Below are 72,089 nucleotides of genomic sequence, written 5' to 3' on the forward strand. Positions count from 1 at the left end.
TGTTGTATAATGGTTGTTGATGTCAATGTGAATGTTCATGATTGGTTTTTATGTAGTGTGCACAAAGATGTATTAGATTGGCCCCAAATTTTGCAAAATGCACAACATGAGCCCTTTTTATGTGAAAGCAATAGCAACCATGATGGGTAGAGTTGTTGTACAATATTAAGCCCATAAGTAATAAAAGGAGATAACTTGTATTATGGAAACATCGTATATAGCTATATATTTTTTTGTAAAGTTAGTTTCGATTCAGACGCCGGGAGGTAATCTTAACTAGTGATTTGTTGGATCTCCAACCCTCTCCTTATAGAAAATATCTTGAACCCAAGATTCGAACACTAGACTTAAAAAAAAACTCATCTCCGAAACTCACATAATGAATTTAGAAGATATCATTGGCTAGTAGAGTGTCTCCTCACAAACCTTTATATTTTTAAAAGTATTGTTTTACATATATGGAAATTAACTAGTTTTTTGTCCCCGGGCGTTGCCCCGGGAGACATTACGTAACATGTAAACATGTGGAAAATTATATAAAATGAAATTTTTGTGGCAAAAGTTAAAAGGTGAAAAGTGATGTGATAAAAAGTAAAGAAAAATGAAACGTTGGTGACTGAAGTTGAAAAAATAAAAGTACAAAAATTAAATAGAACAAAACTTTGTGTGAAAAGTAGAAAAAAATAAAAGTGATGTGGCAAAAAGTAGAATGACAAAAAATTCGTAAATTTATGTGATAAAAAGTAAAGAGAATGAAACTTTTGTGACAAAATTTAGAAAAACAAATGTATAAAAAGTAAATGGGGAAATAACACAAATATTTTGTGCAAGAAATAAAAGTTATGTGACAAAAAGTAAAATTTTAAAAGTTTTTGTGATAAAAAGTAAAAAGAATGAATTTTCGTGGCAGAAATTAGAAAAACAAAAATTTAAAAACTAAATAAAACAAAGCTTTCGTGCCAAAAATAAAAAAAATTAAATTTATGTGACAAAAAGTTAAAAGTTAAAAGTTTCCATCATAAAAAGTAAAAAAAATTTGAAACTTTCATGGCAATAGTTAGAAAAACATAGGTTTAAAAACTAAATAAAAGCAAACTTTTGTGCTAAAAGTAAAAAAAATTAAAGTTATGTGACAAAAGATAAAACGTTAAAGTTATGTGACAAATATTAAGAAACCTAAAGTTAAAAGGTTAAAGTTAGCTGATAGGGACCATTGTTGTAACAAATTTAATGACAGGGACTATAACTGCAGGAAAAAATAAGAAACCTAAAGTTAAAAGGTTAAAGTTAGCTGATATGGACCATTGTTGTAACAAATTTAATGACAGGGACTATAACTGTAGGAAAAAATTAGCAGCCGTTAGCTGATGAGGACCATTGCTGCAACAAATTTAACAATAGAGACTAAAAGTGTTAAAAATATATAACGCACGCAAACCAATTCATGCTTTTTTAGTATATATAATAATACGAGTTTAACAGGATGTTAAAACATACGAGTATATTTGCCCCTAATGGGGACAAAACATAAGTTCCATTTGGTTGGATTGTTGTTGGTTTTGCTCCTGGGTTCCGACTTTCGCTACTCAACATCTAAGCTCTGTGTTTGACTCCATTCGCCTGGATTGAAATCACAACTTTCATCTGGATGAAAATCTCAGTACAATGGTTATTACTAGGTATGTTTATCCTTCTTTGTGGCCGATTAAAAAAGAGATTAACTTTCAACAACCCTGATTTTCTTTTATTTTGATTTTGGGGGCAACTTTTTCTATCAAAGTATGAGCACTGGATGAAAAAAAAAAAAAAAAAAAGGATTATCCGGGGTTATTGGGTTAACGTAATTTTTTCTATCAAAGTATCAGCATTAGATGAAAACATATATCAATATCAAATTATTTAATTAATAATAATTAAAAATATAGTTTGATTAGGTCATTAGAACTCATATAAGTAAATTTTTCTATCAATTATAGTTTGTAGAAGTATACTTTGATTCTTAATCTTAATATATACAAAACTGACCTAAACCCCAGTTGACCGATCACAATCCTCAATTTCTTTAAATTAATTAAATCAACCCATGTCTAATTTAATACACTTTTTGGTTTTCCATCACGAATTTACACTTTAACCCAATTTAAAAATAATTAATACTTTATTGCATAATGTTTATCAATTAACAAAATATAGCTAAAAGTTGGAAAGGATACAACATTTGGATTAATACTAATTAATATTTATATTGATATTTTATTTTATATTATTAATAATCAAACTAATTGTAATATTGTTGTTATTAGTAATTGTAATCATACTATACTTAGGATAATCATTTTAGTAATTGGAATCAAACTATATTTAGGATAGAAATCTACCAATATGCTAAAACAGGATTGCGTATTTTTTTTTATCGACATTTGGCGCATTCCTTATAAGACATGTGTCACTTTTGGTGTTATTAAAAAAAGATTCCGAATTCATAATTATCTAGTTGTAATCAAATACTATTTCTTAGTTTTAATATAAAAAAGGTTTTTGATCGACACTTGGCACATTCCTTGCATGACATGTGTCACTTTGGTGTAATTAAAAAATATTCATAATTCATAATTAACTAAATGTAATAAAATTCTAATATTTTTTTTTAACTAAACTTGTGAAATATATTGATATTCAAGATATTTACAATCAAGTCAAAAAGCTTGGTCATAACCAAAGACAATACAAGCCCATATTCAAAACTATACTGCAGACATAACCAACTCTATTTCTATACAATGTCAGCCTATATTCAAAGTTTCAAACATACAAACAAAATCTTCACTTTCATCCTTTACAAACATTTACAGACTCAAAATGTGCTAGAAGAGGACCAAGTAGCTTCATCTTTCACAGCTCACTATTCCAATTCACATACACATTTTGAGCAATATCAGTACCATTCAGCAGCAATCAGTAGCAAGCATTCAATCAACTATAAACATGCAGTTAACCCATTTCATCTTCCAAAGAGCACCAATTTTGACTACATTATTAGTATTTCTAACTCTGATAGTAAGGAGATAATACTAATATTTAGATTATATATATATCATTATATATTTTATTATTATTATTATTATACTAAAATTCCATATATATGATTTATGAAAAAATTAATAATGTTAATAACTAATATATCAATACGGAATACAATATCTTAAAATATAAGATATATGCCAAGTTTTAAAAATCCAAATTAAACAAATATATTATACAATTCATGAGTTTTCATAATATGTGAAGGGATCTATACCCCAACTTAGGTATCTAGCAGCCACAACCACATAACTGTATCATCATATATTATATAATCCGTACATCGTACGGGCATTAAGACTAGTTCTTCTTATATAAATCGAACCCTACAAATAAAATCACAACACCTGAAATCATTAAAAAAAAACCCACGAACCAGCTGCTACTTTTGTTGTTCTTAACAACCATGGCTAATGAAAATAAAATTACTTTTTGCAATACATCAATGAGAACTCAGTTAATTGTAAAATCAAGATTAAAACATTGCTTCTTTAGAAGAGTTTGTATAAAAGAAACTGTGCTACATCATCCAGATTTGATATGATTTAGCATCAAGTATTTAGATTTGAATATCTCAATTATTTTTTTGATATATTTATACATTTAACGTATAAGTAATTTTTGTTCCATATACTAATTTTTATATTAATAATGTTGTAAATCCCATGTATTTGACACGGGTCTAAAATCTAGTAGGAATTGTATAAGTAAATTATAAAACTATATATATATATATATATAGGATTATCACATATTTAAAACTTAAAAAAAAAATTGAATTATTAAATAGATTAAAAAAGAAAGAAAGAAAGAAAAAAAGACACTGTGTCACTCCTATCTCCTTATCCTGTTTTACTATATATCATATGGATAGATATCGATATCGTTATAGATACATTGATGATAGTAAAGTTGTAAGCTTTGATTTGTTAAACCTTACTTGTGATAATTGCTAAAAGGAAAGAGGTATTTAATTGAACAGAGTAGGTGTACCGGACAACGACAAGAAACAGAAACTCGAAGTAGAAGAAGCAGACAAAGCAGAAGCAATGCGGATAAATAGTAATAATAATGGTATGATCCAATTATTTGTTAAGAACTTTTCATCATCCAATAGCAGCGGAAGAAGCAGCAGCAGCCTGGTTCTGTTTGTTAAGCCTGATGAAACCATAAGATCCATTCACGAGAAAATAGAAGCAACGACAGGTATCCCGGTTAGTTTCCAAAAATTACTATATGCAGGAAAGCAGCTTCATTCTGAGCATACATTGCGTCAATTTAATATCATTAAAAATGACTCCACTTTACATTTAGTAGCCCGTATGCCGCAAAGCATCCCCCATCCGAAGGCCTCTCACCTTGTCAATGATTTGCTTTCCTTTGTTTACAGGTTGCGTCGTTGTAGCAACTGCAACAATGACCATCTTGATCATCGTCTCCTCGATTCCAAGCTTAAGAAATTCTCTAAATCCGCTTTCTCCCCCAAACACCCTGTTTATTGTGCTTCTGTTTATCTTAATATCTTCCGTTCTTATGGTGCCCCAGAAGCACTTGTTTTTCTTTACATGTCTCCTCACAAACAATGTGCCCTAAGTTCCCTTCAATCCTTTATTACTTGTGTTCCCAAATCTTTCTATCCAATCTTTACGCCTCTCCTCATGCACTTTTCTAGATTGCTCCTTTCTTACAGTGCTCATGATGATCCTTTCTACTTATTCTGTCGTAATCGTCTTGGATCCATGCTCGCTTCTGTTTCCATCTCCTCCTCCCCCCCAGGGCCATACAGAGATGATGATTATAAGCAGGCTGACGTCATTTCAGCTCATGACTTACTTCAGATTGTACACCAGATTGCCACTAATTTGTCACACTCTTCAGTGAATTTTGAACGTGACGTCATTGATTTTACTAACTTTGTGGGCCCTATCAAGAAGTCAATCCATGTTCACCAGGTCCCTTTTCAGACTGATCCCATACACTCACTACCATGGCACTACTGCTATGGCAACAACCCCAATCCCCACCCTTGCTACATCCGTGACTTTTTTTATACGATCTTTCCTGTTCTGTCTTCGGCAACGAAAACCTGCCTCGACAAAGTGGAGGAACATATAAAAGTCGGGAAACACCAAGCAGACAAAAAAGATCAATGGGGTCACTATTTCTTGATTTTGACCCAAGTGTATCACATTGCTAAACTATATCAGGGCACTGAAGAAATCTTTATGACGGGTATGAGGCTTAACAAGGTTGCTTTGTGTTACCTTATTCCTAGATATGCCAAGAGAGGTGAAGATTACCATTGGATTCTTGACCATAAGGATCTCACTGACTTTCACTCTAGGAGACATTTGGTTATGCTGTTACTTCCAGAGCTCGTGAAAGACGACTATGAGGACACTTTTGAGATGCTTATTGACAGATCACAATTGTTGGCTGAATCTTTTAACTATATTTTACCAGCAGAGACCGATGAATTGCGTAGTGGCTTATTCGTGGGGTTTAAAAATGAGGAAGCTACCGGCCCTGGTGTATTACGCGAATGGTTTTTCTTGGTGTGCCAATCTATCTTTGATCCCCATAATGCTCTCTTCCTCCCTTGCCCCAATGATCGAAGAAGATTATTTCCTAATCCAGGTAATTATGGTTTTACTTTCCACCTGTTATTTTGTTTCTGTTATACTATCATGTGTTTTGATTGATATTACATAATGTGAGTAATTTTTCATACTTGCAGCATCTAAGGTGGACCCATTTCACCTTGATTATTATCAATTTGCAGGCAGGGTAATCGCCCTAGCCTTGATGCATAAAATGCAAGTGGGCATTGTATTTGACCAGACATTCTTCTTGCAATTGGCTGGAGTCGATATCTCGTTGGATGATGTAAAGGATGCAGATCCATACTTGTATAGTAGCTGCAAGCAGATATTGGATATGGATCCTTGTGCAGTGGATGAAGACACCCTTGGTCTAACCTTCATTTGGGAGTTTGAAGAGTTAGGGTCCATGAAAGTTTTGGAGCTTCTCCCCAATGGAAAACACATTCCTGTGAATAGCAGAAATAGGAAGGAGTACGTTCATCTTCTCATTAGACATCGGTTTGTGACGTCTGTTACCCAACAGGTAGCCCGGTTTGCTCAAGGATTTACAGATATTGTTACAAAGGATGATATCCGGAAATTATTTTTTAAGAGCTTAGAGCTTAGAGACCTGGATGGGATGTTGTATGGGAGTGAAGGTGATATCTCTATCGACGATTGGAAGGCACATACAGAATATGAGGGCTATAAAGTTACTGATCGCCAAATAAAATGGTTCTGGAAGGTATGTGTTCTCTCAACTATCCTTTGTTTTCTTTATTTTGCAACATATTATTTATTATTTTCAAGCTGTGTAAACTAATATACCAGATATATCAGTGAGCGGATTAACATCAATTGGTTTCCCCTCTAATATCTTCCCATCATAGTTAATACCAGAACATATTTCTACTACAAAGTACCATTAAAATCTTATGTGAATGTGGGTACTCCGTCATAGGAGATTCTGTATTGTTATGTAACCAATAACACAGTATATGAGATTCTGTAGGCAACTTTGGGACCTTGTATTTGGTACTAATCTTACACTTCCTCAGTCTTTAAATCGCCCTATTTTTAACTTACTCCACTCTGATAAAGATTCTGGCTTCCCTTTTTTTTACATCTCTAATCTGGCAACCTTTGCTGCTATCTTAAGGATGTTTGGATCTCACTGCTCTGCCATCATGGCGACCCGTGACATCTTGATTATCATAGCACCACTTGTCTAGTAGAATAGGTCTGGGTTAGTGAGATCCAACTAGTTAGTTAGGCGAAATAAGTAGATGAATAAGAAGAAAAGCTGGGCCCAAAAATCAGGGAGGTAATGTGTTGATTGACCAGATCAATCTTGTGTTTAAGCATATGGAAGTTCCCCAGATCAGTCTTTGGGTAAAAGGGATTACCAAATAGGTTACTTCACTACTTACGTTTTGAACCAAGTGGGTTGGATCAAGTGGTTGGAGCCTTTACCTCTGGAGAAAGATGTCAAGGGTTCGATCCTCATGTGGCAAGGTTGCAAGTTCTTTTCTACCTTTGGTAGAACCTGGAAGCAGCCTCTCTGCCTTTGGTAAGGGTAAGGCTGTCTACATCTCAACCTCCCCAATACATCGTCGAATACGGTATTCGGACCCAAAACCCGTGGAAGACGGCATTGGGTTTACTTACTTACTAGTCACTTTTTGGATTATTATCATGATGTCACTTGCTAGTTTTAATAAAGAATCCTAGATATTCCTATGAAACAATGCTAAACATTATTTTTTAGGTTAAAGTCTTTTAGCCCGGTTGGTAACAATGCTAAACATTACCAAGCACTACAAATAGAATAATGGTGTGTGTATAATTTGGAAGCAAATCCATTATATATCAATCCTGTATGCGTAACTTTTAAGTTCAGTTAGTTGACATCAATTGTTGTTGTGGCTCTCTTTTTGAGTTCAATTAAAAGAGTTTAGTAGTAGCATACATCTGTACAGATATTAGTTTACGACATGTCTTGTGTTTATATCTCTGACCTGAATTGGTGACAGATTGTTAGGAAGATGACAGCAGAGCAACGGAAGGTTCTTCTCTTCTTCTGGACGTCAGTGAAGTATCTACCTGTAGAAGGTTTCGGTGGTTTAGCTTCAAAGCTATACATTTGCCAATCAATTGAGAAAGTTAACCACCTGCCTTCTTCTCACACATGCTTCTACCAATTATGTTTTCCTGCTTACCCATCAAAGGCTGTGATGCAACGACTCCTAAATACTATCACTCAAGAGCACGTTAGCTGCAGCTTTGGAACATTGTGAGAGTTTCTTCTGCAATTTTTAGACATCTTCTTGTGCCTAGTTTGGTAAAGAATTTAGGGTAGATTATCATGGAAATTTCTCAGAATTTAGAGTAAATTATCATGAAATTTTCTCAGAATTTAGGGTAAATTATCATGAAATTTTCTCAGAATTTAGGGTAAATTATCATCAGATTATTTCATTAGGCTTTATGATGCTTCTTTTTGATGACCTTCAGTCATTAGGTCTTAGGCCCAATGTCCAACTGTCTATATCTATATTATATATATATAACAAGGCATGTATGTCGATGGTGAGAGTGATGTTACTGTAGCTGGTACTGTAGCAAATCCAGCCCAATGAATGGGCTACAAATGTTTTTTTTTTTTTTTTCCCTCACTCCGAGTCATCTCTCCCCGAATTCCCTTCATGTATCTCCCTCCACCTTTTTCCATCCAGACTTTCCCCCTCTTGTGCGACTCTTCCATTGGTTTGCCCATCAGGCCATCATCAATCAAGTCTCATTGCCGCTTAGGTGAAATCATCCTCTTATCTTCAACTATGTATTTTATCAGTTTTTATGGCAACACGATTATGGCGATCCAGTTGTTTATGGCGATCCAGTCGTTTCAAACAAAAGCATCTGCGTGCAGGGGTGTTGATTCATTTCAGCTGTTAGAGCTCTGTTCCTTTTTTCAGAGATTGATTAAAAGTATGTATTTTACTTTTTTGGGGGGTTCAATCAATTTTCTAGGTTTTGGGTTGTAATAAGTTGTAACCGTATACATATATTGTTTATGGGTTTTCAATTTGTCTTACTGTTTAACCATTTTGGTGGTGGCTTTTCTTTAGATTTTTATTATTTTGGGTTGTTCTTTAGCTTAAGTTACAAGTAGTGTTATTTATTTTAGGGATAATGACATACGAATGTAACCACCTATGACAAAATGGTTATATAATGTAGTGATCTACTCGGGTGGCTATGTAATGTATGCACCTATGTTTTTTTGGCTATACTATGTAAAATATGTACGGACCTTACATAATATAGCCAAAAATATATATATATATAGGTTCTTACATTGATTGACTCAAATAAAAAGGTCCTTACATAGTATACCCAAAAAAACATAGGTGCACACATTACATAGCCACCTGAGTAGGTTACTACATTATATAACCATTTTGTCATAGGTTTACATTCGTATGCCATTATCCATTTATTTTAACCATATAGAAGTATTGCTTTTTAGTTGGGTTGTAACCATATACAGCAACAAGATTTGCTGATGATCAGAAGACCATTTTTGTGCTTAAATTATTAAACATTAGCCAATATCTTTTAGAATAACTCCAAGACTAAAAACTAATTATTTAATTTATTAACCAAGTTTATGTTCTATTTGAATTTTTGTATCACTATTTTTATTTACTATTTTACTCGAGTCAATTTGGAATGGATGCTAAAGATATTGATGCAGAAAGCATCGCAAGAGAGTCCTCGGAACAACATATTGCTAATGTTGTGACTGTCTTTGCTAATGACTGTGTCGTAACTATGCTACTTTTCGCTATTATCTTGTCATATGTTTTACGGATAGTCTAAGTGGAGGTGAGGATCTTGGGTATATGTATGTGTAAGTGAATTGCACAAAGATTGTACTGTATGTGTAGAACTAATGATATGTATTTTCCTTACCGTAGTGTGTAGGACTAATAGTATGTGTTTATAGTCAACTGCAGAAGTGCAGAGTATATGTCTATCTAAGCGAAATGCAAAATATTGTAGTGTGCAGGACCAATAATGTGGTAACTCTTTGGTGTTGTATATTACCTACCATTGTATAACTTTAGTGATAGAAACTTTATGAAGTAGCAGATGGATGTATGTTCAAATGCCTTTCGGAATATCCCTGTTATGCTTATTGGATATGTTCGGTTCAAGTCCAGCAACATAAGAAAAAGGCCGCTGATTATACTTCAGTTAGCTATATTTTTCTTAGTTTCTTTATCGCTTTACACATCGTTCTTTAAAAAAAGTGATATATCTTCTTCCGCGCGGGTTGAAATTCTAGTTTCCTATTAAAGCGTTTCTCCCTTCCATTTCACAAATTACATAGTTAGACTTCATATACCTATAATACTCCTATTAATTAGTCCTTTATTCGTTTAGTCAAACTTCCCTTCTATACCAAAAAAAAAAAAAAATGTAACTGGCTGGTACATGTACCACATTTGTATTATGACCCTCTCCTTGCAAGTGATATCAACAAGCTTTTTAGGACAAATCTAAAGAAGATAAGAAGGATGAATGGCATCGAGCTGAAAGTGGCAATTGCAAATTTACAAGTAGTATCATGTTGCCAAACAATGCTAAAATGGATCAAGTGAAAGTTGCGCTAGGAAAAGGAGTATTGAACATGACTAAGCTAAAGGATTTTAATTTAGAGTTATCGGCATAAATCGTCCGTGTGGTTTACTCAAAAAATCATGTTTTATTCTTGTGGTTCATTAACCTCATTGGCAGTCCTTTATAGGAGAATAAGGTTCGTGTTTTGTCCTTTAAGTTGACGATCATCATCTCACTCCCGTGAACAACCCCACATGAAGGGTATTTCAGTCTTTTACCTTATACTTTTTCTTTGTCTTTAGTCTGTTCTTTATTACGATATATATATATAATAACTAGTCTTTAATTTGTCATGATATATATATATATATATATATATATATCATGTACGGATTCACTTATTATACCTTATAACTATATTTATATTATCATTATAAAGATTTTGGCCGGTCTTATAATTTGAAATACGATCTATTGATAGCGATTAATTGTTATATGGAATGATATCAAAATAATGATACAGATAAACTTCAAAGTATCAATCTATCTTTAATATATATTAAAACAAAAACTTTAATTCTAAATTGAGAAATTGTAAACAATTGATTAAGTTTTACCTTTAATTTTTCACCATTAGATTTTTTTTATGACATCATCATTGACCAAAAAATTAGTCAATAACATTTTTAGTCCTTATTACATTTATACAAATAAGTCAATTAATTTTATTTATTTTAGTTTAATAATGGTCTAATTGAATATCACTTAATAATTTCATTAACAAAATCTTTATATTAATACTCCTTATTTTTTAATATTATAACTTATAAAAAAAAGTCATTTATTTATATACTATATATTATATTTTTATGTATACAAAGTTTTATTTATTTATATATTTGTATTTCTAATGTCGTCTAACTGAGAATTTGATAAAAATTTTGACTTAAAATAGGTTAATAAATTGGATATGATATTTAAGTTGTGATAAAAAAAATTAATAAATTTACTATATGTTTATTTATTTGTTGATAATATAATAATATATCTTAACTTCACTAATAATTTTTTGGTAATGGATTTTAGTTGTATGTTTTGTTAATATTTAGTGTTACAACTTAGTGTTAATAAAAATATCTCTTTAATACTTTATATATATATTTTAGTTTTATGGTTGAAAACATTATTTGTTAATATTTTTCTTTGATAATTAATATGATATTCTAATTATGGTTTAAAAGGTTGTAAAGTTTTTTTAGATATTAATAGTTTTCTGATATAAAAAGTTTTTTAATGCAAAAAATATACAAATCTCACGTGTTACGTGGGTAATAAACTAGTTTTAATATCAAAATACTATTTAATATTTATCAAGTTAGGACAAGTCGAAGATTTGATAAACATTATAAAAAAATTCCAAATATAATATGGATATTAAAACACTTTTAGTGTTGTGCGGAAACAAACAAAATTTAAATAGCTAACAGTATTTTTATTTTTAATTTAATATATATGGTATTTGATTATAATAAGGAAGATTCAAATTAGGATATCGACTAAAAGAGACACGTGTCGCTCAAATATTATGACATGTGTTAATCAAAGAACGCTGCAATTCTGTTTTAGTCTATTGGTAGATTATTATAATTATTTTATTTTTTCTTATAAAAATATCAATTATTATTATTATTATTATTATTATTATTATTATTATTATTATTATTATTATTATTATTATTATTATTATTATTATTATTTTCCAGATATTCATAGAACCTGATGAGTGTACAGACATACACACTATCAGGCATACATGCATAAAAACACAAATAGAAGAAATTAAGGAAACCAAATTTAACCATATATTCTTTAAATATTCCAAGAAGTCCAATCATTTCAGTATTTCACCATCTACGTTATCGTTTCTTGCCTTTTATCCTCATTGAATATCTCTTTGAAGGTAGCATGCAAATCTATAGCAAAATTTTGAATCTTCACTCGAAATTCCACTGATAAATTTTGAATCGAGTCAACCCGTAAAGGGGTATTTTCTTAGATAATATGAAAACATAAAAACCTTTCAATTGTTATATATACAAATATATATCACGTGTGACTATTTTGCTCTTAATTTATTCCCCAAAATTATGTACATTATATAAAGGTGATAACCCTAATCTCATTGAAGCAAATAAGATAATCCTCTTTTCTCCATATTTTTTCTTTACAACATGTTATCAGCACGCTCTAAATAAATATTATATTTGTATCATACATATACCCCTGGATCCATCATCCAAACCACTTCACCGGAATCCAAAACTCATCTCCGTCCAAAACGAGCGTCTGACGGCGCTTCATCGTGACCCTTAAATTTCTGTTTGTAGTGTTACAAAACCTACATTAATGGCTAACCCCAAAGTTTTTCTTTGACATGACCATCAACGTTGCATAAACAAGTCCGCAATATTTTGTAGTGAGTTAACTGTTTAGTGGGATGGGAAATATGTTGTGTTTTTGTTGAAGAAGTAGATATATTAAGGCCATGGAGCAGTGTCGGCTTAAGGTTTTTAAAATCAACTTTATTATTTAATAATAATAATAATAATAATAATAATAATAATATGTTTTAAACTGCTAAAAATACTACAAAGAGCGCAAATCGGATAAATGATTGTAAATTAGTAAGAAAGGATCAATTTAAGGATTAAGGGGGCGTTTGGTTGCAGAAAACACCCCTTGTTTTTCATTTTTGTTTTTCAAAAAAACATGAAAAACAGATTACGTGTTCTAATGATAGTTTTCTAAGAATGTTTTTCAAGAAAACAAAAAATAATATTTTCTATTTTTCAATAGAAAACTTGAAAAACACTTTTTTTTTGTTTTTCTCTCGCCTTACATCTTTAACATGTTTTCAAGTTTAAAAATTAGAATGCGTTTTCAAAATTTTTTTTTATTTTATAAAAAATAAAAGCCGTTTCATTTTTAAAAAAATTATAAATGTAAAATTAAAAAACATGTTTTACAACCAAACAGACGATAGAAGGTTTTTGTTTTTAGATTTTTACTATGGGTACGGATAATTCTTCTAAGTTGTTAGTTCAAAAATCTCATTAATTAATAAGATTGTGACCGATAGTGAAATTAGGAAAGAGAATGCACGTCCCAATCTAATATAAATATAAAGCTATTAAAATGATTTTTAGGAAAATTAGGAGAATCATGTTCCTTTTATTACATGTCCATGTAAAATCCAATCATCCAAACACTTATGAACACCAAATGTCATCTGTTGGATTGTTGTTGGTTTTTATGTTTTTTTTTTTCCTGGGTTCCGACTTTCGCCAATGTCATCTGATGTTTATTGTCTCAATGTTATGTTATTATATCTCTCTACTCTCCATGTTTGACTCCATTCGCCTGGATTGAAATCACAACTTTCATCTGCTTGAAAATCTCAGTACAATGGTTATTACTAGGTATGTTGTTCATCCTTCTGTGTGGCCGATTAAAAAGAGATTAACTTTCAACAACCCTGATTTTCTTTTATTTTGGTTTGGGGGCAATTTTTTCTATCAAAGTATGAGCACTGGATGACAAGAAAATTAGGATTATCCGTGGTTATTGTGTTAACGTAATTTATTTTATTTTATTTTTATCAAAGTATCAGCATTAGATGAAAACAAATAACAATATCAAATAATTAGAAATATAGTTTGATTAGGACTTATATGAGTAAATCATAAAAATATCTAAGATCATCACATATTCAAAATTAATTATTAGATATATAAAAAAAAAAAAAACTGTGTCACTCCTATCTCCTTATCCTGTTTTACTATATATCATATAGATAGATATAGATATAGTTATAGATACATTGATGATAGTAAAGTTGTAAGCTTTGATTTGTTAAACCGTACTTGTGATAATTGCTAAAAGGAAAGAGGTATTTAATTGAACAGAGTAGGTGTGTTTGAAGATCTCGCACCGGATCTAGAGGATTATCATCATCATTATCAATAACCACGACATGAAACGGAAACTCGAAGTAGATGAGGAAGCAGAAGAAGCAAAAGCAATGCAAATGATGGATAATAGTGACGATATGATCCAATTATTTGTTAAGACCTTTTCATCATCCAACAATTATGATAACACCAGCAGCAGCCTAGTTCTGTTTGTTAAGCCTGATGAAACCATAAAATCCATTCACGAGAAAATAGAAGCAACGACAGGTATCCCGGTTAGTTTCCAAAGATTACTATATGCAGGAAAGCAGCTTCATTCTGAGCATACATTGCTTCAATCTAATATCATTAATAATGACTCCTCTTTACATTTAGTAGCCCGAATGCCAAGCATCCCCTATCCGATGGCCTCTCACCATGTCAATGATTTGCTTTCCTTTGTTTACAGGATGCGTCGTAGTAGTAACCGCAAGAATGACCATCTTGATCATTGTCTCCTCGACTCCAAGCTTAAGAAATTCTCTAAAACCGCTTTCTCCCCCAAACACCACGTTTATCGTGCTTCTGTTTATCTTAATATCTTCCGTTCTTATGGTGCCCCAGAAGCACTTGTTCTGCTTTACATGTCTCCTCCTCACAAACAATCTGCTCTACATTCCCTTCGATCCTTTTTCACTTCTGTTCCCGAATCTTTTTATCCGATCTTTACGCCTCTCCTCTTGCACTTTTCTAGATTGCTCCTTTCTTCCGGTGCTCACGATGACCCTTTTTATATATTCTGTCGTAATTGTCTTGGATCCATGCTCACCTCTGTTTCCATCTCCTCCTCCCCCCCAGGCCCATACAGTGATGATGATCGTAAGCAGCCTGACGTCATTTCAGCTCATGACTTACTTCCGTTTGTATATCAGATTGCCACTAATTTGTCACCCTCTTCAATGAATTTTGAAGGTGACGTCATTGATTTTACTAACTTTGTGGGCCCTATCAAGAAGTCAATCCTTGTTCACCAGGTCCCTTTTCAGACTGATCTCATACACTCACAACCAAGGCACTACTGCTACGGTAACAACCCCTACCCCCACCCTTGCTACATCCGTGACTTTTTTTATACGATCTTTCCTATTCTGTCTTCGGCAATGAAAGCCTGCCTCAACAAAGTGGAGGAACATATAAAAGTCGGGAAACAAAAAGCAGACAAAAATATTCGATGGGGTCACTATTTCTCGATTTTGACCCAAGTGTGTCACATTGCTAAACTATATGAGGGCGCAGAAGAAATCTTTATGACGGATATGAGGCTAAATAAGGTTGCTTTGTGTTATCTCATTCTTAGATATGCCAAGAGAGGTGAAGATTACAAGTGGATTCTTGACCATAAGGATCTCACCGACTTTCAGTCTAGAAGACATTTGGTTATGTTGTTACTTCCAGAGCTCAAGAATGACGACTATGACAACATCCATGAGATGCTTATTGACAGATCACAATTGTTGGCTGAATCCTTTAACTATATTTTTCTAGCAAAGACCAAGGCTTTGCGTCGTGGCTTATTCATGGGATTCATAAATGAGGAAGCTACCGGCCCTGGTGTATTACGAGAATGGTTTTTATTGGTGTGCCAATCTATCTTTGATCCCCATAATGCTCTCTTCCTTCCTTGCCCCAATGATCGAAGAAGATTCTTTCCTAATCCAGGTAATTATGGTTTTTTTCCACCTGTTGTTATGTTTCTGTTATACTATCATGTGTTTTGATCGATATTACATAATCTGAGTAATTTTTCATGTTTGCAGCATCTAAGGACCCAGCGCACCTTGATTATTATCAATTTGCAGGCAGGGTAATTGCCCTAGCCTTGATGCATAAAATGCAAGTCGGCATTGTATTTGACAGGACGTTCTTCTTGCAATTGGCTGGATTCAATATCTCGTTGGATGATGTAAAGGAGTCAGATCCATACTTTTATAGTAGCTGCAAGCAGATACTGGATATGGATTCTTGTGCAGTGGATGAAGACGCCCTTGGTCTAACCTTCGTTTGGGAGTTTGAAGAGTTAGGGTCCATGAAAGTTTTGGAGCTTCTCCCCAATGGAAAAGACATTCCTGTGAATAGCAGAAATAGGAAGGAGTACATCCATCTTCTCATTAGACATTGCTTCTTGACGTCTGTTACCCAGCAGGTAACCCGGTTCGCTCAAGGATTTACAGATATTGTTACAAAGGATGAATTTCGGAAATTAATTTTCAAGAGCTTAGAGCTTAGAGACCTTGATGGGATGTTGTATGGGAGTGAAAGTGATATCTGTGTCGACGATTGGAAGGCACATACAGAATATATGGACTATAGAGTTACTGATCGCCAAATAAAATGGTTCTGGAAGGTATGTGTTCTCTCAACTTCCTTTGTTTTCTTGACTTTGTAACGTATTAATTATTGTTTTCATGCAATGTATTCTAATATACCAGGTAAATCAGCGAGCTGATTAGCATCAATTAGTTGTATTTTTAATATCTTCCCATGATTTCTAATATCAGAACGTACTTATACCGCAAAGTACCCTTTAAATCTTATGTGAATGTGGGTACTCTGTCATCTGGCTCTTGTATCGTTATGTAACCACTAACACATTAAAGGAGATTATGTAGGCAATTTGGGACTTTATGAGGGGGTTTAGTTGAGGAAAACACCCCTTGTTTTCCATTATTGTTTTCCAAGAAATCATGGAAAACAGAAAACGTGATCAAGTCATAGTTTTCCAAGAAAACAGAAAAAACTGTTTTCCACTTTTTTTTTATGAAAAAATTAAAAAACTCTTTTTTATTGTTTTCCACTTTTCATTTTCCATGTTTTAAATTTTGGAAACCTCAAATTATGTTAACTCTCTCCCTATGCCCCCTCCCCCCGTCTCCCCCACCCCCCGTCGCCCCATGCCCCCACACCACCCCCACCCTGACCTCCCACTTAACCAAGTATATTAGAACATTGTTTCCAATATTGGAAAATGAAAATAGCATTTTCTAGTTTTGAATGCGTTTTCAAAATTTAATTTGTTTTCTAGAGGTGGAAAACTCCTTCCGGTTTATAGAAAATAAGAAATGGAAAACTAGAAAACATTTCTCACAACTAAACGCACCCTATATATTGTACCGATCTTACACTTCCTCAATCTCTAAATCGTCCTTATGTTAACTTTCTTCACTCCGAGAATCTAGATAAATATTCTGGCTTCCTTTATTTACATCCCTAATTTGGCAACCTTTGCTGCTATCTTCAGGATGTTGGGATCTCGCTGCTTCGCCATCATGGTGACATGTGACATCTTGCTTATAATTGCACGACTTGTCTAGTAGAATAGGACTGGGCTAGCGAGAACTAACTAGTTAGGTGAAATAAGTGGATGAATTAGAAGAAAAACCGGGGCCCAAAAATCAGGGAGGTAATGTGTTTATTGACCAGATCAGTCTTGTGTTTGGGTAAAAGGGATTACCAAATAGGTTAATTCACTAGTTACTTTTTGGATAATGATCATGATGTCACCTAGTTTTAATAAAGATTCTCCTAGATATTCCTATGAAACAATGCTACTCATTCTTTTTTGGGTAAAAAGGTTTGTAGCCCAGTAACAAAGCTAAACATTATCAAGCACTACAAATTAATATAGTAGTAGTAAGCTCAGGTAGTTGACATCAATCGCTCTCTTTTTGTGAGTTCAATTTAAAGATTATAATAGTAGCATACACATGTACAGATATTAGTTCAATGGGTTATACTTTTGTCTAAAAAATATATTCATTGTGGTTTACGACATGTCTCGTTTATATCTCTAATCTGAATTGATGATAGATTGTCGAAAAGATGACAGCAGAGCAACGGAAGGTTCTTCTCTTCTTCTGGACGTCAGTGAAGTATCTCCCTGTAGAAGGTTTCGGTGGTCTAGCTTCAAAGCTATCCATTTGCCGATCAAATGAGAAAGTTAACCGTCTGCCTTCTTCTCACACATGCTTCTACCAAATATGTTTTCCTGCTTACCCATCAAAGGCTGTGATGCAACGACGCCTAAATATGATTACTCAGGAGCACGTTGGCTGCAGCTTTGGAACATTGTGAAAGAGTTTCTTCTGCAATTATTAGACATCTTCTTGTGCTTAATTTTGTACAGAATTTAGGGTAGATTACTAGATTATCATGGATATTTCTTATAATTTAGGGTAAATTATTATAAAATTTTCTTAGAATTTAGGGTAAATTATCATGAAATTATTTCACTAGGCTTCATGATGCTTTTTTTTTTTAATCACCTTTCATTAGGTTTTCTGCCAAAAGTCCCTTGTCTATAGGGAAAATGTTATTTAATGTTTTACTCATATCAATTTTCACACATGTTAAACAGCTCCTTAATTTTTACACATGTTAAACAGCTCCTTTTAACTTAAAGTTCATGAGGGGAACATTATATCTATATATCTATGTAATTCTCTATGTCAAAGTGAAGATGTGACATAGCTCAGAGCTTGTCTCTGTCATTTTTTTTAACGTTTTGTTTTCATGTTGCTTCCCTTTAAATTTTGACAACTCATCCGCTACATCACCTCCCAAATAAATGCTCAAAAACTAAATGCCACAAGTGGGTTTCCAACCCATGACGTGCGTACCAAAATATAAGCTCGCTGCCAAATGAACCACAAATTTGTAAATACTTTATCTCCATCTTTTTATTTGATATATGGCTCAGGTGTGTAGTTTTTATGTCCGTGTTTTTTTTTTATTTAATAAATGACTTCATGTTCTATCATTTTAGTTTCTTGGTTTTTTATATTTATTTATTTTATGAACGACATGTCATTTAAATTTAAACATAATAAATGTCTCCTATGACAAGTCTACTAAATTTTAAATCCGTGTTAAATACACGAATATTGTGACATTATCAATATTAGAGATTAATTTATTGCAGTTTAAAAATTAGTTTACCATTTTTATTGATAAAAAATTGATCTATATATTAAAAAAATAATTATATTGAAATATTTCTTAAAAATATATCTATCAAAGTTGTTTAATGTGACATTCTTAGTGATATGTCTATCAAAATATTCTTAAAAATACACGAATATTGTGACATTATCAATATAACAAAATTATAATATGTCCATCGAAATTGCAGACTGCGACCGACTTAGCGATAATCAAATATTAAAAAGTCATAATATATCACTATCATTTATTCGTTTTATTGTTACACGTAGTATATTAAAGTTCACATTTTGCACTAATAGAAATAATATTTTATTCTTATATGAATTATATCCTAAATATTTTAATTAAAATATTACAATATTATAAGTGTTTTCTATAAAGATGTCGTTTTAACATGTTTTGTCTTTCTTATATGTGTCATGATAATTACTAAAAAACTCAAAAAAATTAAAAAAAAAAAAAGTAGAATTAGTATTAAAAATTCTTGATACATTTATATTGAACTTTATTTATTTCTGATTAATTAATTTTGTATATATAAGATAGAGCGTATTATTATGATATAAATTAACTATTAATTTATATGATATATATTTGCTATTATTTTTGATTTATTATTTAAAAAATGTAATTGGCAATGAAAAATAAAAAAAATATAAATTAAAGTCAAAATTAAAAAAAAAGTCAACTTAAAGAAATCGAGAGTTGTGATTGATTAATAAGTTATTAGAACAACTGTCTTTAGATATATAAAAAATGATTTATATATACAATTCTAAAAATATCAGTATACAATTATAGATTTCATATCTATATAATAAATATTCTTATGATTATGATTATAACTTTTATGAATATATATTCAATATCTTATTAAATCGCAATAATTATATTATATATTTTGCAAGTGTATACTATGTAACCAACATTCTTAGAGAAAAGTAAGTGTGTGGTTGTTATATACCTAAGCTAGGTATAAATACCTTTCACATACTAATATTCTGATATTTATTATAATAAATGATTCACCTCTATATTTTTTATGAATTAAAAAATTAGCATGTGAGAGGTTCTATACCTAAGTTAGGTATATGACAATCACATATTCTCATCCCTTATATCTATTAGGTCAACAAAATTCTAATGTTTTCATTGTAGACAAAGATGACAAGGTTGCAAACAACTTTTTTTAGTTTTGGCTAATTTATAATATTATATTTATAATTTGATTGAAGTTGTTAGATGACGTTAACAATTGAGTCACGGGTACAGAGGAAAAACTTGATTCGAGAAAGGTCGGGTTCATGTTACGACTGAATTTCTAAGAGAGTTTATTAGATTTTCTGTGCGGGCTTTAGTAATTAATTTCGGCAACAAGGTTCAACTTATTCAAGAAGCGTGAAGATATGTGGCTATTAACAGCAGCCGATTTAGTAATTGATTTTTTAGGTGAGTAGTGCGTGGTGGGATTTTGGATTGAAATGACGAAATTGTCTCTCATTTAATGGTCTAAATAGACGTTGTTTGGTTGCGGTGTAAAAATTGAAAAAAAATTGACAACTTTAGGGATAATTCGTGTAATACTTCACTTTAGTACAATATTAGCAAAAATTGTCAATTTTACGGACGAAATATGTAATTAACTCTTATTAGAAATATATATATATATATATATATATATCCATTGATTATTTTGGATCATAGGCGTTGAAATAGAAAGAGATAAAACAAATCAATTAAAAGGAAGGCATTTTTTTTCTTTAGTTTTGTGAACTTTTTGGTCGGTGAGAAGAAAAACAAAATTTCTTTTAAAATAAACAAGTTACCTTTTGGCAAGAAACAAAACTTGTGTTTCTTATTTGATTCAAACAAAAGAAAAGACATGTTTGGAGTTTGGTTTTTATTTCTTAATTGCATATTTAAGTTATGTATCTTCGTTTACGTTATGTTTTGATTTTATGTATTGAAACATTAGCATCTAAGACACGCAATACAAATGTAAGAGTTCGGGTCTTGAATGTTTGGTGGCAAGATAAAAAAAAATGACTAAAGTAAGTAACATCAATGTCATATTCCACATGTTTTGGATCCCAATACAACGACAGGTGTATTGGGAGATTGAGATGTAAACAACCTACGTTGGAACTTATGTCAGGAGACGAAGAAGTTTGACACATTATTACTTGTATCGCGCCTCTTTCATTTTAACATTTTAGCGAAACATGTTATATAGAGATAAACGTGCAACGCACGGGACTAACCTACATATATATTATATGGGGAATGGTAATAGAAGACTATTAGGTATCTAAGCTTAGATATGGAACACCCACATATTTGTTTTTTTAATCCATAAAATTCATGGGGCCCAAGCATTTATTTATTAATCAAAAAAAATAAAAAGTTTGTATGTGAAGGTTTTCACACTTAAATTTACGTACCAGACAACCTTATATTCACTTTTCCCTATAAATTATTTCATTGTCTATATCTATATTTTCTATTAAAGTGTTTCTCTCTTCCAATCACAATTAGGCACAACTTTAGGCATACCAATTAGGTTGATTTATCATTATCCTTATTAGGTATCTAAGCTTAGATATGGAACACCCACATATTTGTTTTTTTAATCCATAAAATTCATGGGGCCCAAGCATTTATTTATTAATCAAAAAAAATAAAAAGTTTGTATGTGAAGGTTTTCACACTTAAATTTACGTACCAGACAACCTTATATTCACTTTTCCCTATAAATTATCTCATTGTCTATATCTATATTTTCTATTAAAGTGTTTCTCTCTTCCAATCACAATTAGGCACAACTTTAGGCATACCAATTAGGTTGATTTATCATTATCCTTTCCAAAAGGAAAATGATTAATGAACCTAATTGGTGTGCCTAAAGATATGCCTAAAACCTTAGGAATTTGACATGTGGAATGAACTAATTCTTTTTCCTAATCTTGTCCTCTGATTTTTTCACATGTCATACCAATTAGGTTGATTTATTCCTTTATTCGTTTAATCAAACTTCTCTCCTTATACAAAAGAAGAAGGTAACTGGCCGGGAACCTTTTAGTCCGGTGTACCACATTGGTACCGTGACCCTCTCCTTGCGAGTGATATCGACAAGCTTGTTGGGACAAATCTAAAGGAAAGAATGATGAATGGCATCAAGTTGAAAGTGGCAATTGCAAATTTAGTAGTTTCATGTTGCCAAAGAATGCTAAAAATGGATCAAGTGAAAACTGCGCTAGGAAAATGAAGTGCTATAACTGCCAGAGGAACTTATGAAGAAGGGAAACAAGTCTACTGATATTCTCGGCTAATATAATGGCAAATTATCATGATTCATGTTCATGAGAAAGTGCAGTCAGAGTGTCTAAGGTCTTTAACGTCCATCCGTATTTTGTTCAACTTTCTGGAACGTTTAAAATTATATAAAACGCTTAATTAGATAGCATCTGAAGATTGCTTTCTTGTGCTTTTTTTTACTTACTTATTAAGTGTGAACATTTTATGAGTGTTGTGGAGAATTTCAAACAAAAGTTCCATACATGGATCTTAGTTGACTATTGAAGCCAACTAAGATCACCAAAAAAAAGGTTAAACAAAAACGAAAAAATACTTATCCAAATAGAAACAAATTACACCAAATTCTTCAGTTAAAAGCAAAATACACTACTAGATTGGCTTCTTTTCAGTGTTTGGATAAAAATGGCAATTCAGATTACAACCACTGGTTGTAACCAAGAATCAGAAACCTCATAAAACCAATACACTTCATTCCTTTGAGATAGTCCTTTAAGCCTCTTCATATTCCTCTTCCTCCTCATACTCACCTTCTTCATCGGCAGTTGCATCCTGGTACTGCTGATACTCGGACACCAAGTCATTCATGTTGCTCTCGGCTTCAGTAAACTCCATCTCATCCATACCTTCACCAGTGTACCAATGCAAGAAAGCTTTTCTCCTGAACATAGCAGTGAACTGCTCACTCACACGCCTGAACATCTCTTGGATAGAAGTTGAGTTTCCAATGAAAGTAGATGCCATCTTAAGACCAGTTGGTGGGATGTCACAGACAGTTGACTTGACATTGTTGGGGATCCACTCGACAAAGTATGAGGAGTTCTTGTTTTGGACATTAAGCATCTGCTCGTCAACTTCTTTTGTGCTCATTTTACCACGGTAGATGGCAGAAGCAGTCAAGTAACGCCCGTGACGTGGATCAGCAGCACACATCATGTTTTTCGCATCCCACATTTGTTGGGTGAGCTCAGGTACAGTAAGGGCACGATATTGCTGCGAACCACGAGAGGTGAGTGGAGCGAACCCAACCATGAAAAAGTGGAGTCGGGGGAATGGGATAAGATTCACAGCAAGCTTTCTCAAATCAGAGTTGAGCTGTCCAGGGAACCTCAAACAGCAAGTGACTCCAGACATTGTTGCAGAAATGAGATGGTTCAAATCACCAACTGTATCAAAATTTGTGAAGTCGGTAAATCTAGATATTAATAAATCAATCATAAAATGTGAAACAGACTTTTAAGATTTTAGTACATACAGCTTGGAGTGGTAAGCTTGAGGGTTCGGAAGCAAATGTCATACAATGCTTCATTATCAAGAACCATACACTCGTCAGCATTTTCCACAAGTTGGTGAACAGACAATGTAGCATTGTACGGCTCAACAACAGTGTCTGAAACCTTGGGAGATGGAAATACAGAGAAGGTCATCATCATTCGATCGGGATACTCTTCCCTGATCTTTGAAATCAGAAGGGTTCCCATCCCGGATCCAGTTCCACCTCCAAGGGAATGACAGACCTGGAAACCTGCACATCAAATAGAATTAGCATCTTCCCAACACATATCTAAGTGAGTCCACACAAAGCCATATATAGATCCAGTGAAATGAAAGAAAACGACCCACATAAAGAGAATGAAATCTCTAAATGAATATACATAACTTATAATTTAACCTACTCAATGTACTTATAGTCCACCAATTCAAATTTTGATAACAAATTAAACCTTATCAAATTCTAAACCCATACTCCATAGCATCAGCATCTTACCATTTTCATAAATATTCAACCAGACACGCTTTTATTATGCAATATCTAACGTGTTGGCATCAGGAAGCACAATTCAACAAATTCAAACCAATAGAAGAGATGTTCACAAACTAATTATGCATAAACATAAAAATGGCTTTTTAAGATCCCTTGACATTCAAACCAATACTTAACAGATTCATATCTTAACCCTCAATACCAAAACGAATTAAACCGAAATAAAATATTCATATCTATACACTCAACATTCAAACCCTACAAACTTCAAATGGATAATCAAAGAGAGATAACAACAAAATGTAGCAATCAAACAACATAGACAGTAGTTGCCATTTAGATCTGAACCTGTCCTAATTCAAACATAAACAAACTTCAAAATGAACTCAAATACTACCATTTCTAACTTCTAATAACTAAAACTCAAATGACTAACAAGCAACTTCAAATTAATCAGATACATAATCATGAGCGCGATACAAACAGAAACTGCAGAGCAAAAGATCTATCGTATCTGACTTGAATTACAACAACAAACAATTTTAATCCCAAACTAATTATTCAACAACTGGAAGCATCTGAGCAAAAAAATCATCATGTATATAGATACAGAAAACTAGCACAACTAACAGATCTATCATTTAAACATCAGATGAGAAATAACTGATGAAAAAATAACAAAATTAAATACTGATTTATCATCAACTACAAAACATAAACGTATTGATATAATATAGATACAGATACAGATATATATACCTTGTAAGCAATCACAATTCTCAGCCTCCTTCCTAACAACATCCAAAACCGAATCAATCAACTCAGCGCCTTCAGTGTAATGACCTTTCGCCCAATTATTTCCGGCACCAGATTGTCCAAAAACAAAGTTATCTGGCCTGAAGATCTGTCCGTACGCACCAGATCTGAGACTGTCCATAGTCCCTGGCTCCAGATCCATAAGCACGGCGCGTGGAACAAACCTTCCGCCACTCGCTTCGTTATAGTAAACATTAATCCTTTCAAGCTGAAGTTCGGCGTCTCCGGTGTACTTTCCGGTAACGTCGATCCCGTGCTCCGCACACACTACTTCCCAAAACTTCGCCCCGATCTGGTTTCCGCACTGTCCTCCTTGAATATGTAGGATTTCTCTCATTTTTCCGACGTGTGTTTTAGAGAGAGAAAGTGTGATTTTTAGAGAGAGAGAGATAGGGGTAGCGGTTAGGGTTTACAGTGAGAGTGAAAACTGTTGTTTCTTATATAGATAGGGAGATGTATAGTTTTGTATAGAGACAGATTTGTGTATCTATAGGTTGAATTTTTTAAATGGCTCCAAAATGAAAATAATCTGAAAATTTTGAATGGATGGATGAGATTCATTTGGATTTTCTTGATCTGATCATCTGAAGGTTGAAAAACTGTTTTGACAGATGTGATTTTTTTTTCCTTTTCTCAATGATTTAGTTGATTTTTATCTGGATTCCAGCTAATATTATTTTTTATAATTTAACTATAACTAAATAATTATATATATATTGCCGGTATCAGAAAAAAAAAATGAATTCTCTCGCTTCTGATTGGTCGAAGATTTTATTTTTTTGAATTCTAATTGGTTGAACTTATTTTTAGAAACTATTTTAAATGTCATTCTATATTAGGTAATGCCAAAGAAAATTATAATAAGTATATTTCGAATTCCAAACGAATTAAATCTTTCAATATAACTTAACAATCACAAAATCATGTTCCTACAATTCATTTTTACATTGAAAAAATCAAAAAGTAAATGATACTTTGTTTCTAGCTAAAAAATTTAATTAATTTAGATTTACGATTTATTTATCTAACAAAAATTACTTATTTTCCCACTAAAATAAACATTATATGAGTTAATATCATATACATTTTTTTTTATCTAAAGTTATAATATTAAATAAAAAGTCTTTAACTTAATGATACGTGTTTCTCTACAAAGTCATATAGGTTAAACAACTCATATAGGTTATTGATTGACGGGTTGATTTCAGGATAAATGGGTCAGTTTGCAAGTCAAATGGATTAATGAGTCAACCTGTTAAAAACATTATATAACTTAATTAGGTTAGTGGGTTGGCGGGTCAAGATTTCACAACTTTAACTTGTTTTTTTCGGGTTGGTTTCATGTCGGTTTCAGGTTGAGTCGGGTATAGACATGCCTAATTATTAGGGCTGTCTATCGAGTCAGCCCGTAACGGATTGACTTTGGGTCAAGTGGGTTCACGGGTCAAATGGATAGTTTTTGGTGAAAAGGGGCAAATAGGTTGTTTTCGAGTAACCCGGTCACCGACATGGTATTAAGCTCAAATATATATTTAACATTTAATCTCTTCATTGAAAATAAAAGACATAATTTAGGAAGGAAGGTATCTCATTGAAACATATAATTAATGAACGAGATTAAAAAGAACACAATTTATAAAGGAAAGTAGTAAGGTACCATATTAAGCATGTATGTTTTAATTGAAAATAAAATTTACAAAACAAGTTTGTTTAAATAGTATGGCAGGGTAATGGCATCTCGAATTACATAATTTTTGTAACTATTTTTTTTTAATCTAAAATCAAGCTTGGTCAAAGAATGTGGCTGGGTAACGACATCTTGAATTATATTTTTACGTTTTTGTATTTTAAAAAAGGGAGAAAAAAAAGAGAGATATGATTATTAGGTAAGACAAAAGTTATTTGTCATGCAATCCATAACATGTGTTTCAATATAAATCACAACTTAATTTAAAGTATACATATATATAATGCACGTAATTAAAGTATATATACGTATATAATGAACGTACCACTTGGATGTAACATCCATTGATTACACTATTCAATGCGCTCCATTTGGTGTTGATGTTATCCATAAATCGAGTTGTGCCACCCAATTCCTTTGTGAAATGATCCAAGATTCGTTGCCAAAATTTATCCCGACCTTGTTGATTACTGACTTGTCTACATGTTGATATATGAATCCACGCCTTAGCTAACGACACCTCTTCATCCGGAATCCTTTGTTTTTATCCGCTCGGTTTGAGAATTTCCTTCTTGAAACCTATTATTGAACCACATTTTCTTCGACAATTAAAAACGTGTAACAATTATATATATAACAATTAAAAAGCATATAAATAATAGAACATACAACAATTAAAAGCGTGTAACAATTATATAACAATTAAAAAACGTATAAATAATAGAACATATAACAATTAAAAAGGTGTAACAATTATATAACATATAACAGTTATATAAATGTATAGATTAAAAAAGTATAAATAAACACGTATTAATATAAATATAACAAGAGAAAAGTGAGTATCAGGCTTTTATGCACACGACTTAGGTGAAAAACCTCACACACTAATTTTTTAATATTTTGAATAAATGTTTGGGCTCCCATGTTTTTTATGGTTCAAAAAATGGCATGTGAGAGTTTTTCACCCAACTTAGATGCCTAACAGCCTCATATTCTCTTCCCCCATATAACAAATCTACCAAATGGAGCTTCTTGTGTTTCGGGAACGGTCTCATCATCGTCGTCGTCAAGAATGGGTGTTGGGTTGCGATAGGTGTCGAACGGATCAAAATTTTCGAGATCTATATAGGCCATTTGGCACACAACGTATTAGTTTATTGCGGGAGGGGGAGGAGAATGGTATATTGGTTGAGAATCCGATTGCCTTTGAACATAAGGTTGGCTAATCAGTAGATCGGGGATATAGTATTGTGAGCTTGATTGTTGTTGATGTTGTTGTTGATATTGTATTTGCCTTTCAAGATGAGGTCGATATACGCCTCGACCCCAACCTCGTGAAACACTAGCTAAGTTTTTTTTATTGTTGTTTCCCTATCCATGAATCCATATAAAAATTGTGGTATATGTGATAAAGGTGTAGATTTGGTTGTGTTTTAAGTTAAAAAATAATAATGTATATATAGAGAATAAAAATAGATAGATATTGTTTTTATATGCGACAGTCACATTTAAATGGCTTCCCTCACTTTCCAACGTTCAAATTTGACCAACCCTCTTCCAATTCCAACCCTTCGCTATCTACAAGCCCGCTTCATTCAACCCAATGGCCAACCCGCATGGTCGGCGACGGTACTTCCCAACGGGTTAGCCCAACCGGTCCTCAACCCTGTGTAGTCATTATAATTAAAAAGTTTGAATTTAAAAATGAAATTTATAATATGTTGAAGTCCATCTGGCTGTCGAACAGTGCACACTAGCAAGCACATGTTGTAAGTTTCAACCATGTGAGAATGTGATCTTTGTGTTATTTTTTTTTAAATTTTATTTTATGTTTATTGGTTAAATATAAAAAATAAGTTAATGATTTAATATTAAGTAGCCGTTGGAAAATGTTTAAGGAATCTGGATCAGAATTAAAATATTTTTATTACTTTTATTTTAAGATAACAACTTATTACACATATAAATATTTATAATTATATATTTTTTAAAATATATCAATATTATATAAACAATTAAGTTTTATATGAAATATGAAACAAACAGACAACAAGTGACGTTGGTACTATTTTTGTGATAGTCTAACTAAAACGTTCAAAAATTACTTACATAGACCTTGATTCAATACCATAAATTCCATATTAAGGAAAAATAATACATACGAGTGGTGATGATAAATGAAATTAACAAACTCTTTTTTAACGAACCCTTGACAAGAAATTAAGATTGTATATATTGTTCTTTAGTAATTGTAAGTGTAGTCTGAATAGTATAAAAGGTTGCACTACACGAAAAGAATGACAGAAACGATGCACGTTAGACAACTTTAATGAACCATGAAGTTAAATCGCAACTAATAGGGTAGTTTCAAAAAGTTGGAAACGATTAATGAAATATGTGCAAACCACATATGGATCGTCAATGCTTTAAAGTATGGATTTTTAACCAGGCCGATTGATGACCGAGATTTATTACTTAATATTCAAACAAGTTTTAAATTTATAAATGTAAGATTAACTTCTTTACTATACTCACTCACGGGGGTGGACCTGAGTATGTCAAATATATAAGACCAGGATCGTTCTTACAGACTATGTCTAAGAATGCAATTAAGTATAATTTTAGGATTGTTGGGGGTTTGTCACGATTTAATAATCCCCATCTCCGTTTTCCACCACCAAACCCCCCATTACTTATACAACAATCTAATAGTCAAGTTCTACCGTACCCGGACTAGGTTAAATCAATACCCAACTTAGTTGGACCCACAATTGTCATACTTCTCTCTTAATCTACATTTATATACAAGTTTCTATGTAGACCTTCCCAACATCCTGCTCAAAAAAATGATATGATCATGTAAAACTAATGTATCTAAAATACTTGTACGTTGACTTTCCTAACTTCATAACCGGAAACATGCAACTTCCGGCCAAAGTATTTGTAGCTCTCAGCTATGGACAAATACTATAGAGGAAAATATGATGGGTTGTGAAATATAATCTCTTACTTTAAAAAAATAAGAAATTAGGAGGATTATCATTTCCCAATTGCAAACTAACATCATGATTCATGTCCATGAGAAAAGAGCAGTCAGAGTGTCCAACATCTGTAACGTTCATCTTTATTTTTGTTTGTAACGTTCATCCGTATTTTGTTCAACTTTCTGGAACGTTTACAATTGAATAAAACGCTTAATTAAGAAATACGAGTAGCATCTAAAGATTGCTTTCTTATCCTTTTTTTTAAACTTAATTAGATGTGAACATTTTACGAGTGCTGCGGAGAATGTCAAACAAAAGTTCCATACAAGGAAGTTGTGACTATCGACGCCAACTAAGATCACCAAAAAAAGGTTAAACAAGAACGAAAACTTACTTATCCAAATAGAAACAAATTACACCAAATTCATCAGTTTAAAGCAAAACACTACTAGATTGGCTTCTTTTACTACAGTGTTTGGATAAAAATGGCAATACAGCTTACAACCACTGGTTGTAACCAAAATTCAGAAACCTCATAAAACCAATACACTTCATTCCTTTGAGATAGTCCTTTAAGCCTCTTCATATTCCTCTTCCTCCTCATACTCACCTTCTTCATCAGCAGTCGCATCCTGGTACTGCTGATACTCAGACACCAAGTCGTTCATGTTGCTCTCAGCTTCAGTGAACTCCATCTCATCCATACCTTCACCAGTGTACCAATGCAAGAAAGCTTTTCTCCTGAACATAGCAGTGAACTGCTCACTCACACGCCTGAACATCTCTTGAATAGAAGTTGAGTTTCCAATGAAAGTAGATGCCATCTTAAGACCAGTTGGCGGGATGTCACATACAGTTGACTTGACATTGTTAGGGATCCACTCGACAAAGTATGAGGAGTTCTTGTTTTGGACATTAAGCATCTGCTCGTCAACTTCTTTAGTGCTCATTTTACCACGGTAGATGGCAGAGGCAGTCAAGTAACGTCCATGGCGTGGATCAGCAGCACACATCATATTCTTTGCGTCCCACATTTGTTGGGTGAGCTCGGGTACAGTGAGGGCTCGGTATTGCTGAGAACCACGGGAGGTGAGGGGAGCAAACCCAACCATGAAAAAGTGGAGACGAGGGAATGGGATAAGATTCACAGCAAGCTTTCTCAAATCAGAGTTGAGCTGTCCAGGGAATCTCAAACAGCAGGTGACTCCGGACATTGTTGCAGAGATAAGATGGTTCAAATCACCAACTGCATTAAATATTGTAAAGTCAGTAAACTAGATAGTGATATACTTATCATAAAATATGAAAGAGACTTTAAGATTTTGATTACTTACAGCTTGGAGTGGTAAGCTTGAGGGTTCGGAAGCAAATGTCATACAATGCTTCATTATCAAGAACCATACACTCGTCAGCATTTTCCACAAGTTGGTGAACAGACAATGTAGCATTGTACGGTTCAACAACAGTGTCTGAAACCTTGGGAGATGGAAATACAGAGAAGGTCATCATCATTCGATCGGGATACTCTTCCCTGATCTTTGAAATCAGAAGGGTTCCCATCCCGGATCCAGTTCCACCTCCAAGGGAATGACAGACCTGGAAACCTGCACATCATTTACAGTTAGCATCTTCCCAACACACCTCTAAGTGAGTCCACACACAACCGTATATTGATCCAGAAAAAACAAAAGGCAAATAAAGCAAATGAAACTTTTAAATGAGTTAACACAGCTTATAACTTTATCTACACAACGTACATGTACTTGTCCACAAACCTTATCAAATTCTAAATCCATACTCCGTAGTATCAGCAGTTTCTTATCGTTTCCATAAATCTCCAACCAAATATACATATATTATGTAATATCTAATGTATTGGAATCCACAAGCAAGTGTTCAAAAAGCAAATTTGCATAAAGATAGACATGGCTTTTAAAGATCCCTCAATTTAAATCAGTACAGAACGATTCGAACCAATCTTCAAACCAAAATAAAAAATCCAAATCTATAATCAAAGAGACATTACAACAAAATGTAAAATTCAGGCAACATTGACACTAGTAATTATTTAGATCCGTCCCAATTCAAACTTAAACAAACTTCAAAATAAACTCAAATATTACCATTTCCAATTCATAATGATCAAAACACAAATAACTAACAAACTACTTCTAATCAAAAAAAAGCAAGGCATTAGATCTATCATTTCTGATCCGAATCACAGCATCAAACACTTTATCCCAAACTAACTATTCAAAAACTATTTAAACATATATATAAATTATAAAACTCATATAAGCATCTAAACATTTCACAAAAATTATACTAATTAAGCAATATAATCATCAATAGATATATAAATATATGTATCAAATATATATAACACAAAAACTAGCACAACCAACAGATCTATCATTTATATATCAGATTAGAAACAACTGATGAAAAAATAACAAAATTAAATACTGATTTATCATCAACTACAAAACATAAACGTATTGATATAATATAGATACAGATACAGATATATATACCTTGTAAGCAATCACAATTCTCAGCCTCCTTCCTAACAACATCCAAAACCGAATCAATCAACTCAGCGCCTTCAGTGTAATGACCTTTCGCCCAATTATTTCCGGCACCAGATTGTCCAAAAACAAAGTTATCTGGCCTGAAGATCTGTCCGTACGCACCAGATCTGAGACTGTCCATAGTCCCTGGCTCCAGATCCATAAGCACGGCGCGTGGAACAAACCTTCCGCCACTCGCTTCGTTATAGTAAACATTAATCCTTTCAAGCTGAAGTTCGGCGTCTCCGGTGTACTTTCCGGTAACGTCGATCCCGTGCTCCGCACACACTACTTCCCAAAACTTCGCCCCGATCTGGTTTCCGCACTGTCCTCCTTGAATATGTAGGATTTCTCTCATTTTTCCGACGTGTGTTTTAGAGAGAGAAAGTGTGATTTTTAGAGAGAGAGAGATAGGTTAGCGGTTAGGGTTTACAGTGAGAGTGAAAATTGTTGTTTTTTAGTCATTTCATTATATAGATAGGGAGATGTATAATGTTGTATAGAGACAGAATTGTGTATCTATAGGTTGAATTTTTTAAATGGCTCCAAAATGAAAATAATTTGAAAAAATTTGAATGGATGGATGAGATTATTTAAGATTTTTTTGATCTGAAGGTTGAAAAACTGTTTTGACAGATGTGATATTTTTTTCACAGATTTATAGATATTTGTTTTTGTATCTGGATTCCAGCTAATATTATTCTTTATAATTTAACTATGATTAAATAATTTAACTAGAGGTGAAGTGCAGGCATTATAATTTAAGTTTTTGAAATTAACAAATAGAATTTATAATTGCTTGAAGTCCGTCTGGCCGTCCAACAGTGCACACTAGCAAGCACATGTTGTAAGTTTCAACCATGTGAGAATGTGATCTTTGTGTTTTTATTTTATTTTATGTATATTGGTTAAATAAAACATTAAGTTAATGATTTAATATTAAGTAGCCGTTTGAAAAATGTTTAAGGAATCTGGATCAGATTTTCAATATTTTTATTACTTTCATTTTTACATAACAACTTAATACATATATAAATATTTAGAATTTTTTAATATATCATTATTATGTCAACAATTAAATTTATACAAAAATATAAGATAGATAACAAGTGACGTTGATAATACTTTTTTATGGTAAATTAAAACGTACGTTTTAAAATTACTTGCATAGACCCTTGATTCAATATCGTAAATTCCACATTAAGGAAAAATAATGATGAGTGGTGATGATAACAAACTCTTTTTTAACAAACCCTTGACAAGAAACTGAGGTCGTGTTTGTTTCACATAATATGATGTAATCTGATATAATTGGAAATTCAGTTTTATTCCTTAGTGCTTTTGGTTGTTAAAAAAAAAAAGAATCTCATTCCGTAGGAATGTAAACATTCTATCATTTGATGGAATATCTATTCATTGGGAATGGAAAAAGGAATTTCATTCCTTCAATCACTTGAATTCTCTCAAAAACATTCCGTCAAATTCCATTCCTTCAGATTCCAATTCTTTCGAAAGATTTCATTCCTTCCAAAAATATTATGTGAACCAAACACGTCCTGATAGTGTATATATTGGTTTTGGTGGTTGTAAGTGTGGTCTAAACAGTATTTAAGGTTGCTAAACTTGTTACTAGGGTGGAAAGATGAGGAAGAAAAATGATGTTTTTGGTGGTTGGAAGGGACAAGGGTGTAGTCGGCTTGTTCTATCGGCAAAAAACATCGGCTAGAATCGGCTAATTGGCAAAGCTATAGCACATGCATCGACAACTTTAACGGCAAGTTTGACAAGTTACATCGGTTATTTTTTGTCGATGCAAGTGAACGTTGGGAAGCTGACATGTGAACATTGGGAGCCTTTTTATTATTCTTATTTTTGGCCAAATGTGTCCGTTTTTTTAAATAAAAATTTACAAAATTTATCCCTATTCTTATTACTATATATACCTTTCAATATTTCATTCATTCTCACTTATTAAAAATATTAAAAATACTTACATTTTTTCTATATATTTCTTACTCATCTCTTTCACAAATATTCTTGAAAACGATTCCTACTAAAAAAAATCAAAAACATATACAGCACCAAGAAATCAACTTCCTAGAATCGTCGAACCACAATACGATTTCGGTGGTTCTTCTAGTCAAAACCAAAACGTCGTTGACGACATCTCTCAATTGTTGACCTCGGATTTCCGAGTGCAGTTCGACACGGGCTAATTTCAATTTCCTCCTACCGAACCCACGATCACGTTTCTTGAAGATGATGATGACCAAGTGCAACCGACGAGCCATATGACGATGTGCAAGACACCTCTAGTGATGAGGTGGAGGCGCCACCTCCACCTGGTGGTAGGAAGGCGAAAAAACTACCTTAACCACAAGAGCACCCCCGATCGCTTGGAGTGGCGAAGATGAAGAATTGTTGGCCCGGGCTTATTTTCATATCTCTACGGATCCCGCCACCGCCGATCAACAAAGATACGAATCCTTTTGGAATATGATTCATGAACATTACAATAAGCAACAACAACAAAAAAATCAACGAACCTACCATTAAGTGAACACAAAGTGAAAGAAAATGCAACCGCTATTAAACGAGTTCACCGGCATCTTCAATACGATAGTTAAGGTTGCTAAGTGTAGTCTAAATAATATTTAAGGTTGCTAAACTTGTTACTGGGGTAGAAAGATGAAGAAGAAAGAATGATGTTTTTGGTGATTGTAAGTATTGTCTAAATTTCAACGCTTTAAAATCTGGGTTTTTAACCGGGCCGATTGAGAGAAAAATCCGATTTGTGATTTTTTATCTATAAAAAGTACTCTGTATGTAAAATTCATTAACACTCAACGAAGAAATTGTATAATTACATTCATTAAATAATAATAGCAATTAAGTAGTTATAAGAATAATAAAAAAAAAGAGTATTAACGTTGATAAGAAAAAAAAAGTTAAAAGTATACGCATCATCATAAAAGTAAACTATTTATATAAAAACAAATAACATAAAACTAGTTAAAACGGGAAAAACCGGAAAACTAGACAATTCAACACAATGTCGTCTCGACTCAAAAATTAGGTATGAGAAACCAATACACCCTAAAAAACCTAGTTTATTTAAACATTGAGGATCATCCTTATAATTTAGTGTGTAAGTAACAAATGAGAGGGTTGTTGACGCAAAACAAAAGATATTCCAACTTGTAATAGAAGGTATATGCAACTTATTGGTTGATTATGAAAAATGATAGAGTTAACTACAGAAATCATCCCCGTCGTGGTACTCTACTTGCAGCTTTCGTCCTTAACTTTCAAAAATTACAGTTTTGGTCCAATTTTTTTGACTCCATCAACAGTTTTGGTCCTAACCCATAACGTCCGTTTAAAAAATATGCACGTGCTAAACACGTGATGGGTATTTTTGTCATTTCATTTCCTTTCTCAGATCTTTAATATCAGAGTTTATTCTTATCTTCTTCCCCGTAATAAACCCAATACCCCCACGTAGCCACTTTCTTCAAAATGAATACCAGATTAATCATCAACATTAATAAACAATTAAAATAACAATAAGTCAATTACCAGATAATCAAAGTAAATTGATCAACAAAATCAATATCAGACCATCATTATCATATATCAGAACATCAAATCTGTCAAAAAAAATCCCTAAGATTTACTATGTGATTTGATGGATAAGAAAATAATAAAAAAAAAAAACAAGATGTATAGATACTTGTGATACATGGACAACAAAAAAAAAAAAACCAGAGTTTGATTTCCAATCTCATACTATTCTTCTATCTCAATTTATATTTCTTAATTTTTTCTTCACTACCATTTATCCATTGAAAAGAATTAATAATATTCATTCATAAGAATTATATTTTATAAACAAAAATCAACCCCTAATTTTTATTACAAAATTTGCATAAATATACTGTAAAGGAAAGGAAATACACATCACAAAAAATAACCACAACTAGAGTTAACCATTTTTAATTTCTTGATAGAAAAAATGAAATGGATTTGTGAAGAAGAAAAATAAGAGAAAGTGAGACAGTACAGATGAGGGAGAAAGAAAATGAGGAAGAAAAAGCCACCAAACTTCATCTATATATTCCTTCAATCGCAAATACATAAAACTACACAACCGAAAGCTCAATCATATAAATCTTTGTTCAATTTCTGACCAGATGCTAACCAATCCATCGCAATCTATTTTTAGATCCGGCCACCACCCACACCTACTCGTATTCTTTTTCTTCAACCCATTCAGCCACCACCGGATTAGTTGTCAGCAAAAGAATTTCTGATGGGTGTATGTGTTGACTAGAGATAGAGTGTGTGGGTGTGGGGGGGGGGGGGATGCTAAATCTGCGCATTTTTATGTTACATTTGGTAGGTGTAATGAACATAAATAGATCTAAAATCATAGATCTGGGTTGGATCAGAAATATTGATAAATCTGGGTATTAAACGGTATGTAAGTATGTGACAAGTGAAATGACAAAAATGCCCATCAAGTGTTTGGCACATGCATACCTTTTAAACGGACGTTAGGAGTTAGGACCAAAACTGTTGACGGAGTAAAAAAAATGGACCAAAACTGTAATTTTATAAAAGTTAGGGACGAAAGCTGCAAGTAAAGTATCACGACAGGGACAATTTTTATAATTAACACAAAATGATATTTTAACCAGATCTAAATATATCATTTAGCCTTAGTCTTTTATTTGATATTGAAGCACATATGCGTTGATGGTTGACACTTGACACGGACATTATGTAGTTGTTTCCTGTTCCAGCATATGAACGACCCAGTGAGGTTGGAGCGTGTGTGATGTGTCTGGCTGTCAACTATCCGATGTGTGTATTTTGTTTGATCACCCGGTGACTTTGGCCCGTATAGACTATAGTAGATGTTTCAAATGTAGGGTACGAATGTTTGCACAATTGTACTTGATAATTAACGACTAAATCACATGGCTAGGTTCATTTGTGATTTTTATTTTTGTTTGCAGGAACTGAACTACTTTTAAGCAGGAATATATAAAAGATTGTTAAATTTCCACTGAGCTATAGATACGTTATGAAGATGAACTTTCACTGGTGACATATATCAAGGAAACTACTTAAATTCCGAAAAGATTGTTACAAAGAAATTCAGGAACCACCCTGTTTTAGAAAAGATTGTAAGCATATTACTCTCATCATTTTAGCCCATTTGTTGCCTCCTGTTTCCAGATGATCTCTAGTCTAACTAGATTGCCTTCTATATTTTACAATGTCAACTATTTGCTTATACTGGAAGAAATAACCTAGAAAGACAAAGCGATAAGGCTAGCAGCCTAGCGTAAGGGCTCATGGCATTGGTTTACTAAATTGACATACAAAAAGATTTGAATCAGGAGGTTGTGTCAAGCTGAATAGCAGAGTTTGTATTGTTTCAGCAGGATCGCATGTGACAAGTCTGGCCTTCCAACTCCAAGTATAATTACCAAACCGGGGAAAATAATTTTTATTTTCCAAAGAAAAATGAAGTTTGAATGGAGTGAATGACTAGCAGTCTAACACAGAAATTAAGTTTAGTTTTCTTTAGAGTTTTGAATGGATCAACAAGTTCATAAGCAAAAACTTGAGTTGTATATTTAACTCATTAGCTTAAATACTCGAGTTCATAAGCAAAAACTTGAGTTGTATATTCAACTCGTCATTAGCTTAAATACTCGAAATTATGGATACAATTCATTCCAGTTTTGAACTCAGTAAAAGCAAAACATGATTATAGATCAATGAACCAGAAAACAAACTAATAAAAGATGGTTTACAAGAAAACAATGAAAGCCTACAGAACTGTTCAAATATAGCAACATGAACAGAATGAAATCTAAACTATAAAAGAGTGTCACATACTACAAATTCTTTGGTCATAACATAACCAGATATAATCTGGCTACCTCAAATATTTAAGATTTATTCTCTTCATCGTCTTCCTCAATTTTAGGAGCCAAGTAGAACCTTATATAGCCCATTTCAGCTATTTTGTACTCGACCACAACAGGAAGCTCTGAAGATAAGCTAATTGTGACAGTGTTTGACAATGGAGAAGCCTTGGTGAAAGAATTCATGTACCGCAACGCAAATGTCAAAGAAACAGGCTCCTTCATCTCAATAATAGTAGCTTCTTCTGGCTGCACATACATGTAAGCATACAAGCTAAAACCAATAAACCATAAATAAAACAAACTTGAAAGAAACCAACTACTGCCAGATAAAATAAGATAATTAGATAAGTGGGTCACACGAGTTGTGTAATGGCTGAAGACAGGTTATGGTTGACATAATATATTAGTAAAGCACAACACATGCTAAGCCAAGTCAAATAGAACACTCCATAGTATATGTTTTGAACTCAAATTTATATTCCCACTGACTATGATTGATAACACAATAGAGTTTCCAATTACAGTTTTCAGCTCTTCAAAGCAAAACAATTTATAAGCTTTAAACACTAAAAGAAGAACTGAGCAGCTTTTAACTTATCAAGACGAAAACAGCCCAAACTAACTCATCACGTATAAATGGGCTAGCATTAAAGCCTTTAAGACTACCGCGAATATCACAAGTCAAGTTGAACATTCCGTAATTCGTTCCTGATATTGATTTTATATTCCCAGACTATGAATTGCTAACACAATACAGTTTATAGTAACAGTTTTCAGCTCTTTAAAAAAAATAAGATTTATAAGATTTAAAAAATTAAAAAGAAGACATTAAGCAGCTTTAAACCCTTTAAAAAGTGAACACAAATCCAAATTAATCCGTCACAGGTAGCTGGGCTAAAATCAAGGTCTTAATGACTACAAAAAAATACCTTGTCGACTGTTGTGTTCTGTCTGCAAACAACATTTGCAGTTCCAATATCACCCCTTGTTGAGAACTTGACACCTTCCTTAGTGACAGAGATAACAACTACAAACAACAAACAATAACATTAGAATTTATATTCAGTTCTAAATATAAAAAGAAAGATGATACTGTAGCATAGTAAATACTAATATATAGTTGACATCCGAATCAAGTAAAGAAACTACCTGTGTCACCAATACTGCTAAGATCTTTACAGATTCTTGCAAACTCTGATGAAGGCATCCTAACAATGGCATGATACTCTGCTTCAGGAATGCCAAGATGCTCACTATCAATGTCCATCAGCTTCATCTCAAAATCAGCAATCTTATCTTGAGCTGTAATACACAAAGTAAAAGAAAGTCAAAAGCTAGAAATAACAAATAATGGTAATATCAAATAGATATATGATTTAAAGTCTTAAACCATATGAAGAAAAAAATGGTATAAAACCATCACATTCATATATACATCTTGCTTTACTAGATGCATGCTTCTAGAGACGACACGAAATCCATCAAATTTAAAAAACAAGATATTATTGAATTATTCATACATCTTCTATAATTTCGCACGGGTGACCCATGAATTATTTTTAAAAAAGCTTGTATTCACATAAGTTAGAATTCTTACAATTCATTACTCTCTCATAATCAATTTTGGGGTCCTAATTCTATGAAATTCTAAGTTATGTGAATAGATGTGTATCAATTCTAAGTTATTAAACCGATTTACCCAACAGGTATGAGGGTGCCAATGGTGTCTGTTTCCAAGTGTAAAGCAGCATGCATCGGTTACCAAATGGGAGCCCTCTAAGTATACATTTTTGGCCTAGTTCTATTGACCATTCATTATAATCAACCTTTTATTTTACTGCCAAATAATTTCCCATTTTTAAATAATTTATTCCAATAAACAAGACAAAATAAACCTATAAACCATCACATAACATTTCAAATAATTCAGATCTAATACTATAAAATTAACCATAACTACAAAATTCATAAATCGTAACTATCAATATCATGAAACAAATATAATGCAATAAATAAATAAAATAAAAGACACATACATATTACATGAATATAGATATAGAAATAGATATATAGATATAGGTAGATACTTACTGGGGGATTCAAACATGAAAGTAACAGTATCACTACCATCATCAGCTTTCAAAGTAATAATATCATCATTTCCTGCACATTTCAACATCTTTGACATATTATTCAAATTCATCCCCATACTTATGTTCCTATCACACCGATAATGTTCAAACCCTTCAGATCTAAGCAGTAGAGAAACAAGCGCCACGTGGCTTGAATCCATGGCTTGCAGCGAGAAACCAGTCGCCGAACAGTCAAAATTGGCGTCGTTGACCAAATCCTTGATGGATTCCATCACCTTTTTCAAGAGACTGCCTTGAACTAGCCTTAATTCCAACATGATTTTTGATTGGTTTTTGGGGATTTAATTTTGAATTTTTGGGAATTAGGGTTTTGAAATTTGGGGGAAATGAACGAGAGTGGGGGTTTATATAGTGAGTGGGAAATGAGGCTTGTGCGGGAAGATAAAATGTGTATTGGCGGGATGATTGAAAATAGTTTTGATAAAGGCCTTTTTATTCCCGCCCTTGTGTTTTTTTTAGTGGGCTTTTGGGTCATGGGCTCTGGACTTCACTATTTTTAGAAAAGAACCTCTTATATTCGATTAAACTTTTCTTTTTAAAAAAAAAAAACTAAACTAGATGAACGAACAAATTTTATCAGTTGAGATTATTCGAGAACGAATAAGTGGTGAGAGCAAGATCGAATTATTTTCACTGGCCTTGTATCGGCGTAAAGTATTGATAACTTCTAGATTGTAACGATTTTTAAATTTTTTTTATAGATTTTTTTTCTAATTTTGATGGGTTTAAATATTGATTTCACATTTATTTGCACAACTACATCTTTATGAGTTATATTGATAAGAAAAATATTTTAAAAGTTTAAAGTTAGTTAGATTGACCAATATCCAATATTTATTTGACCTCTGAATAAAAAATACAACATTTTTCAAAAGAATTATACTATAAAAATTTAGCGAACTCGTAGCAATAAGAACGATGATTAAGTTTAAGGGATAAGTATGTGATAATGTAATTAACTATACACGAATATTTATATTATGTAATGAACTACTAAGATGTTTATTGTATGTAATGAACTTTCAAATCCTGATTATTGTATATAGCCGGTATATGTGACAACATATAAGCTGTTACTTATAAGTTTTTGATTGGTCTCATACATTCAATAACCGGGATTTAAAAATTCATTACATATAATAAATATCTTAATAGTTCATTCCACAACATAAACATTTATGTATAGTTATTTACATTCTGAGTTACTTATCCCTAACTTTAATTCACATCGCGTAGACATCAGTATTACATATTTACATCAACCAGATCAACGTCTTAGTCAATTTCCAACCATTTCTTTTCTCACCTCTATGATCTCACGTAACAAGGTTCGCACCTAATACATCATGAAAGAACACAAAACACAATACCACTAAGTTACCCTGATGATGAAATAGTCTAGAAATATAAACATGTTTCGCCTCACCTAAGTTGGATTGTTGGAATAAGTAGAAGATAATTTGATAGCACTAGACCACTAGTGCATTGTTCAAACTAGGGGCATTGATAAACAACGCAAGATCAAGCAAGATTTTTTGTGTGGGGCATCGATAAATAACGATGATGTCGTTGCAACTAAAACCCAAGTCGATCACCCAAAGCTTATTCTATAGTTAATGTACGTAGTTCATCAAGAATGGATGTGTATATAGTCATGTTCATGTCGTTAAGATTTGTAGTTAGATTTTACGGTACGACACTTTAACGAGAAGAATATTAAACCTAGATACAAAATAGTCCAAGCTCAACTTGTGCTTTGTAGTAGGATGCAAATAGCAATTGTAGATCGTCACATCAGCAAAACCATACATCATATCACACCCATAAGTCATAAGAATCAAACCAAAAATTAGACCTCGCAATACACAAAAAAGTCCCATTATACATCCAATACCATACTAGAAGTCTAGAACAAAATCGCAGATAAAAAGAATTAAACATAAGAACCCAACTTCCCCTGCCATGGCTCTAGCACTCGTAGGGGCGTAAACGAGACGATACAGCTTGTGAAATACCTGAAATTGACTCGTAAATTATTCGAAATCGATTCGGTTTGAGTTGAGCTCAAGCTCGAGCTACTCGAGTATGTTTTCGAACCGAGCTCGAGTATCAAAATTACAAGCTCGTGAAGCTCGCGAGCCTTATCGAGCCTCTTTAATATTACACTTTTACCCTTTATATATAAATATTAAATATTATAAATATAACTATTATTATTATTATTATTTATATAACTATTATAAATATATGTCTTATCAAGTCGAGCGAGCTCAATAGTGTCGTTTACTCGATCGAGCTCGAGTCGAGTTTCGAGCTTCGAGTTCCTGAGTCGAGTCGAGCTCGAGCCTGGCACTGCATCAGCTCGACTCGGCTCGTTTACACCCCTTAGACATGTCCTCAATCATACTGAACTATGTGAGCACCATTAAGGATGACGCCGAAAAACGATGTTGTCGGGCATACCGATACCCAACCACCAGGACCATTACTCCAAAAGCGAGATAGGAGTCACACCATCACATTAAATTAAAGGATATGGGTAGGTTAAAGAATATTGAATTGATAGATACTTGAGGAGTTGAGGGTACATGAACCTCATCAACAATATCACGGATATAGTACCTCATCAATTATCTTGATTAAATCAGCTTCAGAATAGACGACTAATACAGCAGATTGAAAAGAAATAAAAACCAAGGAAATGGTTTTATTCAATGTTCCAATCTCATTTGTATTTCGTACTTACAAAAATAATCAAAAGATTCAAGAAATATTATCGTGTCATACAGTCTACAAATTCTTTTAGATGCGATGAGGTGAAAATGAACGTTAACACATCACACATGTCATCATGTCTTTGTTAGGATGATTAGTAACCAGATAATTAGTGCAGCTCATAAAACTCAGATCATATAACTATAAACTACAAAAATAAAATGACAACTAGTGGATCTCATAAAACTCGAATAATACTGATAAAAGAAAGGTCTATAAAGAGAATTCTTGTCTCTATAGCACGGGCGAGAAATAATGATTTGTACATATACAATAAAAACATGCCTAGCTCTTCTTGTTTTCTATTTCCCTTTCAGGACAACTTACACAACTAACATCCTTATCTTCCCTTCCAACTTGCACTTAGCTAACCTTATGAATACTAAATTACACTGTACTACCTATAATTCACTCTTAGGAACAACATACACCCTAGCTTTTACAATTGACCCATTTCCAAGCTTAAACCCTGGACTTACCGGAAACCCAACTACATGCCCGGGGGCCACCTTGCCTCCCGGAAACCTAACCACGCTCTCCATAAACTGTGGATGGAACTCTGCCCCTCGACTTCCTTCAAAATGAGTCGGGGGAGGATCCAATGAAAATGCAAGCAAATGAAGAAGCCAAACCGCCTTGGCAAGTACCAAAAACTCACCATAGAAACGTGTCCTTGGGTGGTTTCCGGCTAGCACTTGACTTCGTTGTTCAAGATCACCAAACAATGATTCCTCCATTTTTGGGTGGACGATGGAAAGGTATTTTTTGGAGCAGAAGTTACCAAACTGGCATGTTGGTAGGATTCCTAGAAGCTCAATTGGATCCATTGATTTCATGTCGCGGTATTGTGTGAAGCATTCAGTTCGGAACTGATTAGGGTTTAGGAGAGATGATAGACTTCCATCCATATAGAATGTCTCGTGGTCGAATCCTTGAAAGATCTTCCTGTTCACATATGATTCGAGAGCATATTTAGCATGGTTAGGTCCAACGATGGAATCTCTTATCGCTGGTGTACCAGTGGTTGGGTTGCTAGTTGTCGAGGCTTCGATGGATCTAACCGTTGCTGCAATGTCCCAATGGGCTGACTTCATTAGTGAGAGAAGTAGTGATGTGAATGATTTTGATCCTTCTTTCACAGAACTTATGCATGGTTCAAAGAGGTCCGGCATAGGCGATGGCAACACTGCACTAGCAAATGACCACTATTAGGTTCGGGATATACTAATAAACTCATAAAGACGTACTTGTGCAAGTAAATGATAAAATGAAAACTACCAAAATGCCAAAAACTTTTAAAAACTATAAAAATAGCCAAAAATCCTAAAAAATTGTTAGAATCGTAACAATTTAGTCGATATTGTTATTGTAAGTCAATATAAGGACAACAATAAAAAAAAATTGTGCTACCCATCCCTTTCAATCCTGGTTCCACCATTGTATTATAGCAAATGAATGGTGACTTCAAGTGATAGTCGGAAGTCTCAGAACTATCTGCACATGTGTGTAATCTTAAACATAAGAAATCTCAAATAGATGCAACTAATTTACATCAAGAGTGTTGTAAGATATGCGTTAAAGCATCCTAATGCTCAATTGATATATTGACATGCTTTTTAAAAAAACTTTTGATCATATTTTCATTCCTATGAAAAATCCTTATAAATAGCCTTTAGAAAGTCCTCTAGTAACAATATGCATAGAAATTTTTAATGGAAGCCAACTTGGTTCTATAATGAGGATCACTATTAATCCAAACATGCTTTTGGGGTGTTAGTGGAAATACCAGATTCATCCAGGACATTCGGGTAGTATAGGAATTTAGGTCTAATATACAAGTAATGCAAAAATGCAAACTGATAGTTTAATTCTATCAAATAAAATTTGCGCCAATGTGCCCAATTGGTTGAGGCTCTTGAGTCTTCGGGCAGAGAATAAGGTTCAAAGTTCAAACCTTGGCATGGTGTTATTTAGTAATAGTAATATTGGGGGTAGTTTAGAATTAGTATATAATTTGTCGTTCAAACTAAATATAATTTGCCATTTTGGTCAGTTAATTGTCACAAATCACAATAAGGGCTTTGCCACGACAATGTACAAGTGCCAATTAATAATAGAGGTTGCATTTTACTATTTCTATACTTAAAAGTTAAAAATAGTAGTACCATACAAGTGTAAAATGCATTGTATTAAAACAAGAGCAAGTTTCCGCACGTTGCGGCGTAGAGATGATGGGGTAATAGGTCATAGAATGTGATAGCCAAATGTCTTAGCCGTACGGGCTCCGCCCTCGAATTTAAAAATTCGTCGAAAGTATATCGAATAACATCTCTAATGAAAGAGCATGAAAATTTAAAAACACCCATATAATTTTTATAATTTATCGATGTACGGTTTGTGAGATAAAAGATTTTGAACAAATTGTCGGAATAAATGATTTATGAATGAGAGAGAAAAAAGATGATTGGTTGAGATTTGATGAGAGAGAAATGGTGTTTGTTAATATATAATTGATAGAAGGGACATTTTAGGAAAGTAAATGCTGAGTTGAAAGTTGAAACCTATTTGCTTTATAATACGAGAGTAAGTACCAGCACGTTGCGGCGGTGAGATGGTGGGGGTGATAGCTAGGTCAGAGAGTGTGATAGTCAAATGCCTACGGCCTCCGCCCTCGGATTTAAAAATTCGTCGAAAGTATATCGAATGATATCTCTAATGAAAGAGCATGAAATTTTAAGAACACCCATACAATTTTTATAATTTATCGACGTATGATTTTTGAGATAAAAGATTTTGAATGAATTGGAGGAATAAATGATTTATGGAGGAGAGAAAAAAAAGATGATTGGTTGAGATTTGAGGAGAGGGAAAGAGTATTATGATTATTTTAGATAAATATAAAATAGATTGAGACGGGTATTTTGGGGATGTACTTAAAATCAATATTGAAAATTTCAATTCAATGTTGAAAATCTGGAAGGAATCTGCATAGATAGTATATAAGTATAGATATAGATAATACTCGTAATTAAATCACCATACCTTGAAGCTGACTACTATAGTTGACTTTCTTCTTTGACTGATGATGAGAATGAGACCTACTTTTCCGGCCAACACTACCACCGCTACTAACCACCGTAGCCGCATTCAACTTCTCTTTCAAGTTCTCAATCTCCGCCTCTTTACTCTTCACCTCATTCTTCATCTTCTCCATTGCGGCCTCATACGGTGCCACCACCTCCCTTAAAGTAACTCCGGCCACCGTTCGCCTGCTCTCACCACCACCACCACCAACTCTCACCACACTCCTCCGAAACCTCTCTCTTAAAACCCCTAGCTTCCTCAGCTCCGCCACTACTGCCACGTCAGACGACCTCATTTTATCTTGATCCCATGGACAATGTGCTTCTTGTAATGTTACGTACGCCTTCTTTAGAAACGACACCGTTTCAAACACTTCAGTCATCAATGTCACCATTTCCACCTATATTGATTAACGATATACACAATTAGTCATTAATAAAATCAAACTATAAACACTATAAAAAAAACTATATTATAAAAATGTTTTATAATTTGCTATGTTATTCTGAGTAATTGTGTATTCGTAACAATACCATATTTTTCTCTGTTTTATATTCCGTTACGGTGGGAGGCGGTGCCTCTACTTCACCAGCGTCATAGCATTTTGGGGGTTTCACTTTATCATCTTCGTAATCGGAATCGTCGTCGGTGGAGAGGATGTCGTCGGCGGCGTAGTGACGGTTGGAACCGATTGGATGGAGCAAACATGAAGATGTGACTCTTTGTATCAGATCTGAGAAATTTGAGACCTTATTTGCCATTCTATTGTCGTGTTCTGACAAAATGCACACACTAAATCCACTGTTCAACAGTTAGTTGAGCATGTGAAATGTATGTGTTGATCTTTAATTTTTGGATATGTGACTGAGTTTAGTTGAAACGGTGAGTGTAAGATGTGTTGGGATCCTAACAGGATGGGGATTAATGAATAAGGTGTGGGTTTGGTGGTATTTTTTTTTTTTTTTTTGTGTAATTAAAGATAGTAGTGGTTGTGGATTTCACTGCCGTTCAAAAAAAAAAGTTGTGGATTTCACATGGTCCACCCTTTTGATGAGGGATTTGATTGATCAACAATTGTTAGTCTTTTACTTTTTTAAGACCGTGCACACACCAAAAAAGTGACCGACGATCTTGAAATATTTTTACCTATAATAACACCCTCGGGAAAAAACTGTTCAGTGTCGTCATCTGCGGGTTTTGAGCTTAACACCTCAACAGTGTATGAGGGAGGTTAAGTCGTAGGCAGGTCTTACCTCTACTTAAGTAGAGAAACTACTTCCATGTTCTACCTAAATGATCGAAAAAACCTTCCAACTTTTGCATGGGATAATATATCTAAACGAAACTAATACACATATAATTTCACAATCCGAACCACATTCGTGACAAATGGGACGACAACGTTCGCTGCCAGAGCCCAATACTAACACGTTGGGATTTGACACATGAGAATAGCCTTTGATGTTGCTTTCATTGGAGATCGTCTAAAATCATAACTTTTCTATAAAAAGACTTTATTTGAAAAGAAGGACATAATGAACTGTGAAGTTATTTGAGTTTGATGTCAACATTGTAGTGTAAAAGACGGTGTATGGGAGAGGTTAAGATGTAGGCAGACCTTACTTCTACCTAAGTAGAGATGCTGCTTTCAGTTTCTACCTAAATAGTAAAAAAGGCCCAAAACTCATCCCCCCCAATGGAAATCACATGTGTAAATACAAAATCACCCCCCCTCACAAACTCTTGAAAGTAAGCTGCTGTTATAAGCATAGTTGTTATCCCCATATTATATTTATTATTAAATATTGTAGTTGTTCTAAAAATCATAGTAGTACAATTATTTTATCAAAATAATATGACAAGATAAAAGAGATTATGTACACGATTAGGAGGTTTTTTTTACATATAAGCCTATTATAATGCATAAACTATAAAAAAATAATACAATTATTTTTTTTATTTTTATATAGATAGATATACAATGTTCGGGTATACGAGTTCGGGGCGGAGTTCTGGTATACGGGTCGGGTATGCGGGTTTTCATCTAAAACCGTCCCCGGACCTGAACCCGTAAAAAAAAAGTATCCCCTCGCACCCGACCCAAAAATATCGGGTTTCGGATATCCCCATCGGGTTCGGGTTTATTTACCATCCCTAGTTATACACCGGTTTGAAATTCAACTCATATGATCTGATCCATTAGGTTTTCTTTCTGTACGAATTTGTATGGTTTTAACTTAGTAACTTATAAATATTTATAGCGAAGTGTTTCCATACTTTCATAAATTAAATACGTATCTTTATCTTTATTACTACGAGCATAGTACCCGTGCAATGCGGCGGTGGTGGGGAAGACAATCTGGTGGTGGCGTTGATAGGGTTTTACTTTGCTATAGATGAAATGGTTGAAGGGCATAGTTGGTATATCACGTGAGAGGGTGCTTAGCATGGGAAATTATTTAAGGGCATTTTTGTCTTATCAGGTTCTTAATTAAGTTAAGGGAGAAATCCAGTTTGCTTTATAAGGTATTATAGATATAAAAAAGCTATTTTTTTAGCTTTTCTATCTTTAAACTCAAAATGTCCTTAATAATATAACTAACTTTATTTATAATTCTATTGAATATCCAATAGCAAAATGACTAAGAGTGGTAATCAAAACACCTAAAACTTAACCTAACCATTTAATATTTAGAGATCGATTAATTACTTTATGGTATTACCACATTACCCCTAGTCTTTATTTTAGGATACCAAATTAAAATCTTTTCTTTGCATATCATACTTCCCGTCTCTATATTAGAAAACGTCATCTGCCTTTTCATATTCTATGTAAGTTTTCTTCCAACCTTAATTTATTTCAATAAAATATATATATTAAATCTTATAATCTGATATCATACAATAATTTATATTATTAATTTATTTCATGTAAACTTATATCTATATTAGAACATGCGTGTCGACCTGCTTCAAAGCCTCCGTCACTTTACATTTACATTCACATTATCTGTTTATATATCGCTACATGAAAGTAGAAAAGAAAGAAAAATTATATTGATAATTATTATACTGTAATTAATTTTATGGGCCTTAGTTTTGCTTTTGGTCGAATTTGTATCCCATGTCGCGGTTTATCTTTTGAATTGCATATCATATTATCATGTATGAAATATTATTAAAGTAAGAGTAAATTACACTTTTCGTCCTTAAAGTTGGCACGTTTTTCATTTTTGATTCCTAAACTTTAAAAATTACAATTTTGACCCTAAAGTTAGCCAGTTTTTTCAATAATCGTCCTTTGGCCTTACAGCGTTAAAAAATAGCCGTTAACGTACGCACGTGCTAGACACGTGAGGGCACTAATGTCATTTCACCTTACACCGAGGGACGAAAAGTGAATAAATAGTTACTTGAGGAACGAAAAATGAAAATCATACAAATAAGCTTATTCTTCCTTTTTTTTCCGATCATCTTCTCCGATCATTTTTACCGATGGAATTTTCCGACTTTGAATCCAAATCTATACCACAAACAAAATCATTTACTCAAATTCATGACATTCAAAACACAACCAATCAAACAAATTATAGTTCAAACATGTCAATCATCTTTTTTTTTTCTTTTCTAGATTTTGATTTTAATTGAAAGGAAGACGGTAGATGGTGGTGATTCTAGGTGGCAGCGGTTGGTTGGTGATGAATGTAGACGGCGGTGGTTGGAGGTGATTGTAGATGGCGGTGTTTGGTGGTAATTGTAAGTAGTGGTGGCTGGTGGTGATTGTAGGCGGTGGTGGCTGGTGGTGATTGTAGGCGGTGGTGGTTGGTGTTTATTGTAGTGGCGGTGGCTGGTGGTAATTATAGGCGGCGGTGGCTGTGGGTGGCAGTTGCTCGTGGTGGTTATAGACGGCGGTGGCTGGTGCTGGTTACAGACGGCGGTGGCTGGTAGCGAGACTGTTGTTGGTGGTTATTAGGTGATTAGAGAGGCTTGGGGGTAAAGGGAAAATAAATGTCTAGTCGGAAAATTTCATCGGAAAAAAAAGAATGAAAGAATAAATTTATATGTATGATTTTTATTTTTCGTCCCTCAAGTAGCTATTTTTTCACTTTTCGTCCTTTAAGTAGCTATTTTTTCACTTTTCGTCCCTCGGTGTAAGGTGAAATGACATTAGTGCCCTCACGTGTCTAGCACGTGTGTACGTTAACGGCTATATTTAACGTCGCAAGGCCAAAGGACGATTATTGAAAAAGTTGGCCAACTTTAGGGTCAAAATTGTAATTTTTAAAGTTTAGGGATCAAAAATGAAAAACGTGCCAACTTCAGGAACGAAAAGTGTAATTTACTCTTAAAGTAATGAATTTGAGGTTGTCAATTTTTCTAAACGCATTACAGTGATTAGAAAAACATGTTAGTGAAAGATATAAAATGCAAAAAATTAAATATAATACGAACAGTATAAAGGGTAAAGTTGGAAGACAACTATTTAAGATTTTGAGTAATTAATTATATTTACACGGGGTTTGCTAAATACAGTCCTTAGGGTTATATTTAAGGTGCATAAATTGTTTGTACATTTACCATGAAAATCAGGGGGCGGACTTTTAATATGGAATGTACAAGTTTTTTTTATGCACGTTAAGGCTGTATTTAGCATTTCCCATATTTACACATGACAGCATTTTGGGGTTAGGTTAATTTTTAGGTCAGGTTAGTAAAAGATATAAAATGCAAAAAATTAAAAATAATACGAACAATATAAAGGGTAAAGTTGGAAGACAACTATTTAAGATTTTGAGTAATTAATTATATTTACACATGGCAACATTTTGGGGTTAGGTTAATTTTTAGGTCTATTTATTAGGCTTCCATATCAAAACTCTATCCAATATATTCTTAATGAAATTAACTTATAATATATATCATTTAATTCTTAAAATAATTACGTTACCTTTATACATCATAACATATCCTACTCACCGTCGACGTCAGTCACCACCATCATGTTTCCGCTATCACTATCGTCACTGTATCGCGCGAGTATTCTTCGAGTTTCACTTATAACAAGCAAAAGTATTCACAATACACTATATCTTTTTCTCCGCTATTCCTTTTATGTGTTTTGTGTCACTATAGTAACACCAAAGTTAAGCTATACTATTAACTACCCAAACTTTAACATCTTATTATGATTACTAACTTGCTCGGCCCAAAACACAACATCTTCTTTTAACTGATTTCTATACATATAAAAGAATTTTAAATAACATTAAACTAGATTTTAGACTCGTGTCTAACACTGGACACGGGTTTACGATATTATCAATATTGGATCTTCATACATTTAAGTTATAAAAGCTTATAATTTTGAAGATATACGGTTCTAAGTGTTATACTTTGCAAGTTGTAGTACAATAATCACATATTCGTTACTGTCATAATTAGCTGAGACATATTGATGAAATTGTTTGTCGTAGTTATTCCACAAGGCAAATGCTATAATAATTTTTCTTTAATAGAAGTTTTTGAAACCAATTGTACTCATAATGTGATATTATTATGAAAAATAGTTAAGAATTAAAATATAAATATACTTGTGATCCTATGCTTGACATTCAAGTATATGTACTTGATCATGATGCGAACTCATAACACGCATAGGTTTATTTTCAATCACATGTCCTATGATAATTAGATAACAGTTATGATTGTTTTCATATTCTTTGATAACAGTTATGACTCTTGATTTGAATGACAATTATAACTTCAAGCATTAATACGCAAAACTAATATATATAAAAAAAGAAAAGTATGTACCTTTTTTATTGAGAGATAGAATGAATCTTGAATGGAGTTCATATTGATTTGGATTTAGTATTCAAGTAACCTTCTGTTGTAAATTGAGATTTCTTCTGTGATCGTCCCATGTACTATTGTATTGTGATTCCTATTGTGTTTAAAATAAGGATGTTGTATATCGTCATCTGTTATTATGTTTGAGATATGTAACCAGAGTTCAAATTGTGTTTATATTAAATATTAAAGTAAATATTAATATTTATAATTTATAAAAATCTAATCAAATATTTGCTAATAAGTCATTAGGTTTGAAAAAAATTTTGTAAACAATATTTCATACGTTGAAACTTGTTTAATTAATTAAATAATTGTAAATTTTAGAAAGTTCTCCCAAGTTATGGCTAAAAATAAATATAAATTAAGTATTCAGGGTTAAAAAGTGTAAATTGATGGAAAATAAAAAAATGTAAATTATTGAGACTTTTTCTACAATTTAATATGGATACTAATATAATAATACATTTTGATAATGATTATTAGTATTTTTAATTTATAGTTAATTTAAATGATGACATAAGCGATAGTCAATTTGATGAAATTGAGCTATTCAATTGATTAATAAGTAATTTGTTCAACTGTCTTATAGTATGTGTATATATATATATATATAAAATAAGATCATATGACATAAAATTATGTATATTGATATTTGTTACGGATTTGTTTTTGACGGCAAACTACTATTCTTTGAAATTACCCTGGATGTCTAGGATTGAATCTAGGGATTTCAATTATACCTCTAGCTCAAATACCCCCCTTCAACTCACGGTGACACTCAAATTTGAATGACTGATCTCAATTAAGGTATTAAGATCTTAATAGGCTATCAACCCCATTAACTGCAATACGTATTGTAAGAACATAAAAAAAGCAATGGGGTTGGTCTAGTAGTAAGGAAAGTACTTGATGACCTTAAGGCCGCAAGTTCGATCCCCGTTTAACACAAAAAAACAATCCTTTAAAGTAACTGTTACTAATGAAGCCTAGACCCACATGTAAAGTTCTAAATATGTGATTTTCGGGGTGCCTAGATCATGTGAAGATTAGGATGAAAGTATTGTACCGATATTATATGGCTCATACGGGGTGAATCGATGAGTATCTAATTGTGGTACCGGGGTTAAGGTTCCCACGTTTACCCAATCAATCATATAAACTAAAAAAAGAGACGATAAGTTATGATGTTTGAACAGGAAAATGAATTTCAGATATTTATTCTCCATTATGCAAGACGATGCTTGATATCTTACAACTTTAGATAGATATTCAAGTTCCAATATAGGAAATACAATACGTGTATAGACCATACCACTATTAAGAACTACTATTTCCAAGCAAAAACCCCAAGTTTTCTTCATTTCTTGTACGCAACAACATAAAAAAATATACTATTTTATTTCCTACAAATACTTTATTGACAATTGACATTGAAAAATAAATGCGTTTTTAAAGGTGGAAAAAGTATACATGTTTGTTGATGATTTATTTTTCAATATATAAACCATGCACTTAAGATGAGGGAATAGGAAATATCATTCCGGTGTAATATGAGGGGGGATGGACATCGAATTAGCTACAGTATTAGTTTAAGAGTGACAATGTGATGTTTTCATTAACAATGAGCTACATAATTAGATTATCAATGTCAGAGTTAACACGACTACCGATTGCCTAAAGTCATAAACTTAGTAATTAAGGTAGGAAGGAGTACACGTCGGGCACACCATCGGGTACATGGAACCCAATCGGGTACACCATTCCTTGCTTTCGGGTATCCATCAGCTACAAAAAATCGGGCATCAATTCGGCTTAAGTAACCGATCGGCGGGTTCAATTTTTGAACGTTACAAACGCGTGGGTTCCCCCCCCCCCCCAAATGGCTAGTTGACCAGTTTTTTTTTATAAAAAAGCCTTCCACATCTATATATACATATCTATATACATACATATATAAAACACATATAAAATCACCATCTTCCATATTTCTCTCTATTCACTTAAATAATCACCACCCCACCTTGAAAATGTCTTCCACATCTTCCAAATCGCGGGCTCTCGTTGTGGAATCGGGTTCGTCATCCGAGACCGATGTTCACTTTTTGCAAAACACGGGTCAATGGATGGAAGACACGACAAACTCTAACAACGTTCAACACCGTAGATACGTCAATCGAGAACGTGAAATCGGTCATCAAATACTACTAAATGATTGGTTTGAAAAGAAATTGAAATTGGGTAAGATTGGGTATGTGTTGCCAGTGATTTGGGTAAGAATTTGGTAGAATTGAGTAGTTGTGAGTTGGAGGGTTTTGATTGTAAGATGATTTGGGTAAGTTTGGGTATAAAATTACCACTCCTTCCGACCTAAGTAGCTTACATTATTTTTCTTTTTACTTTTTTTTCTTGTAAACAACAAAATCTCATCAACTGGCCTAAGTTATTTTCTAACTATTTTGTGAACTTGAAGTTAAAGTTACATGAAAGATTTTAGAATATGTAATTTTATTGTATTTCTAGACTTTATACTTTAATCTTTAGCATCTTGCTAGTAATTTTTAATAATAAAATATATATTTGATTGCCTTAAAAAATAATAATACGGAGTAATAAACAACGCAAGAAACATAAGTGTCAAACACTAAACGATGATTTTTACCCCAAGAGGCAAAAACCAACCTCGCATTGTTATTAACGTACACTAGCACGGTACTCGCGCTATGCGGCGGTAGTCGTGGCGGCGACGGTGTGATGGTTGGACGACTGTTGGTGGTAGAGCGACAGTGAGTTGTGTATATAATTGATGTAAAAGGTTAATGGACATATTTTAAATGATAAATGACTGACAGTGTAATTTAAACATTAATGTTAAGAGGATAACGTATATGAAAGTATTTTAATGGGTGTTAAAAAGGGCTATTCTTTTTATAATATAGTATAGATTATTGATTGTGTTATGTAAATCTACATCAAGAGTCACTTATTTTTAGCATAATAAGTGTACATTACTTGTGATGTTATGAAATTTAACGTCAAGAGTTACTTTTTAGCATAATGTGCCGAAGACTATGGATTTGCGGCAAATAAAGTAAACAGGGAACACAAATTATTTGGCCTATAATTGGATGTTCTTTTTGTTAATTTTATATTACTCGATCTGGTTCTATTTTTTAATTTTTTTTTAAAGGTACTCCAGTTCCAATTTAATAAATAAATACGATAGGGGAAATGAATAGATGATATATGAGAAGCGATATCTTACCTGACATAATTGATAAATTTTGATGACGTTTCCAGAGTTCGTTGAATTAACATTCAGCAACCAAATCAAAAGAAATTTGAACTTGCATTGTAGCTCATAATTTACACGGCACCAAATAATTAATAGCCGCTTAACTTTATAACCGGAACCCCAAGATATCCAGCCACAAACAACATAAAACCAAATTATGTAAACTGTAGTGTAAAGTTAATACAAATCAATAATTCACCATCCATTGTCATTATGAACTATGTCCAAAGCGTAATTGTGATGGACTGAGATGCATGTTTTTAAAGTTGTTAGTCTCTTAGGTTGGTCATGTTGAGCAAATTAATTTAATGTGATGAATCATGATTATATAAACATAACCCTGAGGGTGGGGGGAGAGCTTCCCCACTCCTCCCCTCCCCTCCCCGATTTTTCTTCTTCTCCCCTCCCCTTTTGCTAGGAGTATCTCGCCACCCCTCTCCTTCCCCCCACCCTTTTCTATTTAATTTTATTTCTATTTATTTTTAAAACTAAAAACAATTTTATTTAATAATTTAAAACTACTACAATATTAAAAATAAAACAAACAACAAAAATAAAACAACAAATCCAAACATCAAACTACAATATTAAAACGAGACGACAACACAATACATAAATAAACTAGCGATCGATGCTCGGGATGAATGTGCGATGAATATGGTCAATGAGATCCATCTTAAGATCTTCGTGAACGTTTGAGTCATATATCTCAAAAAGTCGTTCATCCGATGGCTGTGGCGCAACCGGGGGATCCGGAATGTAATCAGGACTTGTAGCGAGGTCCTCGTCTTTTAAAATCATGTTGTGAAGAATACAACACGCATACATGATCTTACGGATGGGGGTTTCTTCCATTTGTCGTGCCGGTTCTCTAAGTATTTTCCACTTTTTTTTAATAATACCAAAAGCTCGCTCCACGTCCTTCCTTGCAGCCTCCTGTGCCTTAGCATACCGAATCCTTTTCTCATCGGTTGGATGCTGTAACGGTGCTGTGCCGTCTTCAAAAGGGTTGAACAAAGGAGATTGGTTCAACACATTAATGTCGTTGTTTGAACCGGCAACACCAAAATATGCGTGCCAAATCCAACAATCCTGTGAAGCAACTGCTTCAAGCGATATCGTCGGCCGGTGATGGTCACCTCGCGCGTACTGACCACACCAAGCTACTGGACAATTATCTCAAGCCCAGTGTGTACAATCAAGACTCCCTATAAACACATTTATTAAACCGAAAATATTAACTAAACTACGTAATATATATATATATATATATATATATATATATATATACATTTATACATTATTAACTAAACTACGTAATATATATATATACAAATATACATTATTAACTAATATACATATATATATATATATATATATATATTAAGTTAAGATATACCTAACATGCCGGGGAAACCATGATAAGACGCATGATGATCAAGAATGCGTTGCGTATCAGTACGCGTTGGCCTACGCAAGTATTCATGCCGATATAACTTAATGACTCCATCGCAAAAAGCATTAAGGGTGTCACCTGACGATCTTTCCGACATATTTAGGTAATCATCTAAACTGTCAGGATTACTACCGTATCCTAACTGGCGAACTGCAGATGTGCATCTCTGTAAAGCCAAAAACCCCCATCTACCACGCGCGTCGATCTTCCTCTTAAAAAAACTAAAATTGTTTTCCAAATCTGAAGCTATCTTCACAAACAACCGTCTACTCATACGAAACCGTTGTCTAAAAAAAATCTCATTAAATTTCGGTTCCTTGGCAAAGTAATCTCGAAAAAGACGGTCGTGAGACTCACCACGATCGTCCCGTCTTGTATACGTTCTTGAAGAGGAGGCAGTATCACGGACATCTTGTTGAATCGCATAATGCGCCATTGTGAATAGATTAATATAACGTTCCGTCTCGTCGGATGAACTCGAATCCGATTGGAAATTTGGGGGTGTTGGGCCGTGATTGTCAAGAAATAAAGGATTGTTGAAGAAAGGGTTCATGATTCCGAAAATATAGATATATGTATGTGTTATTTGTGTGTGTGTTTTGTGTGTTCATCAAAGAAAAAAAAAGAAACAGACGGCAGAAGAAAAAAAAGAGAAGAAAGAAAGAAAGAAGAAGGAAATAAGAGAGAATGAAGAGAGACGTTAGATGTGGGCCCCTTATTTTTTATTTTTATTTTTTTCTAACGGTCGAATCACACGGTTTGGAAACCGGCACCGTGATGCCCGAATTGCTCCCCTCCCCACCGGTACCGGAGGTCGAAACGGTGTACCATCCGGTACCGGCCCGGTACCGGTCGGGTGCCTAACTACTCCGTCCAACCTCATTGTCGATCAACTCTTAATAAAACTATGAACTTCCTACATATAATGTAAATTATTTTGTTATTCATTTACATAGTAATAGTTACTTGATATTCATAAAGTAAACACCTCTTTATCTTCTTAATCGATGCTATCTATTATTTTAATGGTTACCGCATTTGACTTTTCACAAACCCAAGTTCATATCATTCAAGTCAAATGAGACTATGACTCCTCACAACCACACATATTATTATAATAAAATACAATACAATTAGAAAAGTCACTCACAAAAATATACAAGATGTACCAAATCTGCTAAATTAACTGCACATATAACTTTATAAAAAATAATTAATATGATTAATCTGATAGTTTTACGTAGTTACGTACTTGTTTATAAATTTGATGTCAAAATATGAAAAATCCAAAGTTAATACGGACAAAACGAATAGATGAAATCTATATATCATTATTAAAATTTTGTACTATGTCATTACTCATACTTTTTATGTATATAAATAAAGTGAAAAATGTAACTATGATATAAAAAGTTAAAAAGAAATCAATGTTATTTGTTATTTTATGTTTGTTATTTGGTGGTCTGTTTGGAGAAGATGTCTTTTACTACTTGTTCATAGGAGTATCCAAAGTTCCCGATAAATGAGGTTACACGAGGTATCGTATTTCGGGCAATGTCTATGCACAGTTACCTATGCTCGGGCAGTATGCACGTGCCTCCTGTCCGCTGCCCGCGGTCAGTGGCCACAACACTCACACAATGTACTACCAACGGAGTAAAATTTCCAGATCTTGCAAAGCATACCAGTTTTCTTATTTTACCCACTTACATTCATGGTTAATGCATTTGACACCTAAAGTTTCTTTTATCAAAATTTTCATTTTAAGGTTTTCTTGATGCTTATACGTCTATCCATCTTGATGCCCATGAAAACATGAGCTCTACTCAAGTTGTTGATTTTAAGATATAGATTCAACATAACTAAAAAAGACGTTTGTACATAGTTGAAAACTAAAAATAAAAAATGAATGTAATTACATGTTAAAATCACTGATGTCATTGTTTATCTTTATCTTTTGTATTGTTAATTCTTTGATTTGAAATTGATAACTTATACGACGAGTATTTAAGCCCACAATATACACTCTAATATATTCCGTATAGAACTCAAACATTGAAGTTTTCTCTATTAAGTATGGGTTCTCATAGTATATAAAAAAGACTTTATCATGATGAGTTTTATATCATATGATAATATTTTAAAATTACTAAATTCCTGTAAACATGCACCAAATTTCCAAATATGAAGGAGCATAACTCTAAAAAAACATGGCTATGTAGACTTTAATCATCGATTCATCATCATGACATTATATAAATCCGAACAACAGCATACAAAACAATAGACATCATATACAAACAAGTTTAACTTTATACATATATAGTTGCGTCTTCTACCAGGTAAAGTGACTTTCCTGCCTCCACAATATAATCTTTTTCTTAGAATCTTAGGTCTGTATGACTGTATCTCATTTTTCTCACTATTATAATAAACCACGAAAGGACATATTATTAATTTCCACAAACTTAATGTACCAAGACCACCAAAAAACAAAGTTGAAGGTACATATTGAAACTAATCCAAAATCATTAAATTACATCACACACGTAAGTGGAGAACAGTTGCTATATACATATTATTCTCCTTCAATTTCTTGTTGGGTTTATCAAGGGTTTCTCTGCTAAAAACACATACACTTACAAAATCCAAAATTTACCATTTTTAAACTGCACAGTACAATTTACTGCATTTACCATAACCATCAATTCCTTACCAAAAATATACTGTAAAAAACATAACAATAATTATGATCCATTCTTCATCCATTATTACACTCCCACACCACCACAACTTCTGAACTGAAAAAAAAATATGCCTGCCGCCACCGCCACCAAAAACCGTAACCGCCGTTTCACCGCCTGTCACCGCCACCCGAGTGAACCGGTCACCGGTTTTTGCGCTTTATGCTTACGTGACCGTCTTGCCGGTCTAGATGATATAGATTCAGATCTTGGAAAAAATGTTGTTGTTTGTAGTCGCCGGACTAAAGGCCACGGCGTCGGAGCTCCGGCACCGGTGCCGGAGCTCCGACGGAGTAAGTCTGTTGTTGGTGAATATGAAGAAGGGATTAAAAAAGTGGTTATGGATCAGCGAAGAAGCTCGTGCGATGTTCGTCCTCGCACGAGCCTTTCGGATTTATTTGAGGTTGAAATTGTAAAATTGAATAGTTCAAGTACTATTATTGAAAATGTTGGTAATGAAAACGAGGCTGAAGATCGGGTTGTGGAGAATGAAGAGAATGCCGATTTAAAGACAATGAAGGAAATAATTGAAATCGAGTTGCAAAATAAGCGAAAAAACATATGGGAAACGGCTTCTGAGAAAATGAAAAAATGGAGACAAAAACAAAAGGAAAAGAAACAGAAAAACCGGTTAATGTTGAGGAAATTAGGAAACAATACAGAATCCGAAATATCGGAATATGGATATGGAAGGAGATCTTGTGATACTGAACCTAGGTTTTCTGTAGATATTCCTCATAGATTATCCGTTGACGAATCGCGGATTTTCTACGAGGAACATCGGGCTTCATGGGATGGATATATGATTGCCAAGACAATTCCTACGTTGACACCGATTTTATCGGGGGTGGAAAATGGAATTAATAGGATTGAGAATTTGCAAATGCAATCTATTAGTGAGGATGGTGTGAGTTCAGGGGGTTCAAGGCAGTCGAATTCGGATTGTTGTGGGTCGAATAGAGGAAGTAGTTCGAGTTCTAGTACGAAAACAGTAGGGGTGGATGATGTGAAATTGGGTTCGAATGCGAAGGTATCGCCTGCGAACGATGTTATTTTTCAAGGGACAAAGTTGGTAATTACTGAAAAAGAATTGAAAGATTGGCGTTTGAATTCCGTTAATAAGAATGAAAAAGTTGAGCCTGTTTCAACGGAGCCGGCTTTGGGGTCTAGTAAAATGAGTGTGAATACGAATGAATCGAATGTGCGTAAAAAGGGAATGTCAAGTAGTTGGAGAAAGGTGTGTAATCTATGGGGACACAAACACAAAGTAGAGGATAAAAATGGCGATAAAAAGAATGTAGAACATACACCGATAAATGCATTTGAAAGAGGGATTTCGAGGAAGCTAGTTCCGAACCCTGGCTCGGTGAATTCAAGAAACAGAATCGAACATAGTGGTAGAGATTTGGTGTTGGATAGGAACAGGAGTACGAGATATTCGACTAGTGATATCGACAGTGGCTTGTTGAGGCTGTATTTGACTCCATTTAGGAACTCTAGGAGGAGTAAATCAGGAAAAAGTAGAGCTCCATTAATGGCTTCAAATGGTTTGCAGCTAAACTAAAACATTTAGGTACTCTTGAAACTCTTACTAGAAGTAGCATAAATTTGTAGATCCTATTAGTTTGTTTTTTGTTCTTGTTATGTGCACGAAAAGAATAGCATAATGTTACTTGTCTTGTGCTTAGTTAGTGTTCTCTTTTAGTGATGGGAATAATACAAGTTTAAGTTTTTATGTGTTAATGTTGTCTATAACTCTATAAGTAATATGTACCAAAATGAAGTATATGATCTTTCAGGATACATAATCTATGTGTGGAGTAGTGTCGAAGCCTAGATTTGATATTAGTTTGAAGGGGGGTTTGGTTGTTTGATTGGGAGGGGCCGAATTGGAAAAAGTCAATGTTGATTTAGCCTCTCATATAAAAATTTACATAAGAAGTCGTGTTATTTGGAGGGTGCCTAACACTCTCTAGATTGTAGGATGTTTAAAAGAGGCACCGAGTTCGGCCAGGGAAAGGTTCAGAAACCGTCACAGGATACTTTGGTTATGCCACGTACATCTGAGTCCTAAGACTCGCATTCCCCGGTGAAAAATCTCATCTTTTTACCCCTTTTCCTGATCTTTAGCATACATACACATGGAGTTAATACATATACACAATGTGGTACACACATATGAACACAATGGGCAAAAACCACTCTGTTGATGTATAAACCATTGTGTTTTACTTGAATAGAAAATCAGTAGAAAGCAAACACATCAGTGGTACAGTTATCTTGGTGATATTATTACTGAAAAGGTAGATTCAGGTACTTAGATAGGTCATAGGTGCTAATCATGTGGTTCTGATTTTAGATATTCTCTGCACCAATTCTATACCCAGGTGTTTTTTATTTTTATTTTTATAATACCATGAGTACAATTATTATATTATGACATCTTATCCTACTGTACCAGAACCTTCAGCTCCCATGTTTTTGTGAGGTAACCATGTCAAAATATGTGTCCTGGAAAACCGCCTGCCTTGAACTGGTTTCTGGGGTTTCTGGTTTACACCACTCTTCAGGTAAGTCGACATGGATGGACCCGCTATAGGCATGAATATGGCTGAATTGTGCCACGATGAGCTATCTTAACATCCTATTGACTTCTTCATTCTCCTCTATCCCAAAAATGATAGATCATCATATATCCTTCAACTGTTCCTTTGTGTACTCGTTTCACACCCAAACTGGGAACCATTTTTGACTTTTAATTACCACGAGCCAGGTCCATATTTCCCTACCCTCCAAGGATTTCAAAAGGTAGCAGCCCGAAACTGTAAACATCACATTTATATGTAACTTGGAAAGGCATCCAGTACTAGGGAAAAAGATAGCCAAGGGTACCACGTCCTCCTCCCATAGTTATTTATCCATGTTGCAAAGTTCGGCTAAACCAAAATTCATACATATGTTGCCTGGATAGTGAATTAGTCTCTGTACGGGATTCTGCATACAAATAGGCAATCCCTTCCCACTGCAATCCCACGGAGCTTCTTAACCGCTATCATAACCTCTTTGCTGGCTTTAAACAAGCGATTATCCAAAGAGAAAGACCCACGCATTAACTATGAACTTGTTATAAGGGCTCTTAAATCTAACTATGATCTGGTTTGAGTGTTTGGTACTATTGATGAGTTTGGCTAAAGTTGCCGCTTTTACTATTAAAATGAGGCTTTGTGGATGATATAATTGTTTGTCTTTTACAAGTGAAATATGTCCTTATAAGTGAAATATTGTTTTAATAGAAGTATCAGAACTCAAGTTAGTTTGAGTGGATAGATTTTGTTAAGAAGTTCGTTTTGGTCCATTGAGTATCGTTAAAAACGTATTTGAGTTTGTTTAAACCGATATAAGTCTCGTGGTTAAATAATGTAAATACCATAGAATGTTAATGTTACTTTAGATTATAAAATGTTGAATGAAGAGTGAAAAATACTCAAATTATTTAAACCGATATAATACAGGTAAAAAGAAAATTTCATTTTTTATACTTGAGTCGAAATGCAATAATTAATGAAATGCAGTTAAATGGGTATTATAGTCAATATCCATTTAATCTAGAAAAGGATTGAAAAAAACATGGGGTTATGGAGGAATAATCTATACTATATTAATAAATAAATTACCATCTCTTCTTTTCAACTCTCTTCTTTTAAAATACCCAAAATATTCTTAATTTTTAACACATTTTTAACTTACACACTAAATCTACCCAATATATTCCTAAAATATTTTACCCTCATATTTATCTAAACTATCTATCTCCTTTATTAATTAATTTAAATATTTTCAACTAATATCTCTATAATATTCTTAATAAAGTTATTAACAAAAGATACATCCCTTAACCATTAAATAACTACACCACCATTTACGTCAATTACTTTTAAATTAATAACCATTATCGTTACCGCCGCCGCTAGCACCACCTGTTGTCGCCACTTTCGCCGCAATGTGCGGGTACCCATCTCGTAATAAGAGATGTGATTCAACATTGAATAAGTTTTTCCATTCGCTCAAGTTAAACAAACAGTATTCTTGTGAGAGAATCTTATATTTCCCCACATTAAACCATATAAATATCAAATATAAGCAGTGATAAATTAGTTAACATATCATAATGTAATCAAACTTATACTGTGTTTTTCAGTTTCTTAAAAGAGAAAAATTCTTTCCGAGAAGCTGACATGAAAACCTTTAAGGATCAGCAAAGTAATTTTCCCTATAACGTGGGGTCAGCGAGACAAATCTCATCTAATAAGACTATGAGGAGTGGGGGCAAAGGCGGCTTCCTATATAGGGGGGACTTACGCCATGTGGCGGGGGCTCCCTCCAAGAGTTGTCCTCATTTTTGTTTGAGTGAGACTCCTATTTTGGGAAGCCTCACTCAAACAAAAATGAGGTCAACTTCCCCACCCTTTTTATATATATATATTTTTGTTTTTTAATAATATTAAAAAATAACTTTGATATTATCTTTTGTAATTTTTTTTATATAACCTTTATAAAATACATCACTAAATATATTATTAATTTTTAAAAATTATATATAAAAATATAAAGTATAAATATATACGAGATAATATATATATATAGGGTGACAATCAAATGAGAACGAAATTAAAATGAGAACAAATTAAAACACTTAGGGTGCGTTTAGTTCAAGAAAACTCCCATGTTTTCTATTTTCATTTTCCAAGAAAACATGGAAAACAGGAAACGCGTTCAAATTGTAATTTTTTAGAAAAGTTTTCCTAGAAAATGAAAATTCCCTTTTCCAACTTTTGCGCTAAAATTAGAAAACTGTTTTTTTCAGTTTTTGTTTTCACTTTTCTATTTTCTAAAACAAAAATTAGAAAATAAGTGAATTTGATCATGTTTTCTAGTTTTCTAAAATGAAAAAATGAAAACTCCATCTTTTATTTTGAACGCGTTTTCAAAAATTTTAAGGGTTTTATAGAAATGAAAAACCTTTTCATATTCTAGAAAACTAGAAATGGAAAACTTAAAAACATTTTCTCCAACTAAACACGCCCTTAAAAACTACATTTTGATGCATTAAAAGTCCATAAAACTGACATTGTACATAACTAATTATCATTATTTAAGTGTTTAACAACACATTGATCCGTCAAAATCGAAAAAATCTCGTTTTTTGTTGGATGCATCATATTGATGAATATGCATCCAAGATGGATGCACAAAAAAAGCGTGATTTTTTCGATTTTGACGGATCAATGTGTTGTTAAACACTTAAATAATGATAATTAGTTCAGCACTATGTTAGTTTTATGGACTTTTAATGCATCAAAATAATGTTCACCGTTCTTATTTTAAAAGTGTTCCCACCGGAGTGTTACCTTATATAACATTTGAGGGTTGTTTTTGCAAAAAAAATGAATGTATAAGACTTAAAAACTAAACAAAATTATAATAAAGATTTCTCTTTCTCCCCATCCCCCCATTTTCATCTCCACCCCAACATTTTCAGATCCCTTTCTTTGTCTTTTTCTTTCTCACTGGATATCCATTTTCAGGCAAGTTTTTTTTTTCTTACAAATCTGTATATATATATATAGTTAAAAGTTATTTTGAGACCCTTTTTTTTGTGAGAACCTTTGAGAACTTTTCAAATCTAGCTCAACCGATGATTATTCTTTACATGAAAATTTTATTTTTTTTATACTTTTCTGAATAACTTATGTGTAATTTTGAAGTTTATAATTGTGTGGAGGCATGGATTATCATCCGTTATACAATTATGTGGAGATTTGGATTCTTGATCACATGTGCACAAATATTGATATGATCACATGTATGCAAGTCGATCACATGTAATCATAGCAATATTCGTGCACATGTGATCAAGAATTCAAATCTCCACATAATTGTATAACGGATGATAATTTATGCCTCCACACAATTATAAACTTCAAAATTACACATAAGTTATTCAGAAAACAATTAAAAAACAATTTTCATGTAAAGAATAATCATCGGTTGGGCTTGATTTGAAAAGTTCTCAAAGGTTCTCGCAAAAAAAAGGTTCTCAAAATAACTTTACCCTATATATATTATATATATATAAAATAGAAGCCAACAGCTCTATTTCTTGGGCGCGGTTGACGGATTTCTGTCCGGTTTTTTTTGAGCTTTGCTGTCCCTCGGGGCAATGTTCCAGGCAGCGTATAGGCGGTAGTGGGTGTCGTCGGGGAAAGAGTCCCCTCATTTATAACTGTATCCGGTTTATACAACCATGTGGCATGTCATGTAAACCGGTTTTGTATGTTTTTTTGCCATGTTATTTTCACCATGTTGTCAAATCGCATCGTCAAATTAAGATCTTTCTACATAAACCTTAAAGAAAAAGACAACAATTGACATTGGTACCAATTTCTTCAAATTCTTTTTAAGACATTCCAAAACTAAAAACCCTTTCTCGGATTTGAAGCGATTGACTAAAGCTTTTATCATTAACATCAAGAATTCTATCACCCATGAAATTACAAAAAGAGAAAAACCAAGAAATAAAAACTAAAATAAATATTAGATATGTAAATGGCTCAGAGTATAGAGTATAGTTGTAGAGGCTATGTTAGCGGATATTTCTTCCATCTCAAACCACCAGATCTTTCTCCATATCAAACCCCAATACATACATCTACATATAATGGCTCCAATCGCCATCTTCCCTCACTGCCGCAAGTACCACCCTTTTTCTAAATTGTTGTCGTCGACTCGGCGACACCCTTTACTTAGATACGACCATCATTGTGATTTTAGTGCCGTCATAGTAAGGTGGAATATAGTATCCTGACCAAGAAGAATTGTTATCCTTAAAGAGATAAAAACTTATTATTGTTATAAAACATCACTTTATTAAAAATTCATAGAACTAGCAAATAATTAGTGGAAAGCCAAGATTCTATTTGATGTCCTACTCCGTTAACTATAACACAAGTAATCTTACTAAGGCCGGTGCTTATAAGCGTCTTTTGGGTGCGTCCTCTGACGTGGAGAAGTTGGACGTCATTGGCAGCAAGATTCTCGCGAGGTGCGTCCGAGCAAAACGTCCTTGTGAAGAAGTTGGAAGATGACATGAGGTGGGGTCACAAATATGTTTTTTGTTTCTTTTTCTTTTTATGGTTTCTATACATATATATGTATGTATGATAATGATATAGAATATTTTTGTATATGTTTATGTATTGTGTGTGTGTTAATTTGCAGGTGAAGGATTGGCTTTTGTGTTTTGGCCGACCGATTATTGATGAAGACGAAGCTTATTGGGTGCTGTGAATGTGTGATGATATATTGATTATATATATATATATATAACTAATTTTCAAATTTAACCCTTAAATATTATTACATTGATAAATATATTTGCAAGTTTTATAAATTTTAAATATAACTCCTAAATTTAATTTAGTCTTTTAACTTTTATATATTTAAAATTTTATTAATCTATATGTGATTTTATTTTATGTTGTGTTTATTTTTTTAAATTTATGAAGTGCTTTTTTTTAAGTAATAAAATATAATAAAAAATTTGATGATGTAAGGAAAAAGTACCAAAAAGTTCTTCTTACAGACAAGAACAATTCTGAAGGGAGTCATGGGTGATGTGGCGCTGAGTTGGCAGGCAAGAAGCTCCAAAAAGCTCTTGCTTATAAGCACCGTCCTATATATTTTTGAGTAGCTACAGGTGTCCCAATATATTAAGTCATGGAACACTTATTGTCCTCTTTTGTAAGTTTATGGCATCCTTAATTTCTTCGGAGGAAAAAAAAGAGATAAAAACCTAATTATTATTACTATTATTAATATCTATTTTCCATGTAAGCATAGACATTGTGAATGGAATATATATGTGTAAATGTGGTGGTATGATGACGGTGCTAGATGGCGATGGTGGCGTCATCGTCAAATGGTGTAGTTAATTGATGTAAAATTATTTAATTTAAAGGGAGTAGTAAATATATTTTATAATATAAAGAACTGATGGTGTAATTTAATGTTAAAAGTTGGTGGTAATTTAATTCATTAAGGGTAGTTTGGTCAATTCGCATGTTCAATTTTTTCATAACTGTCAACATGTGACTGTAATTTTTATATAGTAGTATAAAAATATATATATCTCTATGTAAGAAGTTAATATACTTTAGTGGGCATAAACACATAATAGAATTTATATATGCACGTGTGTAAGTATGTATATATGTGTGTGTGTGAAAATTGAATATATAACTGTTAAATACCTAAGTTTAAGTATAAAACTCTTCACGTACTAAATTTTTAATATTTAATAGACTAACGATGGGGCCTCATGTTTTTAATGGATTAAAATATTGAGATTTGAGAGATTCTATACCAAACTTAGGTATTTAACAACCACATATTCCTATTCTTCTCTCAATGTATATATGTATTGCAAGATGGTCATATTTATATGTTTAAATTGATAGTTGATGTCAACATCAGATGAGGTCGATAAGGCATGACAAATGGCAATGCATACACAAAATCGATGACATGGCATACCACAAAAATTTGAAAACCGAATAACGGTTTTTAGCCTCTCTGTTATATGAGATTTATCATGTTAAACCCCACATTATATGGCTAAAAATATATATATATATATATATATATATATATATATATATATATATATATATATATCACTCATTACAAAACATTATATGAGACTTATCATGCAGTTGTAAAGTTTAATAAGATATATACTGTTGTTGTGTATAGTTAAAAAATATTACGAGGATATCACTTCCCGTCAACATATGAACCTTTTTAGGCCTTTCGCAACTAATTGTTTTCTCAAACATATTCACACAATTTTTGTGAACAAAATGATTGGCCACACAATTTTCCCATGACATTTTTTTTTGTCGTTTCTTTAGTTGAGAATGAAGATGAAAATGGCTTGGTGGGCCATGTAATCAGATTCAACCAATAAAAAGAGTCTTTTTTTTAAAAAAAAAATGTTTATTTTTAAGATTTAAAAAATTATTTGAGAAAGATTTGAGAAATGTATTATTTAAAACTAGAAAAATTTGGACCCCGCGTTGCGGGGTCTCAATTCCTTTATTGAAACGGTTCGTTATTTTAGTATATATGCCGTGAATTTTCGACAGCTTAATAGAAATAATTTTGTCATTAATATGTTTGTTTAAAAGTATGCAAGAAAACAAAACGTAACCCGTAGTAGAAACCTGAACGGGATGTGATATGACAAAAATATTAATATATTAATTCAGATATCAGGTGGATTCGATATAGCAAAATGCAAGTAGTGGTACGGGTGTATCACAATAAGGTTGAATGACAATTAAAAAGTGTGAAAAAAAACAAAAAAAGTAACCCGTAATAAAAAATCCGAAAAGGAAAAACAAAACTAAAAAAGAAAAAGACGTGACAAAATCCGAACAGGATGCAATGTGGCAAAATCCAAACTATAGGAAACGTGCGATGTGTCACTTTATAGCCGATGCGACGTGTCAAGTTTTAATAAGCATGGTGACTATTGATAACCATGCAAAAAAAAAACGAAAGAAAAAACTCAAAATGGGATCCGTAATGTCAGAATCTAAATAGTGATGCGGGGTATATGATGAACCAATAAAGGAGATCATATACCAAAAAAAAAAGGTATCAAAAAACCAAAAAAAACAAAAGATAAATAACCTTAACGAAAATAGGAATAACAAAGAAAAAATTAAATTTTGTGTAAAAGTTTCCAATATATTAATTCTGAACACAAAAGCCAAAAAACTATGATGAACACAAAAAAAAACCCCAAACAGGATCGAAAATGACAAAATCTAAATAGTGATGGGGGGTATACGATGAACCAATAGAAAGAAAAAACGATATAGCAAAAAAACTATATAATAAACCAGCAAAAACCGAAAGAAAAATAACCTTAACGGGATCCGATATAGCAAAATCCGAAAAAACGCGGGGTATAGGTGGACCAATAGAAAGAAAACACAAAAGAAAAAAAAAACTATGTAGGAAACCAAGAAAAACCGAACAAAAAATAACCTTAACAGAATTCGATATAGCAAAATCTGAGGAAAAACGCGGGATACAGGCGAGACCAATAGAACAGCACCACATGACACGTGACACTGTTCATAAGGCTCGTCATTAATGATATAGTAATATGAAATAAGAAAAAGATGATATATCGATTGATGTGACAAACTGACAATGAGTAAAAAGTGCGTTGGATAAGGCCTTGTATGCATAACATTGCATAGGATATATCATTTTACATCTTCAATTTTTGTTTTGTTTTCATATTTCTCATATCTCACCATTTTATGTAGCAATTAATCGGATAGTGAATAAGAGATTAGAAAGATATGAGATATGGCCTTATATGCATAATATTGCATATTAAATTTTCATTTATAACACATTAATACAACACATTAAATTTATTTAAAATATATATTATTTAACTATTAAATTTTCATTTATAAATAAAATCAAAAACGTGCAAGCTTAAAAATACAATAATAAAAACTATGTTGTTAATAACACTACTACTACTAGTGATATACCGGTGGTATAACGGTTATCGGTCCCTTCTTAAAATACCGGTCAAAATAACGGCTCCGATAATATCGGTGGTATTTACCGGTATTTTGCTTTTAACTTTCAGTTTTAACGGTGTTAATAACGGTCTTCACTTCTCAAGCAATCAGTCAGAAGGGTTTCTCTGTCTTCACTTCTCCAGCGACTCCCATTGGCATCAACAACACAACAGCTCCCATCGGTCATCTGTAACAACCTGTAGGGGGAGTGATTGACATGTTCGGTGGTGTTGGCAATTGTTGTGGATCAATGTTGGTAGAAGATGAAGATAATATACTTACATATAATTACTCGTATATAAATATATAGATATAGGGAGAGACAGAGACGAGTAACTGCCATATTTTTTCGGTGGGGAAATAGGTGGTTCTTTGCTTGTGGAGAGAAAAATAGTGGGTATTTTTGGGTTTGGGAATAGGTGAGGACGTGAGGTAGAAGAAAGACACGGACTTCAAAAATTAAATTGGATTTAATGTAAGTTTGGAGTCCCAAAGAAATACTAGTAAGTTGTTTAGAGTTAATGATCAAAATAGTGTATGTGAAAAAAATATTTACCAAAATGGTATACTTTTAAAAGTATTTGAGAAAAATATTTATCAAAATGGTATACCTTTAAAAGTATTTGCTAAAATGGCATTTTTTTAAAAATTATTTACCAAAATGGTGTTTCTGTAAATTTTGTATTATTTTGCTTAAAAACTAGATTTTACTTATTTTATTATCTTTAATAGACCATTAAAACTTAAAAGCTTGTAACAAAACTTACATCTATCTATTAATTTATCAACTCTATGTTCGGTTTGTAGTTGTTTTCCAGGTTTAAAGGTTTGGATCGAGACCGAGTTAAAGCATACGAATGATGACGCGAATTTTAACATGGTCATGTTTTTAATATTTCGTGATGTAGTGATAGTCGATCAATGCAAAAAAAAAAAACTATGCATATTAATGTATCATTCCCTTTTCTAGTTCTATAGTAATTTCAAATTAAAACATTCCACCTAATAAGATTAAACTAATTATATTAATAAACAGCAAATCAAAAAACACACCTTAGCTTCTGGTTTGATTTTTAAATTAAAAATGGAATAGAACAGAAGTAAGTTAGCTTTTATTTTAATATGCCTCGTTAATATATATTATTAAAAACAAATGTACGTAAATTCGTGTAAAGAATAATAACGGGCCATTCTATTTCTTTGGGCCCGTTTTCATTTTCTTAATGTGTCACTTCATTTTCTTTTTGACCCATCTTATTATGTTTAATTTTGGGCTTCGCAAATTATATTTTGATCTTTTAAATTACTTCCAATTTGTTTACAAAAGACCACTTATTTTAATTGCATATTATTATTTTTTAAGTTTGTAACACTTTTAAGATTATCTCATCTGATTACAAGTGAACTATTACATAGTATATATACACAAAACAGTATGATGTATGTTTTGAATATATATACGCCTAACCATCTTCAAAAAAATTTGTTTGCAATACTTATTAGTTTCAATGTTATTCCAGTTGATGTTTTATTATTATGGATTATTTTTGCTTCACTTTATATTTTCAATGATTTCGGAAATTAGCTTTAATTATGTTTGTATTATTAATTTGTTTTTTATTTTAAATATTCTACTTTCATACTTATTATCTTTTAGAATTTATATAATATATTAATCTGTTATAAAATTATACTGTCCATTTTTTCTAATTTATAATTGCTTTCTCATTAAAAAATCAA

At 33.0% G+C, this 72,089-nt stretch overlaps 7 protein-coding genes across 7 annotated transcripts; 3 read left to right on the forward strand and 4 right to left on the reverse strand.

Moving 5' to 3' along the window:
• Window positions 1-1,505: 1,505 nt before the first annotated feature.
• On the forward strand, window positions 1,506-8,768 carry LOC122583028 (E3 ubiquitin-protein ligase UPL5-like). The gene is made up of 4 exons (XM_043755464.1): window positions 1,506-1,679; window positions 4,064-5,718; window positions 5,819-6,408; window positions 7,697-8,768. Exons 1-4 carry the CDS (start codon window positions 1,666-1,668, stop codon window positions 7,958-7,960), a joined length of 2,523 nt encoding a protein of 840 aa, XP_043611399.1. The 5' UTR covers window positions 1,506-1,665; the 3' UTR covers window positions 7,961-8,768.
• Window positions 8,769-13,582: 4,814 nt separating this feature from the next.
• Window positions 13,583-18,671, forward strand: LOC122581548 (E3 ubiquitin-protein ligase UPL5-like). Its single transcript, XM_043753777.1, has 4 exons — window positions 13,583-13,768; window positions 14,255-15,958; window positions 16,057-16,643; window positions 18,107-18,671. The coding sequence occupies exons 2-4, from the start codon at window positions 14,323-14,325 to the stop codon at window positions 18,368-18,370; spliced, it is 2,487 nt and encodes an 828-aa protein (XP_043609712.1). The 5' UTR covers window positions 13,583-13,768; window positions 14,255-14,322; the 3' UTR covers window positions 18,371-18,671.
• A 4,175-nt stretch (window positions 18,672-22,846) lies between these two features.
• LOC122583029 (tubulin beta-2 chain-like) lies at window positions 22,847-25,555 on the reverse strand. Its single transcript, XM_043755465.1, has 3 exons — window positions 25,077-25,555; window positions 23,808-24,077; window positions 22,847-23,718 (listed from the first exon to the last, which is right to left on the reverse strand). Exons 1-3 carry the CDS (start codon window positions 25,468-25,470, stop codon window positions 23,045-23,047), a joined length of 1,338 nt encoding a protein of 445 aa, XP_043611400.1. The 5' UTR covers window positions 25,471-25,555; the 3' UTR covers window positions 22,847-23,044.
• A 4,624-nt stretch (window positions 25,556-30,179) lies between these two features.
• Window positions 30,180-32,834, reverse strand: LOC122581352 (tubulin beta-2 chain-like). The gene is made up of 3 exons (XM_043753571.1): window positions 32,342-32,834; window positions 31,142-31,411; window positions 30,180-31,053 (listed from the first exon to the last, which is right to left on the reverse strand). Exons 1-3 carry the CDS (start codon window positions 32,733-32,735, stop codon window positions 30,380-30,382), a joined length of 1,338 nt encoding a protein of 445 aa, XP_043609506.1. The 5' UTR covers window positions 32,736-32,834; the 3' UTR covers window positions 30,180-30,379.
• Window positions 32,835-38,139: 5,305 nt separating this feature from the next.
• On the reverse strand, window positions 38,140-40,857 carry LOC122581942 (proliferating cell nuclear antigen). The gene is made up of 4 exons (XM_043754270.1): window positions 40,414-40,857; window positions 39,472-39,624; window positions 39,252-39,349; window positions 38,140-38,568 (listed from the first exon to the last, which is right to left on the reverse strand). Exons 1-4 carry the CDS (start codon window positions 40,730-40,732, stop codon window positions 38,344-38,346), a joined length of 795 nt encoding a protein of 264 aa, XP_043610205.1. The 5' UTR covers window positions 40,733-40,857; the 3' UTR covers window positions 38,140-38,343.
• Window positions 40,858-43,424: 2,567 nt separating this feature from the next.
• Window positions 43,425-47,296, reverse strand: LOC122581492 (protein GRAVITROPIC IN THE LIGHT 1). Its single transcript, XM_043753723.1, has 3 exons — window positions 46,868-47,296; window positions 46,293-46,734; window positions 43,425-44,436 (listed from the first exon to the last, which is right to left on the reverse strand). The coding sequence occupies exons 1-3, from the start codon at window positions 47,093-47,095 to the stop codon at window positions 43,652-43,654; spliced, it is 1,455 nt and encodes a 484-aa protein (XP_043609658.1). The 5' UTR covers window positions 47,096-47,296; the 3' UTR covers window positions 43,425-43,651.
• Window positions 47,297-59,594: 12,298 nt separating this feature from the next.
• Window positions 59,595-61,436, forward strand: LOC122582511 (protein OCTOPUS-like). The gene has a single exon (XM_043754915.1). It carries the CDS (start codon window positions 59,750-59,752, stop codon window positions 61,241-61,243), a length of 1,494 nt encoding a protein of 497 aa, XP_043610850.1. The 5' UTR covers window positions 59,595-59,749; the 3' UTR covers window positions 61,244-61,436.
• The last annotated feature ends 10,653 nt before the right edge of the window (window positions 61,437-72,089 follow it).

This window comes from Erigeron canadensis, chromosome 9 (assembly GCF_010389155.1).
Source record: "Erigeron canadensis isolate Cc75 chromosome 9, C_canadensis_v1, whole genome shotgun sequence".
Lineage (NCBI taxonomy): Eukaryota > Viridiplantae > Streptophyta > Magnoliopsida > Asterales > Asteraceae > Erigeron > Erigeron canadensis.

Excerpts from the sequence above, each read along its gene's own strand:
- LOC122583029 (XM_043755465.1), bottom strand. The coding sequence starts at position 25,470 with ATGAGAGAAATCCTACATATTCAAGGAGGACAGTGCGGAAACCAGATC. Across the intron at positions 24,078-25,076 it reads GAATTGTGATTGCTTACAAG|GTTTCCAGGTCTGTCATTCC; the intron begins GTATATATATCT and ends TTTGATGTGCAG. Across the intron at positions 23,719-23,807 it reads CAAGCTTACCACTCCAAGCT|TTGGTGATTTGAACCATCTC; the intron begins GTATGTACTAAA and ends ATTTTGATACAG.
- LOC122581942 (XM_043754270.1), bottom strand. The coding sequence starts at position 40,732 with ATGTTGGAATTAAGGCTAGTTCAAGGCAGTCTCTTGAAAAAGGTGATG. Across the intron at positions 39,350-39,471 it reads TAGCAGTATTGGTGACACAG|TTGTTATCTCTGTCACTAAG; the intron begins GTAGTTTCTTTA and ends TGTTGTTTGTAG. Across the intron at positions 38,569-39,251 it reads AGAACACAACAGTCGACAAG|CCAGAAGAAGCTACTATTAT; the intron begins GTATTTTTTTGT and ends ATGTATGTGCAG.
- LOC122583028 (XM_043755464.1), top strand. Across the intron at positions 5,719-5,818 it reads AAGATTATTTCCTAATCCAG|CATCTAAGGTGGACCCATTT; the intron begins GTAATTATGGTT and ends TCATACTTGCAG. Across the intron at positions 6,409-7,696 it reads AAATAAAATGGTTCTGGAAG|ATTGTTAGGAAGATGACAGC; the intron begins GTATGTGTTCTC and ends AATTGGTGACAG.
- LOC122581492 (XM_043753723.1), bottom strand. The coding sequence starts at position 47,095 with ATGGCAAATAAGGTCTCAAATTTCTCAGATCTGATACAAAGAGTCACA. Across the intron at positions 46,735-46,867 it reads ATAAAACAGAGAAAAATATG|GTGGAAATGGTGACATTGAT; the intron begins GTATTGTTACGA and ends TAATCAATATAG. Across the intron at positions 44,437-46,292 it reads CTATAGTAGTCAGCTTCAAG|TGTTGCCATCGCCTATGCCG; the intron begins GTATGGTGATTT and ends TTGCTAGTGCAG.
- LOC122581548 (XM_043753777.1), top strand. The coding sequence starts at position 14,323 with ATGAAACGGAAACTCGAAGTAGATGAGGAAGCAGAAGAAGCAAAAGCA. Across the intron at positions 15,959-16,056 it reads AAGATTCTTTCCTAATCCAG|CATCTAAGGACCCAGCGCAC; the intron begins GTAATTATGGTT and ends TCATGTTTGCAG. Across the intron at positions 16,644-18,106 it reads AAATAAAATGGTTCTGGAAG|ATTGTCGAAAAGATGACAGC; the intron begins GTATGTGTTCTC and ends AATTGATGATAG.
- LOC122581352 (XM_043753571.1), bottom strand. The coding sequence starts at position 32,735 with ATGAGAGAAATCCTACATATTCAAGGAGGACAGTGCGGAAACCAGATC. Across the intron at positions 31,412-32,341 it reads GAATTGTGATTGCTTACAAG|GTTTCCAGGTCTGTCATTCC; the intron begins GTATATATATCT and ends AATGATGTGCAG. Across the intron at positions 31,054-31,141 it reads CAAGCTTACCACTCCAAGCT|TTGGTGATTTGAACCATCTT; the intron begins GTAAGTAATCAA and ends TATTTAATGCAG.
- LOC122582511 (XM_043754915.1), top strand. The coding sequence starts at position 59,750 with ATGCCTGCCGCCACCGCCACCAAAAACCGTAACCGCCGTTTCACCGCC.